Source organism: Gossypium hirsutum, chromosome A10 (assembly GCF_007990345.1).
Source record: "Gossypium hirsutum isolate 1008001.06 chromosome A10, Gossypium_hirsutum_v2.1, whole genome shotgun sequence".
Taxonomy (NCBI): domain Eukaryota; kingdom Viridiplantae; phylum Streptophyta; class Magnoliopsida; order Malvales; family Malvaceae; genus Gossypium; species Gossypium hirsutum.
The window spans coordinates 10781868-10841549 of record NC_053433.1 but is presented as its reverse complement, the minus strand read 5'-3'; the positions used below and the strand labels follow the sequence as shown (position 1 = coordinate 10841549).

Genomic DNA, 59682 nt, shown 5'->3' with positions numbered 1-59682 from the left:
ATAATGGATTTGTGTCAGATTTTTTTTGTTTACTTTATCATTAATATTATTCTTTTCTAATAATCCAACCAAACCTTACAGTTAATTTCCCATTTACTTTTCCTTTTTACCATATAAGGTGGTTGTAATCACAAATATTTTTGGTAGCTAATGTTCCCTCACATTCTTTGTATTCGGGCGCGAACCCACCGGCTGGTAGGTGTCTCTACTTAATGGAAATTTTTTTATTTAAATTTTTAAAAAATTTTAAAATTAATAAAAATAAAATTATATTTTAATTTTTAAATGATTATTTCTCTCAAGTATATTTTTTATTTTAAAATATTTGGTTCATTTATTTTTTTATAATTAAATTGATGTGTAATTAATTTATGAGATCGATTTAGTAATTTTATTATTAGTATAAATATATAATTTTTATTTTTTTTCCCATGAATAGAAGCCTCCATCCCTATGTTAAATGGACTCATTTTAATTTTAATCTTTCCTCCATATTAATAAAGCCACTTTATTAAATAAAAAATTATATTTTTATCCCTGTTACAAATTAATAATTTACTTTAAGCTATTTTAATATAATTTTTAACTTTCACCTCTCAAAATTCTTAATTTTATTTTGGTCAATGACAGAGCCCTTCCTTTAAAATAGAAAATTTTTTATTTAGGTCTTTTTATAATTTATAAAAAATTTAAATTAATGATAGTAAAATTACACTTTGACTCTTCAAAAATAATAAAAATTTAATTTAATCTTTTAAAAATTATAAAGATATAGAATATTAAAATTATAAAATTACATTTTTAATACATGTTCATGCACAGTATAATAGTAAATTTAAAACCATGTATCAATTAATAATTGAAATTAGACACATGCTAGCTACAACTAGTCCTAAAACTATATTATACATTTGCATCTGTCCCTACAGTTCTTGCCCTAATGCAAGTGTAAGATTTACAAACATTTTACTAGTCATTATTTTCCAAATAATTTGATTAGGTTAAATTAATTTAATTTAGTATAACATCTATAATTTATAACATATATAAAAATAAATAAATAAATACAATCGATTGAGTTTTAATTCGATTAGCATGAATATTATTGTTAATACAGGAGGGCATGGGTTTGAGTCCGTTGAAACGCATTATTCTCCTATTTATGAGTTGGAGAAGGACTATGAATAGTTCTAAACATTATGTCAATAAAAGCACAATTATAATCAGTTATACGCGGGTTCGGGATATAGTTACTATAATTTAATTTGAAATAATTAGTTAGTCCAAATAATTAACACGATTAATAATTTCAATAATTTTTTTCTTAAATATACTTATTCCAACAAAATAATCTATATTAGTAAGCTTAGTTAGAATTGGAATAATTGGCATTATTTTAAGAAAAAATACATGACATTATTTTAATTGGCATAGTTAAAATTGTTAGAAGTTTGGAATAATAATGATGTAATAAAAATTAAGGACCAAATTATGTCAAAATTAAAATATAATCACTTAATCCTAAATTTGGATATAATAAAGGGACTGGCACTAGGTAAATATAATTTATTAATATTTTATTTTAAGAATTGATTGGCTCCTTCAATTCTTAAAAAAAGGAAAAGTGTGTGAAGCGTGAATCAAGTCAACTAAAAAATAAATTAAAAAATGGTGTTGGAATACTCCTCCTTACCAGAAAAAAGTCAGTTTAAAATATAGTTTGTAATTAGATTTGAATATTTAAAGTTTGACCCTAATTTAAACTCTTTTTTAAAATTTATAATGTTTTATATTATATTATTTTTATATATATTCTGTAATTTATAATACATAAAAATTAAATTTATAGTAATATATAATATTATTTTAATGTAAATATTAAAAAAATTAAGTTGACTAAATATAAAATTTGATTAAATAAAAAAATTAAAATAATTTTTAAAATTATAAAAAAATGGGTTTAAATTAGACATTTATAAATATAGGCAAACTTAACGAAACTTTAAGCTCATATTTTGAATCAGGCCAAACTTTGACAAGAATAAAATATATTAATATCATATTCAAATTCGACTCAAATCTCACCTATGAACAAATAAGAATACATACAGAGGCTCGAAGGTAGCAATTACATATTGCAATGAACATCCGTACAAAATGGATATTTATGGCTAGGAAAATAGGGATCCAAACTTAATTTCATCTTCTACCACTAATCTTTTGCTTAAATGGATGAAAACTTTAATGTATCAAAACATGAACAAATGAGGAATCATTTATTAAAAACATCAACTTTGCGTCACATCTAGGACCAATGCCCATCACCCTCGTAACCATCTCCAAAATGTTTCCTTCTATACCGGTCGGGTTAGCTGGACCAATGTAAAAAGATTAGACCCGTTTTTTAAATTTTGGTTTGGTACAACTGAAAAAATGTGTCTTAAGATTTTATTCAAATTCGATTCGGATAAGAAATGCTAAATTTGAACTTGACTCACTTGTATTAATTTTTTTAAATTATTTTTTATATAATAAAATTTTAAAAAATTTAATACATCAAATAAGCTAAAAACATTAAAATAGATATTTCCCAACAAATTGAAAATATATATAAAAAAATCTTTATACTTAATAACACTAACATATTGCAACTTAACAAGTATATACCTCTAAAATAGTAGCAAAATTAACAATAAAACAAGAGTTATACAATATCCAAATAATAACAATAAGATAGTAACAATATAATAAAGAAATGGTAGCAAAACATCAACATAGCAGTAACAAAACAACAATAAACAATAGTAGAATTTTTTTTGTTAAATTAGGGTCGGGCCGAGTTCAGGCTAAAAAAGACTTGCCCGAGGTTTGACCTGTTTTTTAAACGGATTTTATTTTTTTGTTCAAACTCATTTTTTAATCTTATATTTTTGTCTAAATTTTTTTACTTTTCGAATGAATAACCCGACCCATGATTAAGTGTATTCATGACTCTTAGTACAATGGTAAAACTCTTGAGAGCGGGAAAGAAGGAAGAAACCCCAAAAATGGGAATCAATAAATTAAAATCAAATCGAAAGGAAAGGAAAGAAAATTAGGAAAAAAAAGTTGACACTTTGGAGAGAGAAAAGAGGCAAGATGCATGTATAGTAAACTGTAAAAGCGGTAGTTTATTAGAATCAATGAAAGCCAAGCTTGTACTCACCTTAGGAGTAGCGGAGGACTTAACACCAATGCTAGTGCAACCTTGCTTCATGATTAAGAAGGCTATGTTTGGTTTTAAGAATTAGAAGGTATTTTCTTTTTTATTTTCTAATTAGAAGGTATTTTCTTTTTTATTTTCTTAGAAAATGAAAAGAAAATATATTTGGTTAAAAATTTTAAAATATCTAAAAAAAAGTAAGTTGTTTTTAATGTTTTCATTAAAAATGATTTGTACTATTAAAAATATAAAATCAAGGATTTTTTAACTTAAAATAAATTGTTTATGGCTCAAATTCAGATTGAATTTCCAAAAAATGTCGAAAAAAACGTGTTTAGGCTATTTTCTCGAAAAATGGCGAGAATAGATTGACTTTACGAAAACGTTTCTAGCTGAAAGCGTGTTCTATGTGTAACATTTTATTTAAGGTTAGGGTTTTGTGGCTTTTTTACTAAAATAAATTAAAAAAAATTTATTTATCAAAATAGGTTGTCAGCCCAATTATATACGAAAATGGGGTTTTTTTTCATTCGCGCCTATCTGACAGGCGCGATTCATTATTTTATATTAATTTTTTTTGTTTTTTAATAAAATATTATTTTTTTATTTTCGGGTCAGTATGACGTGTATAAATACGAATACAGGTTGCGCCTACCTGAGAGGCGCGACTAATCGAGCCTTTCTTTGAGGTGCAAATGGTTTTGCCTATCTCAGAGGCGCAAATGGTTGTGCCTATCCCAGAGGCGCAAATGGTGGGGCCCACACGTGCTTACCTTTTCCCCTATATATACCCCTGAAAATCAAATGAACACATACAAAAAATTTAGCATAGCAAGTTGAACAGAAATAAGAAGATAGGGAGAAGAAAAAAAAGAAAGGAGAAGAAAACAATGAGGAGGATAAGGTATTTTAGTATTTTTTAAAAAATAGAATGTAAAGTTTTATTAGCAATTTTATTTTTGCTATTTTGTTAGGTTATTAATTTTGTTAACTTATGAATAAAATTTTTTTCATTAAAAATTTTATGTATTTTTTTTTGCTATTTGAAACTGTTTTGAAAATTTTGAAAATTTTTTAACAGATCTAGTATTGAAGATGGAGAATTAGTTTTTCGTATGTGTTTTTTTTTATGGAGAAATTTTGACAATAATCGTGGGATGTATATTTAAATGTCGCAAACAAGTAGCAATGAGATTTAATAAAAATATCTCGTTTGATGATATGAAGGAAAAAATTAGTGAAAAATTTTATAGACGTTGTGGGAGAAGGATGTCGAAACTTTTCTACAAGTTTCCAGTTTCGACAGATCCCATAAAATTCACTGAAATGGAACTCATAGACGATGAAGACGTGGAGACAATGGTAGCTGTTTATTGTGGGACTCGAAGCAACCAAAATGCACCGATTCAGTTATTTGATGAGTTAGCTGGTATAGAGGCAACTGAAGATCCCACTTCATTAAGTAAAGAAGATGGAGCTCAAGAGCCGTGTATGGTGGTTCCGATATCGTACGTTGATAGTCAATCAACTATACACGAGATCGACATTGATCTTAATGCTACACCCGAGACTGATGTGGTTGGTGATGATGTATACCATAGTAGTGATCCTTCTGATCACGAAGTCGACAGTGAGAGTGATCCCGACGTAGGCAGGGTCCCAAATGATATTGAAGACGAAGGCGTGAATGATGATGGAAACATTAACGCGTCTTCAGTCGGGAACCAGATTCTTCGTATTGTGATACATAATAATCCTGGGGTACACATGTCTCGGATAGACCCCGATGCGGCGCACGCAGCTGAGTTTCCGGAGTACCCTAAAATACTACCTGCTCACCGGATGGCTGTATATTCTGATCCTGAGGAGTTTTTCGTGGGCTAGAAATTCGAAAGTAAGGAAGAATGCGTTTTTTCCATTAAGCGGTATAACATGAATATATCAGTAGACTATAAAGTTGTAACGTCTAAACTGACATTATATATTGGAGAGTGTTGACGATCAGCAGAAGGCTGCAATTGGCGGATACGAGTTACATTTATCCAGAAGTCTCGGATGTGGGAGATACGAAAATTTGTTAGGCCTCACACATGCACTTCAACACATATGACAGAAGATCATCGAAAACTTGATTCCAAAACTATCTATATGTGCATCATGCCAATGGTGAAAGACATGCCTACCATTAAAGTTTCGATACTGATTACTGAAATGCAAGCACGATTCCAGTATCGAGTATTATACCGAAAGGCATGGATAGCTAAACAAATGGTAATGGAACAATTGTACGGAGATTTTGATGCATCGTACAATGAGTTACAGGGATGGATAGTCGCTATGAGGGAATACGTGCCGGGGACTGTTGTAATAGGCCCATTTCGCCCGGGCCTATACCAAAACTAAAATAGAAAAATAATAAAACCAAAATAATTTAAAAGTCAAGTCCATTTACATTTATTAATCCAATTAACCCAAATAGCCCAGCACCCCATGGCCCAAAACTAAACCAAATTTTCAGCAGAAACCCTAAGGTTCCCTTGTGCCGAACAGGTTTCCAGCAGCTTCCAGCACCGCTGCTGCCTCTGGCCAGTCCCACGTGCGCCATCAGCCAGCTGGCTCCATACCTGCAACAAATGGAAATCACAACAGCAAATGACAGATAATATAACAGAATAATAGCAAACAAATGAAGGGGGAAAAGGGGAAATTTGTAAATTTTGATTTTGGCTATATAAAGCCAATTGTATACTGTAAATGGGGGATTTTTTTTTTCTACAGAAATACAGACGCATATTGAAAGAGAAATAAAAATCGAAAAGGTGATTTCCAGTCTTATTGTTTTCCTTTTTTTTTCTTTTTTTTTTGCGTTTTTCTTCTTTAGGATTACATGAAATTTTAAAACAAAAGAAAGAAGGGGATTTACATGAAATTTTAAAATAAAAAGAAGGGATTTACCTTAGTAGTCAATAACCGTCTTCTTCGTCACAATCGAAGTAGGGACGGGATTTTGAAATCGAAGCAAATAGTCTTCGAGGTTTAACCCTCCATGGCTCCTCTGTGCATCTTAAGTCACTGATCAAAACGAAGCAAGAACATTCAAATAAGGGGGCTATGGGGATCGGCCGAAGGGAGAGGAGTGAATTAGAGTGCTTCTGTCTTCTCTCTTTTGTTAGTATTTTTTTTTCCTTTTGTTTTTTATGAAACAAACAAAATGGCACCGTTTGAGAAAGGTAAAGGTTTGCGTGAAAACCTGATTTAGAAGTTGGATTTGTGCCTTTTTATTTAAATGGATAATTTTCATGTTTGATCCTTCCTCCTTGCACCGCGTTGTAATCTGCTCCCATTTGCATTTGATTTGCTTTATTTTCTTTTAGATTATTCCCAAAATTTGAAGTACTTTTATGTTTTTGTCCGCATCTCAACACAATGTTTCAGGATCAGGGATTATTTCAATCTTGATCCCTGTGAATTCATGTGTGTTATATATGAGTCTCCATTAGTAGTTTACTTATTTTGTAAATTATCTTTTTATTTTTACTTTGATTTCAATTAAGTATTTTATTAGATTTATGTTATAAATTTGGGTTTATTCACTCATATATTTTTGGTCCTTTTATTAATGTATGTATATTCATCATTATTTTATTTTCATTTTTTTATTGTTTATATTATTTGTAATGTTAATATTAATTGTATTATTTGTATTGTTGGTTACTTATTTGTTGTAATTTGAATAATTGAAGTTCCCCATGTTGCATACTATTTTATGTAGTGTTTTATGCATTATTATACATGTATATACCTCATAGTAATTGGTTTTATTCCATGAACATTATTAACATTAAATTATTCTATGCGATTAACTTTTTTTTTTCACATATTAATGTTATATATGTATATGTTTTTTCAAAATAAAATAGCATGTTGTATACATTAATTAAATTTTAACTATACATATACAAAAATTATTGGTATATATAATTTAAATACATTTTTAAACATTAGTATTTTTATACATATAATTTCTTTTAGATTTATTCACATATCTTTCTTATTCAAAAAGAAAATCCCACATATTTTGTGTATTATTTAAGTTATTATTAAACATATATTTAGAACTTATATTTAATTTGTATTCATTATTAAAGCCAAGATATTCTTATACATATATATTTTTTAAATAAACTCATATAATGGTGTTTTTAAAATTATTAGGTATATAAGTTATGGTTAATTTTATAATTCATATTTTAATTAAATTATATTTTGACATATAATTATTTCTAACATTTTTTCACATGTATATAGCACATATTAAATTATTTTTACTATTATACATGTTATTATTTTCATATAACTTTATGTAAATATTTTTCTATGTATATATCCTCTTTTAAAATTATTTATGTGTATAATATTTTTTTTAAGAACCCTATTTTAAACTATATAATTTATTATATACACTCTCATATTATCCTTATGTTTTATTTTTTTTATATATATATTTTGTTACTTATATAACTTATATATTTACTTCATTTCTTTCATACATTATTAATTTTATTTTTTTTTACAAATAAATATACCCAATTTTTACTTGTATATACATGTTTCATAAATTTATTTTGTACATTATTTTATATCATGTATTGTCATTCTTAATACATTATTTAAGGTATCATGAGAATTATCAATTTTTTAATGGATTTGTGTTTTAAATATTTCATATATAATTTGATTTGAACTTTGTATTTTGTAATAACAATTCCAATAAACATGTATCCCAAGTTTCTATGCAAATAAACGTGTTTTTGAGAAAATTTCCAATTTTCTGTTATTCAAAAAATCTGAAATAAGGTAATATCTAATATTTGGGGAATTCGGAAAATCGTGCTCAATCGTACTGGGTATGACTTTTCCGGTGAACCAAATATTTAGATAACCTTTTATAATTTTAATGCACGAGTTTTTCAAAAGTCGAAAATCGATCGCATCTTAAAGGTGTAAGGGATCGTATCCAATCGTACTGGGTATGAAACCGCATGTCTTTGAAACGAGATATTTTTGACTGCTAATTTGAGCTATTCAAACATTTTTAAGAAAAAATCATACTTCGGAAAATCTTTTCCTTTAAAAATTTTGATATAAGGATAGCAGTAAATCAATTTGGTACCTGTTTTTTGGGCGTAATGAGGGTGCTAACCCTTCCTCATGCGTAGCCGACTCCCAAACCCGTTTCTTTTTATTTTTACCTAAACCAAATTTATTTTTCATTGAATAAAGTGTTTTAATAGGTGGTCCAATCACACCTAAATCAAGAGATTGGTGGCGACTCCACATTTTTGTTTTCAAATGTCGATTCCCATTGCTTTCAAAATAAAAAAGGTTTCGACAACTGTCATTGAGTTACAGACCCGACCTTATTAGGGCCGGATGACCAACTACAATCATAAAAAAGAATTTTTCATCTGATGTTCTGGACGTTTGATCCATGTGTGCGCACATTTCCCCACTACAAGCCTTTTGTGCAAGTAAATGGGGCATGGCTATATGGAAAATATACACAGATCCTACTTCTTGCGATTGCTCAAGACAGCAATAGAAACGTACTCTCGATAACATTTTCCATTGTCGATAAGGAGAACATGAAATTGTGGGAATTCCTTTTTACCAACCTACAGAGGTATGTTATTAGCAACGATAATATTTGCATCATCTCCGATAGAGGGAAATGATTAGTTGCTGCCATTAGGCGTTTCGGTGTGCCATAGAGATCCGTTTACTGCATCCGGCACATCGCGACTAACTTCTAGTGAGATTATAAGAATACAAACTGGAAAAGACAAGTTGTGAGAATGGGTAAAGGTTTACCTTATCTTTTCAATATAAGTTTTAATATTTTAGGGCAATGCTGTAACTTATCTTTTCTTAATACATATGCAGCACACGAGTTAGAGCCACACATTTTTCGCCGAAGAATGACTCGACTTGTGAGCGATATGAAGGGTCAAACAAACACATCTTTCTGACAGTGGTTGGGTACTATGGAGCCGTGGCAATGGGCTCAAAGTTTTGACGAGGGCTTTCGTTATGGTCAAATGACCACAAACTTGGTAGAGGGGATCAACGCTGTGTTGTTAAAAACATGACATCCTCCAATTTCATCTGTCTTCTCAGCTACATTCTACAGGTTGGCTACCTTGATGCCAAGAATGGTTCAACAACAAGTTAACCAAATGGAGGCGGGACACGTGTTTGTAGAAGATGTCAGGGATACAATTGCTGCAAACCATCGGATGGCGAGGTCAATGACTGTAGAAGTATATTCACGGTGTAATGAAATGTTTCGAGTTACTGAGACTATCGGTTGTCGACTCGGTATACCACCTAGATCCTACAGAGTTGATATTTGAAACAGAAAATGCAATTGCAGGAGGTTTCAAACACTTCATTATCCATGTGCACATGTTGTGGCAGCTTGTACTAAAGTCTCACTTAATATAGAACAATTTATCGATGAAGTGTACACCCTCGAACGTACGTTGTGCGTATGGGAGAACGAGTTCCCCGTGCTTCTTGACCTATCTACTTGGGAGGTACCTCCGATGACCTTCGAGCTTGTCCCAGATAAAGGGTTACGTAGGAACCCGAAAGGTCGTCCGCAATCATCCAGAATCCATAACGAAATGGACATTAGGGAGAAATTCGACTGGAAGCTGTGTGGCGTATGCAGATTAACCGGTCATAATCGAAGTAAATGCCCGCTCCGAAACTACCATGTTGGACAATCGTCGCAATCAGGTAGAAATTAAGATGTAGTTCATTACATGTTAAAGGATTGAGTCACAAATTTGTCAACAATTTGTTGCAGTTAATCTAATTTGACTTACATAGTTAGTATAAAGTTTATTTATTTAAATAATAAATAAAAAAACCATAAAATTGATAAATAAAATGGCAAAAAATTCATTACATAAATACAAAGTTAACTATTTAAATTGCAAAAAAAAATTAAATTGATAAATAAAATGCCAAAAAATTCATTACATAAATATGAAGTTGCTTATATTACAAAACCCCCTAAAATTGATGGTTTGATGGTGTCGTTCTAGGGGTATATTTTTGTGGAGCTCGACGTTCACGTTGTGGGCGATTACGGTGATAAACATTCTCTTCATCCATGTGTGGGGGTGTGCGAAACATAGATGAAAAATCATATGTCTCAAACGCCATCGATGAACTTGAGCCGGGAGGAGTGGAGTACGATGATTGATACGGGCCGGGAGGAGTGGAGTACGGCGATGGATACGGGCCAGAAGGAGCGGAGTACTGAGGTGGATACGAGCCAGGATAACTGGAGCACTGATGTGGTAGTGGGCTGAAGATATCAAACTCTGAATGATATCCGTGGCCTGACGAGCCTGGGAAATAGTCATCGCCCCCAAATCTGGATGATAAGAACTATCTCCAAAGTGTAATTCCGGCTCTGGCTCTTGTGCATGATGCGAATCTGAAAAGGGTTGCCCAATTCGTGTTGTATGCGGATGGACTACCATCGACCGCCCACCAAACAAAAATAGTTTTCCTATCTCACAGTACCACTGTATGTACTCTAACGAGGGCTGCAGATCCAAAGCACGATCCATCTGAGGCACCCTCCCTAATCGGTTGTTCCACATCGTAATATATTCTTCATGCACTTCTCCCCAATTATTTCCATATGCCCCCTCCTGCTCATCCCATGGATATTCCCCAATTGTAGTGGCAGTGTCAGGATATACTGTATGTAACCAAACTGCCGGAGTACTCGATCGCCACGATACCACTCCACTATATGAAAATTGATAACAGGTGGGCTAATGCACCATAGGTTTGAGTGGACGTGGCAGATGAGGGAATAACCGCCATAATTTTTGGAACAGAATACGGCATCCAAACGAACTGCACAGTTAATAACATTTTCATATTAATGCGGGTCGAGTGAGATAAAATAAATAAATTTAAGTTTATATTGGAAAAACTTACCCCTTCTCCAGCATGATTTTCAATCATCAGACGGTATATCAGAATCGTGTATGACCTCCCGATACCCGGATTAGTGCTGCATCTACGAAAACAAATTGTTAGAACAATATAATCCGAAAAAAAGTCAACTAATTCTTATAACGAGTAAAAATTCATCACCTATTAACGGGTGGAAATATATATGATTGATGACTAATGGATGCCAAGAATGGCATCTGGTAAAGTGCCCACGACTGTAGCAGTATAAGGCATTCGCCTATGTCCATCGCAGAAGGATCTGTCGTCCGAAAAAGTTCGCGATATAGCATGGCTAACACTGCGGACCCCTAACTGTATGAATGGGTGTTATGCAAATTGGATAATAGGGGTAAGTACATCAAGTGGACCATACTGTTGTTTGCATCCGGCATGAGTACACCCCCTATAAGGTGCATAATGTAAGCTCGAACGGCCTCCATCACCTCCCATTCATTGGCAATACTCGAAAAATGCTCAAAATTGGCCTTTAGCCATGAAAACCTCAAACCGGTAAACTTCCCCTCACTTGGCGAGCGTCCAAGTAATTTATAGCGAAGGATAGCCGGCCTAGAGATCAAACTTATGCCCGTGACCACATTCCTGTTAATGGGAAGCCTGAATTGTAGTATGGTAGACTCCCTGCACGGCAAATGAAATGTGTGGGTCTCCGGACGCCATCGCTCGACTAAAGCAGAAATCAAGTCGTATCGCAGATCAAAAGTTCGGATCAATACCGATGATCCGAACGTGGCTAATTCCAAGTATGGTATTAGGCGTTCATTTGGCAGAAACCCTACACTATTAACACGGCCCCTCAATACGCGGTACGAGTCCTGACATTATTAAATTAGCAAAATAGTTAATCCAATATAATTTAATTTCGCAAATAATATGAGTATCAAATAAAAATTTTATTACCATCTCTTTAATAGTACTTGATATGTGATTATTATTATTAATCAAAGAACCCATTTGCTGCAAATCTGCAATTAAAAAAATGAATTCATTTAATTTGTTTCAAAAAATATAATAAACTATTTCAAATTTCAAAAACAAAACACGGTAAATATATAATAACTTCCCATAATTTACCTACACTAAAAAAAATTATGTTAGATTACAATAATAATATAATTAAAGTTAATATAAACTATGTAAACATAAAAACATACGAATTAAAAAAATAGAAATAGAAATAGAAATATACCTTATTAGTTTCTTTTAAACAAACAAACTATAAAAATAACAACAAATTTAATCAATATTTTAATAAATCAATAAAAATTGTCAAATAAATGAAAAATCAAATAAAATTACACTGCATAACAAATACTTTATAACTTTTTCAAATATTGTATTGAAAAATCAAACACATGAAAATTAATTATATATAATAGTGATTTGAATTAAGATTTTATAACTTTTTCTAATACCAATAACTCTCAAATCCTTAAATCAAATGATAATTTTATAAATTTAGACGTTTTTAATTAGACGGCATATAAATGAAGTATTTGTTATGCTCTTATAATTGGTGAATACAATATCAATATTCTAGATTTTGTAGCAGGTGAAAGTTACCAATTGTATTGTTTCTTTTATGGTCTCAATCATATTGTATGTATATGCTAAAGTTTAAAAAAAATGGTTTGTATAATTTTTAACTTAATTTTCAAATAAATAAAAATAATAATCATTCTTTACGGGCTCGATCCCCTATAAATGAAGCTATTGAGAGGACAACAAGTAAAAAAGAAAGATCGGTGTGTGTTTTGTGCAAGCAGGGGAGAGAGAGAGGGGGGCTATGATAATTGGTCTATCTTTTTTATATGTAATTTTTTGGTAAATTCTTAAACCATTCTACGAAAATCAATGGAGGATGTGAATGAAAATGGTTGATACCAGTAGTAGGTGTCTTTGGTCTCCACCTCATAAATTGATATTACCTATAATGCTGAAACCATCATACAGAGGCAATGCCATGATTTAACATCAATATAATATATATGTTCACTAAATGCGATTATTGGTTTAATTTGTTTAAATATGTGAGTCGATATTATACTTCTTCATTAATCAGACTTAGTTACTTTTTATATGATATCTTAACAGAGTATTTTTAAATAATACTTGTAAGATAGAGTAAGCAAGCATCTACATCTGCTTAGGCTAAATATGAATTTTCATTGTTTGGTCTAAAATCAAATAATAACATACCAAGACTTAACAATAACTTAAAAAATTTAAATGACCTTAAATATCATTTGTCCAAATTCATTTTCAAAATGAAATGATTTTAAATTTTTTTATAAACTTATATGTTAAACTCACCAAATACTAAACTAAACACAACAATTTATAACTTAATCCTAAATTACTAATAAATTAATTTTAAAATAATTACAAACATAAAAAATTTTAACATAATCCTAAATTACTAACAAATTAATTTTAAAATAATTATAAAAAACAAAAAAATACATTCATACAAAATATTAATCTAAAACTATAAACACTAAGCATAAATATTTTATAATTAATAATTAATAACAAAAAAAATCACAATATCTTAATTAAACTCTTTAAATTATAAACAAAATTATTTACTAAAAAATACATTACCTTTTTTTTTCTTTCTTCTGCTTCTCTTCTTCTTCTTCTTTTTCTTCTCCTTTCTCTCTTTTCTTTCTCTCTTCCGGTGTGTGGATGGGGTTTGGGGGACCATACTTATAAGGTCCCCAATTTGCAACTTTTTCCCATTGAAGGGACTACACGGCAACATGGTGCAGCAACAACTGCTGGAAGATGGAGCTGGGGACGGGGGCATGCATGTAGAGGTTGCAGGTAGGCACTGTGCGGGCAGAAGGCCAACGGCGTGGGCGGCATGCAGCAACTGCTGGGGACTGTGCGGGCAGCCCATTTGCGTGTAGCTGTCAGGCGTGATTAATCGTGCCTATCCGACAGACGCGACCCGTTTTTACCTGTATTTTGACCCGTTAAACCGTATTTTTATATGTATATATATTTAAATATTTTTAATAAAAATAAAAAAATAATTTTTTTAATATAAAATAATGAATCGCGCCTGTCAGATAGGCGTGAATGAAAAAAATACCCCATTTTCGTATATAAAAAATACCAATTTTGATAAATAAAATTTTTTTAATTTATTTCAGTAAAAAAGTTGGGTTTTGTTTTTTAAAATTAGGATTAGTGTTTAGGATTTTTTAAGTAGGGTTTGGGTTTTTTTGGGATTTTAGGTTTGTTTTATATAATTTTTTTTATTTTTTATATATAATTTTTTTATAATTTGTTGTGATGTAAAATTAATAATTATTTAATTCGATTTTTAGAGGTTTTGTATTTACACCAATCGTATATTCTAATTATTCGAATTGCAAAATTTAATTCACATCATAATCAAAACTCGAACTGCTCGGTTTGATTAAATATTCTAGTGCATTATTTTCAAATATCGATATAGGTTCAGAAAATATATCCCGGGAATCCCGATATATGTGATGGTTAGAGTGGCTAAAATTTTGGGGTTAAATTCTTAAAGAGAAAGCGCTTCATGTAGGACGCTTTTTCAATGCATGTTAGTGAAAAGCACTAAAAGCGCCTCCAACTGGATGCTTTTTCAGCTGATGTAGCAAGAAGGAAGGTTAAAGATACTACCTTCCGTAGAGATAGAAAAAAAATTATGTTGATTATACCAGAAAACCCCTTCGTTTTTCCTTATGATTATGATCTCAATCTTATGTATGGTGTCAATAAGCCACCATGTCCGGGTATATCCAAAGCTTGAAACCTATGTCAACTGGCTCCCAAGTTATACTCCAACTCATGATCGCATAATGGCTGTCAACTGAGACATTTACATACACTTAAACTCATGACCGTATAAAACACTATCACCCTAGAACTTGACTTCCATAGGATGAGCTACTAAAGTAATGGTCCTATCCCAACGCGACATATGAAATGTGTGTGCCTCCAAACGTTATCGCATCCCCGACAACTCAAATCTACCTTTAAGCTTTTACATTGTCTATCTAAAACCCTAAAATAGAAAAACTCTAAACTCATAAAAAACCTTAAAACATAAAAACATAAAAATTCAAAACCTTAAATACCAAAAACCCTAACAAATAAAAAAAACATAAAATCTCAAAACCTAAAAATATCCTAACCCTAAAAATCCTAATCCTAAATAACTTAACTCTAAAGAAAAAACAACCAAGGAGAGAGAGAGGAAAGTGTGACCTGTAACACTCCTATACCATATTCGTCTCAAGAAACTTGATATAGGAATATTACATTTGGTGCCAAAGCAATTCTTGGCTAATTACTATTATATTTGAACATAAAAACGGATAAATAATAAATTTAAATAATTTATATTTAAATCCATTACTACTACTTGGGACATACTAAATTTTTTCTAAGTACATGTCATTCTATTCAAAATTTAAAAACGTACCCTCTTGTTGCTTGAAGATGTGATGAGATGAAGACTCATAATCTCAAATACAACTCTTCAAAATTTTTGTACCTAACCTGCGCACAGAAACAAATCGTATGCTGAGTATACACCCAGTGGTATTACTATAATTCAAATACAATATATATACACATTAAATCTTACCACTATTTTACCTTTAATAAATCATTCATGCATTTAAACTTTAAATTTATTCTAATAATATGTATCTTAAATAGCTTTTCTTTGTTTTAATTTACATATCTTCTTATTATATCAATATCCATTTCATGCATTTCATCAATAGCCATTTCATTAAATCATTATTTCATATATTTCATTTCTATATCCTAATTCAATAATTTATTCTATTCCATATCTAAAACCTTACAACATTAGTCCTTCAATAATTATTTAAACCAGATAAAAATAATTATAATTAATTCATAAGATTATATTCAACTAACTCACACTATTTCATTATTTCCAATTCATTCTATTTTCACTTCTTATTTCGATATCTTAATTTCAATTCACATTTCAATTCATAATTTCACTTTCTCATACTTTCAATAGTTCAATCGATCAATTCATTTGATTTTCTCATTTCATTTATTCAACTTATTTCAATATCAATGATTCGATATTTTAGCAAATTCATGAACCTTAAATTCATGCTTCAAATTCACTTTTCCACTTTCTAATCAATAAACAATTCAATACCAATACATATTTCAAATAATCACATATAATCATATTTCGATTCAATTCAAACCACTTTTCAATCAATACACAATTCACATATTCACACATATTCATAAATTAATTCACTTTTATTTAATTCATATTTTAAATTCATTTTCCATTCAAATTCAAATCACTAATTACTTTTCAATCAATATACATTTCTAATATTCACCTAATTCATAATTCAATTACTTAATTCAAATCACTTTTAATTTCTATTTTGTTCACATTCAATTTCAATGGCCATAAACATTTTTGAATCAATTTCATTCAAATCAATATCATCATTTCAATTGCTTACCTAATTTTACTTTTCATGCATTTTAATTAAAATATAACAATTAATAATAAATAGATTTGAATTATAGTAGTACAAACCCGGACTTGTTTGATTACTCCTCGATAACTTTTCCTTTCCTTTCGGTGCCGATGCCTCGAGTTCTTTGCTAACTACAAAAATAATAATAATAGTTTACACTTATTAATTACAACACTAATTTATAATAAATGATTGAATTTGTATTCAATTTATACCCTAATTCCAATTTAATCCTAATTAACTCATTTACTTTTATAATTCAATTCATACTTCATTTCTATTCAATTTCCTTTCATATTTCACTTAACTGTATAATGTTCATAATAAAATTATAATTTAAAATTTCTTTCAATTTAGTCCTTTAAACACAAAACTATAGATTCTTTTACAATTCAATCCCTTACCAAATCTAACTTGAAATTCATTCAATTAAATCCCTAATTCATCTTTTTGTTCAACATGAACTATACTTATAAACCTATGAACTTTCAAACATCAAAACCATGTTCTAAAGCTTCTAAAACATCAAAATTAAGTAAAAATGACTTAATTGACTTACCTATTAAAGCTTTAAACCTTCAAACCCTAATTTTCCCCTCTTTTTTTTTTCTTTCCCTTTTCTTTCTTCTTGTTTTCGAATGGCTTCTGCTATTCTTTCTTTTGCTTTCTTTCTTTTGTATCTTATATATATATATATATTAGTTAATAATGATAATAATTATAATAAATATCTTTTAATAACATATATTTACATTACATTTGTCACCACTTAATTAGTTTATCATACACAAAAATTTCATAATATAATTATTTACTTAATAACTATCTTTTACTTAATTTTCAAGCAAATAAATAAATATAATACAAATGTATATATTTACATTATTGCAATTGTCACTATCCAATTTGTTTATTATACAAAAATCTCACAATTTAATTATTTATCTAATAAATATCTTTTACTTAGTAATAATAAATAATAAATATATATTTACTAATTAAATTTAAGTATTAGAAATGTACATATATTTTTTTACATTGTATAATATCATCACCATCAAATTGTCAAATTTTTGATTTATTCGTATAATATAATAATTTTAATTTATAACTAATATAAATTACCATATAATAAAATAATTATATACATTATAATTTAATAATAATTAATTAAACAATAAAATTCTTAGATTTTTATCAACATTTGCCGCCTCATTTATGGTGAATGGTATATTTTCCATTTTGGTCCCCCTTTCTTTTTATTAATCTATAATTCTACTTTTACCCCTTATTCAATTTAGCCCTTTTTCCTAATTTCTCTTACTTAAAGCATAATTAAACACACAACTAGCCTCACAAATATTCTTAATAAATATTTACGAACTCGGTTCACTTAGACGGACGCCCTATAACTCGCTTTTTCGGTGCTGTGAATTTTGGGTCATTACATGACCAGCCTAATTAGAGGAAAATGCGTTTAACTGGGTGCACTTTTCTGCCAACTATGTATAAAAAGTATCTTTTCACACACTCCCTCTAAAATTAACCTATTTCCCTAATTTTCAAAAAAAATGGCCTATTGTAAAAATTATTATTATTTGATATTTTTGGTTAATATTTCCAATTATACATCTTAAATAATAAGTATAAATTTATATTTACATTTATATTAAATCAATAATCAAATAACAATTAAATCCATTATCTAAAACGTAAAAAAAAAATTTACCCAACTAAATAACCTAATCCAAAATATAAAATGTTAAAAATTATATTTAATATAATAAAATATTTATTATATTTATTTGTATTTTTTAAATACAATAAACATTTATTATACTTATGTTAGTGTTTTTTAATATAAATATTTTTTAATGTGTTAGAAAATTTTTATTTTTACGTTTTTATAGTTTATTTAATATATTATATTTTTAAAAAAATATATTTTTAAATAAAAACTAATTTAAAAAATTCAAATGAGTGGGTCAGGTCGAGTCCGAATTTACGTTTTTTAAATTGGACTAGACATGGACAAAAAAGTAAACTCATTTTTCAGATCGAGGAAAACTCTTTGTCGATATCATTTTTTTATTTGAAAAACGGGAGTCGACTTAAAAACAAAAATGGAGTCGCCACCGATCTGTTTTCGAGGTGTGATCGGATCACCTTGAGATTGATCATTTTAATAAAACATTTTGATTTATTAAAACAATGATTTTGGGTCTACGAAATTTGAGAAAAAAAAGGGTTCGGGAGTCGGTTACGCACGAGAAAGGGTTAGCACCCTCGTAACGCCCAAAATTGGTACCAATTGATTAATTAATGTCCTATTGTTTAAAATTTTAAAAAAAATATTTTGAAATACAATTTTTTTAAAACATTTGAATAACTCAAATTGAACATTAAAATTCTCTTGTTTCGAAGGAATATAATATCATATCCAGCACGTTAGGACATGATTCTTTAAACCTTCAAAACCACCATCAATTCTTGATTTCCAAAAGTTCATACATTTGAAAATTACAAAAGGATATTCGATTATTTGGTCCAACGAAAAACCGAAACCCAACATGTTAGGGCACGATTTCTCGGATTTCCAAACATAGAACATTGCCTTTATTTTTTTAGAAATCCTTATCTCGAGATACAAAATGTCATATCCAGTGAGTTAGGGCACAACACCTCGAATTCTTGAGAATAAGCTTTTATTTGAAACTTATGCGTTTTGATTGAAAAAATGGGTACTCGGTTACTTAGATCCAACGAGGAAAATTGGAACCCAGTAAGTTACGGCACAACCTTCTCGAAGATGCAAAATACCGAGTATTGCCTTATTTTGAAAACTTTTGAATAAAATGACTTTAAAACTTCAACAAATAAAATGCGATGGAATAGCACTATACAACACAAAGTAATAATTTATAAACAAAATGTTATAATCATGAATCACAAATAACAAATAAATACAAAGTAAAAAAATCTAAAATAAAATATAAAACAATTCTAAGCAAATGATATATAAAAAGTATTTAAAATGGATGTTATAAAAGCGATCTAAAGTATATAAAATAATTTAAAAAAAATTAGTATCCATTCAAGATAAAATAATATATAAAACTCTTTAAAAATAATATATAAACAATTCAAAATATATAATGTGTAAAAAAGTTTGAAATACATAATATATAAAAATATTAAAGTAAATAATGTATAAAAATTTGAATTGAGCGCTATATAAAAAGTTAAAATAGATAATAACAAAAAATTTAAAATAAATAAATAAATAGAATATTAATAAGAAAAGTAAAAACCATATATAAGAAAAATAATAATGAAAATAATATTAGTATATAAATAGAAATAAAAATATAATAAATAGAAATATAAATAGATAAATAATAATAGTATTAGAATAACAAAATAAATATAAATAGAAACATAATAATAATAGCAATAATATATTAAATTAGTTAATTTGATAATAAAATAGCGAAAATAAAAAAAAGATTAAATCGAACTTTAAAGCAAAATTTTAGGGCAAATCAAAAATAAATAAAAGAAAATGGACCATTTGAATATGCGAATAACAAGGAGGAACCAAAAGGAAAATAATCCCCACCCTCCAAAACGCACAGCTTCAAAGAGGACCAAAATGCAGTCAAAAAAATTTTAGGGCAAAAAAATAAAAACTTAATTGCAAAACAATAAAAAAAACGGAGGGACTAAAAACAATTGGACGAATTTAGAAAAAAAACAAAGAAATTGAAATGAAATGTACAAAATTCCCACGTAATTGAAAGAAAAAAGAAAATAATTCAATTCCAATGGAAATAGGAAAAGGGAGAATAATCAAATTCTAAATTGAAGTAGGAATACAAAAGTAATTCATCCAAGTCCCCTTTAAAGAACAAAATACCTTTATTTATATACATGGGTTTACTAAAAATAGCCTGATTAATTTAATAATAAAATAAAATAAAAAATAAATATCAAATCTTCTTATTTTTAACCTTTTACCAAGTCAATAAATTTTGATAACTTATTGGCTTTCTCCATCTTTTTTATTTGACCACAATTTAATAATTATCTTTCAATTTGATCATTTTTAACTTATTTTTGACTAATTACATCCTTTTACTTCGGCTATTATTTTTTTGACCCAGGCCAAAATTAGCTATTACACTCTTAAATTTAAAAATTATTCTAAAATACTTTAAAGACGTCCGGGTCAATTCGACTCCATTGATTAACACCTCTATTTGCAACTATGACTGGTACTCTGTTCCTGCAAGCCGATTTCATAGTCCTAATCACAATCACTAGATCAGAATCCACTATTTTCTTGCTGATTAACTGGATTTTTCTTCACTTACATCAACTATTTTAATATCAAACTCAATCCACTAGGGATTTTGTAATGCTCATCGCCATTATCCTTTTTGAGTACTGTACTCATTGCTTCATCACCTTATTGGGTTTTGTTCAAACATGTTGATTGCTATGATTATTTACCAAGATTTGCGCTTGAAATTTGAAACCATTTTTAATGCAACACAACAGTGTTAATTCCTCCAATACCACACTAATTTTCAAAGGTCTGCAATTAAAAATTGAACTACCCCGTTCTTCTTGGACTTGACCAATATTTTCTCCAATCATTTTAACCAACCCAGCCATGCACCACAAACATTTTCATTTTTTAATTTCAATCAAGAGCCCTTAATCACTATTCTCTTATTGACGGAAAAAAAATTGATATATTGGCACCAAATGTCAAGGTTCAAGCTTTGGTAACCTCATCCTGAAAAACAAAAATGAAACAGCTTATGAAGAACCAATTCCATGATTTGGTTATTCTATGGTCACAACGAGAACCTTGCCAGTTGCCCCTCTATCCATGGATTTCTAGTTTCCACATGCAATTAAGACCTTTAGCTATACAACTTTTTTCTCAAGATGTGGACATCTACATCATTCACACATGGTTTGCATCTACTCTTTTTATTTTTTATTTCTTCCTTTTATACAATGGCACCTTATTCTACATTCCATTATCCTTCCCTCCCTCCCCCCTCTTCTGTTAACGTGTGCTGAGTATGAGTCCCAATATCAAATATGTAATTTTCACAGTGACGACAAAACACAACACAACTGAAACTATGATAGATCAGCTTTTCATGTAGCAGTTGTATCAGTGTTCATACACATGTCTTATCCTTAAACTTCTTTCGACAGTTGAGATACCTATATTGTAAGTCAATTGCATTTTGTTTCTCTAATAGTTAGATTAGAAATCAAGCTGGTTTTTTCTGTTAAATATTTCTATCTTATAATATATATGGACTAATTTTTTAACCAAAAAAAATTATTTTGCTATTTAATATAGAGGGACTTACTATTTTAATTGCAATCTGTGATTTTTTTTAATGTAAAGGCATTAAAAGTAATGGATTAATTATGTACTTTATATATAAAAATGTCACCTTGACTTCTTAGAAGGAATCCAGCAAGGCAGCCCCAAAATATTTAAAAAAAAAAGAAAAAGAGAGGTAAAGTTGGTAAAAAAACAAAAAACTATAGTGGTAGGGACAAGTTAGTGGTGTATCAACTCTGGAATTAGCTTTAAGAGAAAAGAGAGCTCCTGCTGTGAGAACTGCAGCTTTGACTTGGTCTCAGTCTCGTCGTCCCCTTCTCTTAATCCCTCATTTAAAGGCTTGACAATCATGTCATCCACTGCATGCGAGATCTCTTGAACAAAATCAACTATCACTCCATCAATCCCCATCAAATGTTGCATGCAAACAGCTTCAGGCACATTGCTGCAATAACAAGTTCAATTCTGTATTAGATCCAACCTTCCAAGCAATCAACTCTTTACAGATTTGAAAAGGGATGCAAGTTTATTTGACAATGTCAACATCAGAATTAAAACGTGTTGAAGTTTATTAGGAAATTACTTAAGCTTGCCGTATGTGAGGAGAGAGAGCTTCGACTCTTTGATCCTAGGCACTGCTCCTGGATTTCCGAACACTCCTTTGACCTCAGAAACAATCCCTTGTAAACCTCCTTCCATGCACACCTTTATGGCCTCCTCCAGGGAGTTTCTTCTTACATCATAGTAAACTTGAGTCCCGCCGTTTGTTAAGAAGAAAACCTGTTGATTTTCCAAGTTCAAAACATCAATAAAATTGTATATGATGCATAAAAAAATAATAATAAAATTGTAGCTGGAGCCCTTACAGGGTAAGTGTTCTGCAATTTCCTAACCAGTTGAGCAGCATCAGGGTGAAAGCTAGAGAAGATTATGGGCCTATCTTTAGCATACTCAGATACCACCTATGACATGAAAAAGTTCCTATATTATAAAAGGCTTTCTAATTACAAATGTTGAAAAAAAAAAAGCTGCCTCCTTTGATGTACCTGCAAGATGACTTGGAGGACATGGATGAGATGGTCTTGTTGGTAAACAATATGGTCATCAAATTTCAATTCAATATTGAAACCTAAAGAAGGATCAACTTTCTGGAAGGTTTCAGCCAATGTACAAAATGAATCATCAGTTTCAACATTCCAGTTGAGAATTTTCCCATCTTTGGTTTTCCTCAACAAACTCTTTCCCTGTTTCCCTGCTTCTCTCTGGGGTCCAAAGCATAGAAATTCCTCCAGAGATAACTCTGTGACTCTTTTTTCGAAGACAGTACCCTGAAATAAAAATTTAATTTTGACAAGCTTAAATAACCTCGCTAAATAAGATGCAAGTTTTGAAGGAAAATATGTAACTTACATTTTCTTCAGAGAAGATAAAGTCGTCATGGAAAATGACAGGGCAGTCATCTTTCGTCACCTACAAAAAACCACAATGGCTTTCTTTACTTTCCTGTGATTGGCTCATGGCCAGTTTTTATCACCTCCATAGCTTTTTATTTTCTTTTTTAGAATCTTAAAATCAAAATATTTTTTGTTTTAATTTAAAAAAAGAACACCCCCAAAGAAAACCCACCAAGAAAATAAACACAAATCAGTAATCTTTCATTTGAAAATAAGAACCAGAAATCGAAATTCATAATAATGAAAAAAAAAGACTCCAATCTTTACAAGGAAATATAAACTCAGGGTTTTATTTTATTTTCCTGTTTTTAAAAGGAAAAAATTGGGGAAAATTTCTTTTGGACACGCTTGTAGGCACGTGAGGGAAGAAACAAACCAATCATGAATCATATTATCCACCCTATCCACTCAGATTAAGACAGAACATCTTGTCGTACGCGGCGAACGTACGACGCTTGTCCACAGAACAACGCGGTTTCACTTGTTCTAGCAAGATCTCAAGGTAATTAAAAAAAAAACAAAAAGGTTCCCAAGAAATAGAAGAGTTACCTGAACGTCGAATTCAATGAAATCAATGGGAAATTTAGCAGCGGAATTGAAGGAAAGAATGGTGTTTTCTTTAATGGCTTTCATCCTCGAATCAGTGCTTTGTAAAATATTCATCCCATGCCCTCTATGCCCTATTACCAAAAACTTCGGTACCTTAAACGTTGCTTCACTGTTCAACTCCAGCCCTAAACACGAACAAATATATATAAAACCATCATTAGCCCAAAAAGAAGAATAAACCCAGATATTATTATAAAGATGGAAGCTATATATATATATATATATGCACCTTCGGAACTAAAAAGAGACGAGTAGAGAGACAGAGAAGCGTTATTTTCTGGGACTTGGTCGAGGTTAGGGACGTCGGTGACATTAACAGCTTTAAGAGCCATTTATCTTGTAACAAAGGGGTATAGAGTAAGAGAGGGAAAAATAAAGGATCTTTAGTTTGTTTGATTGTGAGGATATGAAGAAGAAGGGTGTGTGTATTTAAAGGAGGGGGGGTTCCATGAAGGTGAGGAAAAGAGGGATCTTAAAATCAGAATTTAGAATATTCTCTCCCCGTTTTCCAAACCCTAAATTATGCCATTGGATATTCTTTGTTTTAACGTCGGCTTCTGTCTTAAGTTACCCACTCACTGGTTGACATGTCACCTTATTCCGTTAAGTTTAACGGCGATTTTTTCTCTTGAAATTTGGTTATTTTTGTTAATTTATTTATTAAAAGGAACTTTTATTGACTAGACCGGGACATAATTTCAACAAATTACTTCTATTAATTTTTTTTCTTTTTTTTGAGCTCATATGATAATTAAAGATATTTACCATCTCAAATATGATTTGAATTCAAGTCGTGCTAATAATTGTTTATAATTAAAATAATCATAAAATTAGAAAAAGAATCCATCACATTCATCGAAATTGGTTTAAAAATTCCTTTTTGGGAAGGAGATGACCCAATTCATTCTAAATTAGTTGGGATCGGATTAATATAAAATTTTAGGTTCGAATTTAAAATGAGATATTATAATAAAGATAAAAGTTATATATATATATGCATCTTCCAAATTAAAATGAGACGAGTAGAGAGATAGAGAAGCGTTGTTTTTTGGGACTTGGTTGGGGTTAGGGATGTCGGTGACATTAACAAATAAAATTTTGTTTAAGCTCAACCCAAATAAAAAAATACTAAATTTGAGTTTGACCCGTTCGTATTAAGTTTTTTATATTATATTTTTATATAAAAATAAATTTAAAAAATATAATATATCAAATACCCTAAAAATATTAAAATAAATGTTTCTTAACAAATTGAAAATATATTAAAAAAAAGTCTTTTATACTTAAATAACACTAAGATAATCGCAACTTAGCAATTTCTAAACTAGTAGCAAAATTAATAATAAAATAAGAGCCATACAATATTCAAACAATAATAACAGAATAATAGTAATATAATAGCAAATTAGTAGCAAAACAACATCAAAATGGCAACAAACAACAACAAAACAACAGTAAAAAAATTAGACAAACTCGAACTAAGTCAAGTCAAGGTCATGTTAAAAAATCTTACCCGAGGCTCAACCAATTTTCCACTTTTTTGAACAAATCATCCTACCCAAAATTTGTTATAGATAGAATAAAAAGTAGTATGAATGTTGTATGGTAGAATTTTCATATTTGGAAATCTTATAAAAGGAATTAGCATCCGGAAGAATTTTATCTCTAATTTATTTAATTTCTCCAAAGATAAAAGAACCATCCAAATGACGTACTATGTTACCAACAGACACGTGGCTGACAAAATAATTTGACATTTACTAGGTCTAATTTCATTTTGGTCCCTTTACTATGTTAAACTTTAATATTTAATCATTTCATATTAATTTAACATAATTTAATCCTATTCTTTAATAGCATTGCTAACTAATGACATTAAAGTGAAACTATTAAAGATTTACTTTAAGAAAGTTATTCAAGTTCCAAATAATGTGAAATTGAAAATGAAGAGGGACTAAAACTAGAATTAGAGAGATTGTTAAGGGTAAGAAGCAATTGGATGAGGAAGATGATGTGTTTCCACGATAGAGTTGCCTGTGATCCAGTGGACGATAGTTACAAAAAAATATTATAAAATTCTGCAATGTTTGGAACGTGGGAGTTGTGTAATTAATTGGACTCGTAGATAAAGATGGGGTTGAGGTGGACTACCTACTTGCTACTTAATTATACCAAAATTCAACTTAGTTTATGAAAACAAAATGAATTAACCCAAATTATTTAGTTTCTCTTAATCAATTTTGATTATGTTATGTAACTTCTTTTTACTTAATATTTGATCAAATTTTGAGTACATTGTTAGCAAATTATGTTAATTTAATTTATATTAAGACATTGAGCATGATTTTAATAAATTTGTTATTTTATTAATTTTTACAATTAATTTTACATACAATTAAGTTATATCGCTACATATTTAATAATGTGATTAATATATTGCAATGTGACCATAGAATTGACTAAACATGGGAGCAAATTAAATGCCACACATGAACAAGTCATATAGACGGCTAGAGCATGATTGGGTTAAGAAATTTGACTTTGACCTAGTTGAAGTTGGTTGTTGAAAAGAAATCTAATTGTGTCTTAAACTGGGTTTCAAGAGAAGCCCAAATTCGACAAGCATCAAGATTAGCCTAAAAATCATGTTTTGGGATAATTAAATTGAGGTCATTATACTTGCAGAAAGATCACAAATTATCCCCCAACTTCCACCACCAAAACTATCCTACCTATTCCATGAATCAGGGGAGAATCGGTCAATCAACAACTTCCCAACCATGCATCCCACAATTCATGGCCGGCCATGAGAATGAGAAAATCAAGGGATTTTCATGCAATCTTCAACGACCTCTCAAGCCCTCCATCCACTATAAATACTACCTTTCACTTCACCATCCCTCATCCATCAATAATTCATTCATTTTTCATTCTTCACTTGTTCAATTTTCATTCTTTACGCATAAATCCATTCATTCTCCCTATTCCCCTTAGCTAGCAATTCCTTAAGAAAATTCTCCCTTGGTCGGCCATCTTGAGACGCACTTTATGAAGGAGCAAACACAAGGATCAGAGGAAGCCACTGCGACTGATTTCCGGAGGACTGCTGAAGTTATTAAACATGTTCGCAAATTATTTTAATGTTTTTTTCATTAACAATGATAAGTTAATTTTGTTTCAGTTAGAATGATTACATTAATTTGATGAAGTTTATTTTATTCATGTTTATAATGTTTGTGCCTCAATCATCCATGCTTTCAATTAAACTCATGCATGTATTTCAATCATTAAAATGTGATTGAATGTATTAGAATTAGTTTTAATCCTAGCTAGATGACGATTAATGGACACAATAATTGAAAGATGCATACTTAATTTAGATTCTAATCCGATTAAATTAAAGGTTCGTAATAACTCGAGAGAGCTCTATTACCTTTCATAACTTTTAGCTTTGTGTGATTAAAGTGTTTCAAATCTAATCTATCCCTGTTATTTCACATAACTCTAAGAAACCTTTAGTTAAATATGATCATGGTAGTATGCATGTTTTTCTTAGTAAAAGGTTCTAAAAGGACTTATAATTGGTTTCAAGTTAATGAAAGATCGAGTTGCCATGGAATACTTTTTGGATATTGTTAAACATGATGAAAGATGAATTGAGTCAAATGTTGAATTGTTCTACCTCATTCATGTTATTATTGTTGAAGCTTGTGAAATTGCTACTAAACCATCTCATCTCATTCCTTGCATTTAGATTAATTCATTTGTATTTAGTTAATATTAGATTTATCCATCACATGAAAATTATTGTATTTTCTTACCAATTTGTAATCTTTAATTTTGCAATTATTTTATTAACATAAATAGTCCATGTGGAGACGATAACTCTTATATTTACTTATTACTTGATAACAATTGTATGTACTTGTACAAACCTACGCGTTACAATAATTAATGTTTATATAGTTCAATTAATAAATATAAGATATAATTAGACCTGATTATGGGTCGGGTCATCTGTCCAAGTCGAAGATTTGTTCGAAAAATAAGAAGGTTTGGGTAAAAATATAGACTTGAAAAATGGGTTGAACAAAAAAAAAAGACATATTTTCTAAATGGGTTGAGCCTTAAGTAGGATTTTTTGGCCTGGGCCTGGCCCGAATCAATTGTTTTGCTGCTGTTTGGCTGACATTTCGCTGCTCGTTTGCTACCTTTTCGCTATTATATTGTTACTATTTTATTGTTATTATTTGGATATCGTATAACTATTGTTTTATTGTTAATTTTGCTACTACTTTAGAGGCATTTTCTTGTTAAATTGCAATTATATTAGTACAGATTTTTTTAATGTATTTTCAATTGGTTGGGAAACATTTATTTTAATGTTTTTAGTGCATTTGATTTATTATATTTTTAAATTTGTTTTTATATAAAAAGTTAATCTAAAAAAAATTAATACCGGTGAGTTGGATTGGGCTTGGATTTAGCATTTTTAATTTAGATTGGGCTTATGTTGAATTTTAGGCCCATTTTTAGGCCAGACCAAACTCGAACCTAAACTTTTACATTGACTTGGCCCAAACCCAATTTGACCAGACCCATGATAATTCTATATATAATTAGTAATCAAATCAACCAAATTAAGGCTCCTAATGCTAGGTTATGTATTGGTAAAATTCCAAAAGAAGATGATATATGAGATTATTATTGCTAGACCTTTTAATTGATTTTTCCTATAGGGTTTTGTTCATGAACCAAACATTAATAAATAAAATATTGCTATATACCCCCAACATTAGTTCCATGAGAGTCACTAAATGAAGAAAATAAAACTAAATGAGAAAAAGAAGAGAATTGATGGATACAAGGTTGGTAGATGTGAAAAACAGGATTCAATAATCTATTCATTTAATTGATGCTGATATGCAGACTTAAAAATTGGATTTTGTACGCTCAATGTTTACTTACCAAGACGCTCAGAAGATTTTTTGCCTTCTATTGGCACAACATGGTACAGTTGACATATTACGGTGGTGCCTCAAGAATTTCAAGGAATATTCCATGAAGAATGGTTATCGACTCTTTCTTTGTGGTTATCCCGAATTAGATGAGGATCGATATAATGTTGTGAATGTGGGTACTAGATCCATGTATAGACAACATTAGCAAATTCAAACACCTTTAAAAATTAAGAATACAACTTGGAAATTTCTACATGATTTTGTACCCACTAATTCTAATATGTTTCGTCGTCAATTGCAGAGGGATGCGATGTGTCCTAGATGTGGCACCGATGCTGAAACTCCTCTTCATGCATGTCGAGATTGCTCATTAGTGCTTCTCGTATGGTTAAAGTAGGGTTTTTTCCTAGAAGTACCCCTACAACACGATTAACCATCGTAGTCACAATTTAGGCATTATGGTACTCACAAAATCTTTTGGTCCATGAGAGGATATGATAGTCAAGACAGGATATGATTGATTACTTTTATTTCGAGACATGTTTTATAGTTGGAATGGTTATTCATAGCTTTAGTCATTAGACCCACTTCGATTTTAGGGTTTTGGCAACTAACCATGGACCCTTTTATCAAGTTTAACTTCGATGCTAGTTTTTCCAGTCAGTTGGGTGCTGTAAGGGGAGTTGTCATTCACAATGCCTCAGGTTTGCTTACGGGGTCCACCTGTTTCTTGAATGAGTATGTTTCCTCTCTGTTGACTGCAGAGGCCTTGTAACACCCCTAACCCGTATCCATCGTCGGAATAGGGTTACAAGGCATTATCGATCAATACACATCATTCACAAACATTTATGCATTTCAATAACAAAATACTTTCATCTCAATCATATTGTCCCTTCTAAGGTCCTACGAGACCTTAAAACATGCTTAGAAGTGGTTCGAGCATAAATCGATAACATTCACAAACTTTGAGAAATTTATAAAATTTTCAAACTTTAAAGGTCACACGCCCATATGAACAGACCGTGTGCTTCACACAGTTATCAGACACGTCCGTGTTATAGGCCGTGTGAAAACAGGGAATACATATTGACTTGTACCACACGGGCACACGGTCGAAGACACGCCTGCGTGCCAAGCCATGTGAAATCTAAAGAGGTTACTGACTTGGGTCACACGACTGACTACACGTCCATGTGCCAGCCCGTGTGTGGTGTGTCTAAGCCGTGTCAAAACTGTAGGGTATACTGACTTTAATTCGAATGGCACCCCAAGGGACACACAGCCATATAACATGACCGTGTGTCGCACAAGGCTGAGACACACGCCCATGTCTCTACCCGTGTGGACAAAAATAGGCCATTTGCAAGGCCAATTTGCCACTCTTTTCTTATGTTCACCTAGCCATCAAAAATGATATCATTTCATCATATCAAAACCAAGTCACAACTTACCATTATTCCAACCATGATACTCCAATTTACAACCAATCAAAAGAACAACTATGTAACCATATCAACAACTATGGCAAACATACCAAAACAAGCCAACATATAAGGAATTATATACATCATATATTTCACTTATCAAACACATTATTCAAGCCAACTTAAATGGCCATACACACCAATAATTACAAGCCAAATCTCATGGCTATAATTATGACTTATAACATACCAAAATGACACTAGTCTATACATGCCATATACCATATATACAGAACTCCAAAAGTACCAACAAGATAATTGATAGTGCGATAATGTATTCCCGATGATCCCCGAGTCTGAGCTAGCTTCAATAATCCATAAAACATGGATATAACACACAAAGTAAGCTTTAAAAGCTTAATAAGCCATATACAAACAAAGCTATCACATGAACATTTGCATTTCCATTCAAATATGTTTAACATAGCTAATATCATTCAAATTCACAAACCTTTCCATTGAACATATATTCAATGTCTTAATCAAGTTCATCAAGTATTTCCCTTTTTCAATATTCGTATGAATTTCGTAAGTACCTAAGTCACTTAGCTCATTCACATATTCTTTCTCAACTTGACTTTGCTCGTTGAACCATTCGGAATCATTAAGTATGCTCAAAAATCAAATAAGCTCGTACAATGCCATATCCCAAATATGGTCTTACATGTCATCACATATCGATGCCACAGTCCCAGATAGGGTCTTACACGAAATCGATTAACCGTAACAATGTCCCAGGCATGGTCTTACACATAATCTCAATACAATTCCAATGTCCCAGACATAGTCTTACAAGTAATCACATCTCGGTAACCTAATGTCATGACATTCGTATCCTATACTATTCCTAAGGTTCGTACGAGACTTTCGGATGTCGTAAATTCGTTGATTCATGCTCGTACTTGCTTGTTCAACATTCGTAGCAATTCAATGATAATAAAACATATACAATTCAATTCAAAGACATTTATTTGTATATGAACTTACCTTATAGTCGGAATAGACGAATCAGATCGATTACTCAATAACTTTCGATTTTCCTCGATCTAAATCCGATTTCTTTCTTTCAAGATCTATATAAATTCAAAATTAACTCTTTTATTCTTCAATTCATTCAATTTCATCCAAAGCACACAATTTGGGGAATTTTCACATTAACCCCTATAATTTCACATTTCTTACAATTCAGTCATTATTTTACAAAATCACAAATTACACAATTTCTTTTTAATTTCTTGCTATCCGAATTTCATATAGCTTCATATAAGTCCATATTTTCATTTATTTCACACATTATACACCTTTCACAAATTAGTCTCTTTTATGCAATTTCACTAAAAATCATTTTACAAAACTTCAATATCTATCATCAAGCTTTCAAAATTCATCAACAATCATTCAAAAGCTCAAGCATTCATCAATGGAAACTCATAAATTCATCAAAAATTTCAAAAATTAGGGTACAGGTTAGCTAGATTATTAAGCAACAATCACAAAAATATAGAAATCATCGAAAACGACACAAAAATGGACCTTTAATTGAGCTTCAATATGGCCTAACCTAAAGCTTCATATTTTCCTTCTTTCTCTTTTAATTTTGGTGATGATGATGATAATTTAAACCTATTATAACTTTGTTTTATTTATTATAACCTTATTAACCAAATTACAATTTTAACCTTAATGAATAAACATTAAAAACTTATAATGGATGTCCATAAATATCCATTATCACAATCAATGGTCTAATATCAACATAATGACCTTTCATTTAATGCCTTATAGCAAATAGACACTTTTAACTTATAGAATGCAACTTTTACATTTTACGCGATTAAGTTCTTTTATCAAATTAACCACTTAAACAAGAAAATTATCACACGAAATTTTCACACATACATATTCGCATATTGTAAACACCAAAAATAATATAAAAATAACTTTATAACCTCAGATTTGTGGTCTGAAAACCACTGTTCTGATTTAGCTAAAACCGAGTAGTTACAACTCTACCCCCTTAGGGATTTTCGTCCCCAAAAATCTTACCAATGAATAGGTTTGGTTATTGCTTTCTCATAGCATCCTCGGGTTCCCACGTAGCTTCTTCTACCCTGTGTCGATGCCATAACACTTTGATTAACGTTATTCTTTTATTTCTCAGTTCTTTTATCTTACTAGCTAGAATTCGGATCGATTATTCATTGTACGATAAATCTGAATGAATCTCAACTTCTGTCAGAGGAATAATATGTGAAGGATCGGATCAGTATCGTCGAAGCATAGACACATGAAACACATTATGAATCTTTTCTAACTCAAACGGCAATGCTAGCCGATAAACAACTGGTCCGACTCGCTCGATGACTTCATACGACCCTATAAACCTCGGACTTAATTTGCCTTTACAACCAAATCGAAGTATTTTCTTCCACGGAGACACTTTCAAAAACACTCTATCCCCAATCTGAAACTCAGTATCTTTCCGTTTCAAGTCTGCGTAAGATTTATGTCGATCTGACGCTGCTTTCAGACTATCACGTATTAGTTTCACCTTTTCTTTTGTTTCTCTAATCAGATCAACCCCGTGAATCTCTTTTCACTAAGTTCAGTCCAACACAAAGGTGTTCGACACTTTCGACCGTATAAAGCTTCGTAAGGTGTCATTTTAATGCTCGATTGAAAACTGTTATTATACACAAATTCAATCAACAACAAATACTTTTCTCACGTACCTTCAAACTTAAGAATGCAACATCTCAACATATCCTCGAGTATCTGTATAACTCTCTCGGATTGACCATCCGTTTGCAGGTGAAATACGATACTAAGATGTAGTTTTGTACCCAGTGCATCTTGCAGTTTCTTCCAAAACCTCGATGTGAACCTCGGATCTCTATCTGAAACAATAAAAATAAGTACCCCGTGTAATCTCACAACTTCAAAGATATACAACTCAGCTAACTTTCAAGTGAATAGTTCGTTCGTACCGGAATGAAATGAGCCAGTTTTGTTAATTTGTCAACTATAACCCAAATCGCATCTTTCTTACTCAGAGATAGGGGCAATCCTGACACAAAATCTATAGTCACTCTATCCCACTTCCACTTGGGAATCATAATCGGATGCAATAAACCAGACGGTACGTGATGCTCAGCTTTAACTTACTGACAAATTAAACATTTAGAAACAAACTCTGAAATGTCACGTTTCATACCATGCCACCAATAGAGTTGTTTCAAATCGTTATACATTTTTGTGCTTCTCGGATTAACAGACAAACGACTACTATGTGCTTCACTCAAAATCATCTGAATCAACTCTGAATTTCTCGGAACACATATTCGGCCTCTGAATCTTAAAAAATCATCTGAATCAACTTGAAACTCTGAATCACATTGAGCTCATTTTGTTAACATTTCATTATCAACTTTATCGGCTTCGCAAATCTGCTGTAAAAACAACAGTCTCGCTTTTAACTCAGCTACAATTAATCCTTCATCAGATAGAGTCAACTGAGTATTCATTGCACGTAAAGCAAACAAAGATTTCTGGCTTAATGCATCAGCAACAACATTTGCTTTTCCCGGATAGTAGTCAATTACTAACTCGTAATATTTTAGCAATTCTAACCATCTCCGCTGTCGCAAATTCAAACCTTTTTGAGTCATCAAATATTTCAAGCTTTTGTGATCAGAATAAACATGACATTTCTCACCAAATAGATAATGACGCTAAATCTTCAACGCAAACACAATAGCTGCCAACTCTAATCGTCCGTCGGGTAACTTTTTTCATGCTGCTTCAATTGTATCAAGGCATAGGCTATTACTTTGCCTTCCTACATCAAAACACAACCTAGACCATTCAACGATGCATCACTATAAATCATCAACTCTTTACCCGATTTTGGCTGTACTAACACTGAAGCTTCAGTCAAAAAAGCTTTCAGCTGATCAAAACTTTTCTGACATTTCTCAGACCATTCAAACTTTACATCTTTCTGAAGCAAGCTCATCAACGGAGTCACAATCATTGAAAAACCTTTCACAAATCGTCTATAATAGCCGGCTAGTCCCAGAAAACTGCGGACTTTAGATACATTTCTCAGAGGCTTCCAATCCATAATCGCAGAAATCTTACTCGGATCAACTCGAATACCCGATGCTGATACAATATGCCCTAGGAAACCAACCTCACGCAACCAGAATTCACTTTTACTAAACTTTGCATATAATTGTTTATCACGTAGGTTTGTAATACAATTCTCAAATGGTCGGTATGTTCAATTTCATCTCGTGAATATATCAATGTGTCATCGATAAACACAACAACAAATCGATCTAAGTACGGACTGAAAATCCAGATCATTAAGTCCATAAAGACAACAAATGCATTCGTTAATCCAAAAGGTATAACCAAAAATTCATAGTGACCATACCTCGTTCTGAATATAGTCTTTGGCATATCAAAATCTCTAACTCGCAACTGATAATAGCCCGACCTCAAATCTATCGTTGAAAACATTGTAACCCCTTTCAATTGATTAAACAAATCGTCTATTTTAGGCAGAGGATATTTATTCTTGATCGTCACTTTGTTAAGCTATCTGTAGTCTATACACATTTTCATCGTGCCATCTTTCTTTTTCACAAATAACACAGGAGCACCCCAAGGCGAGAAACTCGGTCTTACAAGCCCTCTGTCTGTAAGCTCTTGCAACTGAACTTTTAATTCTTTTAACACTGTCAGTGCCATTCTGTACGGAGCTATTGATATCGGTGTTGTACCCGGTATTAACTCAAACCAAATTCAACATCTCGTATCGGTGGTAAACCAAGTAACTCTTCAGGAAACACATCTAGATACTCACACACAATTGGCACTGATTCAATCTTCTTTTCAGTCACTTTTGTATCAATCACATAAGTAAAATAGGCTTCACAACCCTTTCTCACATATATCTGAGTCAACATCGATGAAATCATTGCTGGTAAGCCATTTAAATCATTTGACGCAATTCGAATAATCTCATTATTCTGACATATCAAATCTATCGTCTCTCTTTTACAATTCACAACAACATCATGCAACATTAGACAATTCATACCCAGGATTATCTCAAACTCGTCAAATGGCAACAACATCGAATCAGGTGGAAAATAATTATCCTGAATCATTAATGGACAATTCTTGCACACTTTATCAACCAAAACACACCTGCCTAAGGGGTTCAATACTCTAATTACAAATTCAGTAGACTCTACAAGCAAAGTTTTACTGGATACTAAATTCACACATATATACAACTCGCCTCTGACCTCACAGCAGAGTCTTTAGTTACTTTCTGGCTACTACTCATATTTCCTGTGTTTCTAGGTGGTTTACCTCTAGCTGAAGTGTTACTCGGTCTCACATTCTGTACTGTATCTTGTTCAACCAACTCCAGAAAATCAAGGATAAAATAATCTAAGGATCCACATTTAAAACAGGCACGATCATCAATCTACAATCACCAAGATACCTTTTACCACAATGTTTACATTCAAGTCGATTAGGTTTCACACTACCAACATTAGCAATCGAAGTAGCTAGAGATTTGAAGCTCGATTGTTGTTTCATTCGATCTCTGTTTGAATGCCCCACAGATGCATTGGAACGATTAAACGAGTCTCAGAATTTCTTCGATACAAACTGATAAGATTTACTAGCTCTCGAATCTCTTGCTTCAAAATCAACTTTTCTCTTTTCTTTGCTGAGATGTTTAGGCTTACAAGCTTTTTCAACTAAAACAACAAATTCTTTAATTTCCAGAATCCCAATTAATAGCTTTATATCTTCGTTCAATCCATCGATGAATCTTTTACACATGATTTCTTCAGTGGAGACATTCCCGAGTATACTTGCTTAATCGTACAAATTCTCTTTCATACTCGGTCACAGTCATTCGGCCTTTTTTCAATTCCAAAAACTTTTTATGTTTCTGATCGAGAAATCGCTGGCTTATATACTTTTTTTGAAACTCAGTCTGAAAGAATTTCCAAGTGACACATTCCATTGGAACTACTGATATTAACATTTTCCACCAATGATATGCATTATCTTTAAGTAAAGATACTACGCATTTGATACATTCATCTGGAGTATAGGACAATTCATCGAATACTCTGGCAGTGTTCTTAAGCTAGAACTCAGCTCTCTCAACATTATCACCAACTGTAGCCTGAAACTCCTCAACCCCGTGTTTACCTATCTTATCCACTGATGGCTTACTCAATTGAATTGGATCTAACACTTGAGGCAAAACAGGGACTTGTCGAGGAACATGTGGGGATGGAGGTTATTGAGCAGCTGGATTCATTCGAACGAACTCCATAAACCACTCACTCATCATTTGAAAGAAGATTTTCTTAGCCTCTCCCCTCTGGCTACTAGAAATAGGCCTACAATCGGTCGGCGTTGCCCCTTGAGCGGGAGCAGGTGCATTACTTCAACATCATCAGCTACGGCTCGACCGGGATCCATTTGCTATACAAAAAACACATTTTAACTGTCAAGAATCATCACACTATCAACTCTCATACGCTACGTTAGTCCCAAAATCGATTAAACCGTAGTTCTGGTACCAATTAAATGTAACACCCCTAACCCGTATCCGCCACTGAAATAGGGTTACAAGGCATTACTGAACAATACACATCATTCACAAACATTTATTCATTTCAATAACAAAATACATTCATCTCAATCATATTGTCCTTTCTAAGGACCTACAAGACCTTAAAACATGCTTAAAAATAGTTCAGGACTAAACCGATAACATTCACAAACTTTGAGAAACTTATAAAATTTTCAAACTTTAAAAGGTCACACGCCAGTGTGAACAGGCCGTGTGCCTTACACAGTTATTAGACACGCTCGTGTCACAGGCCGTGTGAAAACAGGGCATACATATTGACTTCTACCATACGGTTGAAGATACGCCCATGTACCAAGCCATGTGAAATCTAAGGGGGTTACTGACTTGGGTCACACAGTTGACCACGTGCCCATGTGCCAGTTCGTGTGCCACACATAACCAGTTGACACGCCCATGTGTCTAAGCCGTGTCAAAACTGTAGGGTATACTGACTTTAATTCGAAAGGTACCCTAGGGGACACAAGGCTGTGTAACATGATCGTGTGTCGCACACGGATGAGACACACGCCCATGTCTCTACCTGTGTGGACAAAAGTAGGCCATTTGCAATGCCAATTTGCTACCCTTTTCTCATGCTCACCTAGCCATAAAAAATGATATCATTTCATCATATCAAAACCAAGTCACAACTTACCATTATTCCAACCATAATACTCCAATTTACAACCAATCAAAAGAACAACTATATAACCATATCAACAACTATCGCAAACATACCAAAACAAGCCAACATATCAGGTATTATATACATCACGTATTTCACTCATCAAACACATGATTCAAGCCAACTTAAATGGCCATACACACCAATAATTACAAGCCAAATCTCATGGCTATAATTATGACTTATAACATACCAAAATGACACTAGTCTATACATGCCATATACCATATATACAAAACCCCAAAAGTACCAACAAGATAATTGATAGTGCGATAATGTATTCCCGATGATCCCCGAGTCTGAGCTAGCTTCAATAATCCATAAAACATGGATATAACACACAAAGTAAGCTTTAAAAGTTTAGTAAGCCATATACAAACAAAGCTATCACATGAACATTTGCATTTCCATTCAAATATGTTTAACATAGCTAATATCATTCAAATTCACAAACCTTTCCATTGAACATATATTCAATGTCTTAATCAAGTTCATCAAGTATTTTCTTTTTTCAATATTCGTATAAATTTCGTACATACCTGAGTCACTTAGCTCATTCACATATTTTTTCTTGACTTGACTTTGCCCGTTGAACCATTCAAAATCGTTAAGGATACTCGAAAATCACATAAGCTCGTACAATGCCATATCCCAGATATGGTCTTACATGTTATCACATATCGATGCCACTGTCCCAAACAGGGTCTTACATGAAATCGATTAACGATGCCAATGTCCTAGACATGGTCTTACACGTAATCTCAATACAATGCCAATGTCCCAGACATGGTCTTACATGTAATCACATCTCGGTAACCTAATGTCATGACATTCGTATCCTATACTATTCCTAGGGTTCGTATGGGATTTTTAGATGTCGTAACTTCGTCGATTCATGCTCGTACTTGCTCGTTTGACATTCGTAGCAATTCAATGATGATAAAACATGTATAATTCAATTCAAAGACATTTATTAGTATATGAACTTACCTCGTAGTCGAAATAGACGAATCAGATCAATTACTCAATAACTTTCGATTTCCCTCGATCTAAATCTGATTTCTTTCTTTCAGGATCTATATAAATTCAAAATTAAATATTTTATTCCTCAATTTATTAAATTTCATCCAAAGCACACAATTTGGGGCATTTTACACATTAACCCCTATAATTTCACATTTCTTACAATTTAGTCTTTATTTCACAAAATCACAAATTACAAAATTTCTTTCTAATTTCATGCTAGCCGGATTTCATATAGCTTCATATAAGCCCATATTTTCATTTATTTCACACATTTAAACACACATTTTACACTTTTCACTTATTAGTCCCTTTTATGCAATTTCACTAAAAATTACTTTACAAAACTTCAATATCTATCATCAAGCTTTCAAAATTCATCAACAATCATTTAAAAGCTCAAGCATTCATCAATGAAAACTCATAAATTCATCAAAAATTTCAGAAATTAGGGCACAGGCTAGCTAGATTATTAAGCAACGATTAGAAAAACATAAAAATCATTGAAAACGGAACAAAAACAGACCTTCAATTAAGCTTCAATATGGCTGAACCCTAAAGCTTCTTATTTGCCTTCTTTCTCTTTTAATTTCGGTGATGATGATGATAATTTAAACATATTATAACTTTGTTTTATTTATTATAACCTTATTAACCAAATTACAATTTTAACCTTAATGAATAAACATTAAAAACTTATAATGGATGTCCATAAATGCCCGTTATCACAATAAATGGTCTAATATCAACATAAGAACCTTTAATTTAATGCCTTATAGCAAATAGACACTTTTAACTTATAAAATGCAACTTTTTCATTTTACGCAATTAAGTCATTTTATCAAATTAACCATTTAAACGATAAAATTATCACATGAAATTTTCACACATACATATTCGCATACCGTAAACACCAAAAATAATTTAAAAATAATTTTACAAACTCAGATTTATGGTCTCAAAACCACTGTTCCGGTTTAGCTAAAACTGAGCTATTACAGGCCTAGGCTGGATTACAGAAGATTTAGTTTGTGAAGGATATGGGCTTCAGATCGATGGAGGTTAAGGGTGACTCAAGGCATGGTCATTTTGAAATTCCAATTTTCCCGCGTTGATCGAGTGGAAGTTAGTTCCTATGCTTGGGAATTAAAGCAAATTTCTTTGGCTTTTAATAAGTGCAATTTTTAGCAAATCAAACGTGAAGGTAATTAGTTTGCTCACCTGTTGGAAATAAAAGGTTTTCTCCATCGATGTGCTACTTGGTGGGTCGAGGATTATTCATTGATGATTTTGGACATCGTGGAAAGTGAAAAGAGGCTGTTGAGGTGTTCACCTTTTGGATTTTAGCTCGATATAGGGTTTTCGGGGCGTGGGTTACTCGTGGGGATAGATGGCGTGGTTGGGATCAACAAGGGGTAGTTTGGTTTGGGTTTCATCGGTTGTAGTGCTTGTCTCAAACCTCATTTATTAGTGTGGCTTTTCTGATCAACTGGTGCGGAATGAACGATAGTTGTTAAAGACCGTCAGAGATGCCGAAGTTTCTTTTTCTCTTTTTACAGGCATCAGATGGTTACTTTGTGAGCTTTTCTTCTTCTTGCATGTCTTGCATGTTCAGTTTTGGTCGAGGAAAGCTCTTTATTTGTGGTTGGATTTTTGTTTCTTATTTTATCGGTTTTTTATTTAAAGCTTGTTTGTTTTCTTTATTGTTTTTCTTTTTTGTATTTCTAGTTATTGCACGTTGCCATGTCGTTCTAATAAAATTCAGCCTTTCAATAAAAAATTTATTAAAGAATTGGATTAATATAACATTTGGCACCTGAACTTGACACTTTTTCCTAATTTGGTACCTAAATGTTTTTTGGGCCAATTTGGTACCTGAACTTGACATTTTTTTCCTAGTTTGGCACCTAAGCTTTCTTTTAGGTTTAATTTTGTACCTAAAATTATTAAATGTTATACAAATTACATAAAACACTAACGATGTTATTATTTTTTGGTTATGCTACAAAAATTACTGTCAGTATTAGAGAAAATTCATGTTTAAAAAAAATAGGTATTGAGTTATGCTTAACGAATTCATATTAAATAAGAATTTTTTTTAAAACCTCAAATTAAAAGAAATTCATTATTTTCAATTAACAAATAAATAAAACTAAAAGTAATTGAGCATAGAAAATACAAAAAATATCATATCATTTGTCACACGTTGGTCATACATTGATTATTTTTGCTAGTTCATAAAAAAATTAACATTGTTAGTGTATTAGAGTAATTTGTAAAACGTTTGACAAGTACCAAGTCGAACAAAAAAAATAGGTTTCAAATTAGGAAAAAGAGTCAAGTTCAAGTACCAAATTGGACCTCAAAAAGTTTAAGTACCAACTTAAGAAAAAGTGACAAGTTTAAGTACCAAATTAATAAAAAGTGTTAAGTTCAAATACCAAATGTTATATTAAACCTAATGAATTGTTAGATTATTTTTATTATTTAACTATTACATGTGATCTGTAATAAAGAAAGTAGCATCATATTCTATTCCTCACTTAGTTGACTATAATTAATTCTAAGAAAATTTAATAAAAAGATTCTAGAAAATTATTTAATACTTAACTAGATCAATGATAGAGATATTCATGGGTTGGGTCGGATCGGGTTTGGGTCAGGTCCATGTAAAGCATCTAGATCAATTTTTTAAGTTAGGGTTTGAACCGACCCAAAGAATGGGCTTACTTTTCTACCCAACCCAGGCCCAATTAAAAAAAAGTAAACTCATCCCATTCATATTTGATTCTTTTTAGATTAGTTTTTATTTAAAATATAATTTTTAAAAAATATAATATACTAAATGCACTAAAAATGCTAAAAAAATTTCTAACACATTAAAAAGTATTTATATTAAAAAACACAAATAAATATAATAAATATTTTATTGTATTTAAATATAAATTTTAAAATTTTATATTCTTGGTTGGGTTATTTAGTTGAATAAGCTTTTTTTTAAGTTTTGAGTAATGAATTTAATTGTTAATGGATTAGTGATTTAATATAAATATAAATATATATAATTATTATTCGACAGTATAATTAATATAATTTTTTATAATATAATATATTTGGGTTGAGCTCGAGCAAAATATTTTATCCAAGACCCAACCCATAAATAAAACAAGCCTTAAATTTTACCATGTCAATTTCTTAGGTCTCATATTTTGTCCTAACCCTCCTACTTTTCAGACGAACCTTCAGACTTAAGCAAGTGGCCTGACCAATGAGCAAGTTTAATTAGAGATATAAGTTAATATGTATGCTATCCAAGAGGTGACTTGTCTCTTTAGATTAGGTGGGCTAAATTGGAACACTAAACAACTATTATTTTACATCTCATGATATCTTAATATATACTAACATATTCGTATTTTCTTAATTTTCATGTTGTCTTGAGACATGCATGTTGGTGCAGTTGTAAACCAACTAAAAATTTGATTAAGACAAGTGCACTTATCAATTAATAGTATAGCTATGATGAGTAAAGATATCATTCCCATGAAGACTAAAAGTACTAGTAATTACCGTCTTTCTATTATTTAATTGATAAATTTGAATGATTAATTAAAACTAAAATTAACTAAATTAATTAACTACAAACGCGACAATGAACAAATTAGAAAAATAACCGAGTAAATAACCAAAAAGCAAAACAATACCCAGGAAAGAATTCACCTAGATTTCATTTGTCATTATCAATCTAAATTACTTAATTTCTTCACATAGTATTTTGATCCGTAAAAGTCCCTAAATTATGCTAATATCTCTCTTCAAGAATAAAAGCAACTGACTCTAGGTTGATTAATTAAAATTTCTTTCTAATTAAAACCCTATTATTATATTAACTCGATTTATGGATTCCCCTATTAGATTTGGCTCTAATCCGGTAGATTTATGTCATCTTATTTCTAGGATTGCATGTAACTCCACTCAATTATGCTATATCTACTCTTAAACAGAGTTTATTCCTCATCTGATTTAAGCACATCAAACATGGATCAATAATCTAGAAATATCAAATCAAGAATTAAGCACACATAATTTAGAAGAAGATCCAAGTCTTTATTGCGTAAAATAAAAATCAAACAATAGAATTCATCATAGGTTCATCTCCTTAGGTATTTAGAAAACTAGTTCATGCTAGCAAATAAAAACATTCAAAATATAATATAACCACAAGAAACAAAGAAACTCATAATTATCTTCAAAGAAATCAAAAAAGAATTTTCAATCTTGATGGAAATATGCTTTAGAATTGGCTTCAATGGTGTTTTTCGAGTTGTTTTCTTGAATATTCTATGACGACTCACTTTCATATTCTTATTTTTGTCATATATAGGTCTTAGAATGCATGAAAAACCTAAAAAATAGTGTTTTCAAAGTCCAAATTTGTGAATTTAACACGGCCTGCCACATGGTTGTATGGCAGCCCATGTGGGTTACACGACTGTGTAGGATGGTCCAGCCTGTGTGGCTTTTGTGACTTGCTCCAATTTTCCAATTTTCACCCGTTTTTCTCTCATTTTGTTCCCAAATACTCTTCTAAGTATAAAAACATGAATTTAAAAGATTAGGAGCATAAAATTCACCATTAACATCAAATAAGCATCCAAAAATGCATTAAGAATGAGATTAAAACATGTTACTTTTAGCACCTATCACATGTTTTCCAATTGAAGGACAAAATTCATTCAAAAATATCAGTGAGTTTCTTGTGATATGTTGCAATATGATATAAGATGGCTTTCTAAAAATTTTTACAAGGGTGGGAAAAGCATAAACGTTGTTCCTTTGAAATTGTGACTCTAAATATGAATTCTTCTCATCACATCATCCATAATCTCTCCCATTAAAATAAGACACATCATCTTTTTTTCTACATTATATGTACAGTCGAACTAAACTTCCAAACCACTTTCCTTTTTTTTTCTTAAAAAATATTTATCAAAAAATAAAAATAAAAATTAAGATTTATTTATTTTTACAATAAAAACAAATCCGGAAACTCAACATTGTCCTCCAAGATATCACTTCATCAGAAGCAAAATCTTTAGCTTCAAAGCACCTCTCAATCACAAGTTTTAGCTTTCTTTTTATAATTTAAACATAATTAAATTAAATTGCTTTTATATTATCTTCTCTATTTGGATTGTACGTGGCATTATTTGTTGAATTTAGTTTAATTCTGCCAAATTTTGTATGGACAAAATTCAATTTCAATCATGATTGCGTATATAAAAGCAAATTATGTGAGATATATAATTAAGATTCACGGTCAATATATTACTTTTATTTTCTAATTTTACGCTTTATTCTTCAGTATAGAATTATGTTTTTATTTTTGTGTGATTAAAATCAGTGATTTTTAATTTTTTTTCAACTCCTTCGAAGAGATGTAGTGGGCCTATTTTGCTCGGGCCCAAACTAAAAACTCAAATGCAAAAATATAAAACTAAAATAAAAAATAATAATATTAATGGTCTAATATCAAAGTCCAGTTACATTTATAGGCCCTAATGACTCAATAATCAGAAAACCCTAATAGCTCAAAAACTAAACTATTTTTACCAAAAAAACCTAGCCGCATGTCTGTGCTGCGCCGCCTCTCTGCGTGCAATTTGACACCCCTTTGCCACCACCACCATCAGCCACTCTGCTGCCACTGTCACCTGCAAAGAAGAACAAACACGCAACAACTGATAGGAAAGAAACAGTAGCAAACAAAAGCAAAAAAACAAACAGAATATTGTAACTATTTGGCTATAAAAGCCACGAAAACATCAATGTATTTTTTTTGGACACAAAAAGATATAAAAAAAAGGTAATCGAAAAACAGCAAGAAGATTTCTGAAAAGGTAGTCTTTTTATATTTCTTTGTTTTTCTATTTTATTATTTTTTTAGAAAAAAAAACACAAAAATAAGGGAAAGTCAAAGACTCATTGGGTTTTTCGCATCCCGCCATCGTGAGTGGCCGAGGACTGCCCTCTTTGATGAAAGATGGCACCTTTTGGGCTCGGGGAGTCAAAAAAGAAAAAAAATCGGCCACTTTTGTACTCTCCGACCATCTTGGACGACGGCGCCGTTCAGGGTGACTGGTGGCTGTCACGATGGCCCGATGGCTGGAAATCGGAGAGGCCAGAGAGAAATGAGAGCTTCTCAAATTTTTTTTTAAAAACTAAACAGAATTGAGGTTTTTTTAAAAAAAAATTGACTTTTATAGATATTGTAAAATGACGTTGTTTAGGGCTGGCTTCAATAGTCCCAAAACGGCATCATTTTGGCCTTTGACCCGAGATTGGACCCAAGACCCCCCAAGATTCGCATATTTTTAGACTAAGGGTTTATTTACCCTTTCAGTCCTTCCGCTTTTGGACTCTTTTTTAATCTGGTCCTTATTTTAGTTTTTTTTTCTTTTTTAAATTTACCCATTTAATTTTTTTATTTTATTTTCGTCCTTTGACTATGTAGTCTCCAGGGAACGCTGCGTTTAAGGGACAAGGGGATTATTGCCTAATTGATACCTGTCTTTCCTTCACGCATTTGATTTTAATTCCTTACCCTATTTTATTGTTTAATTTGTTTATTTTATTATGATTTTTACTTTAAAATTTGTTTAGACCCTAATTTGGTCCCTTACTTTCGATCTTTTATATTTTATTTTCCTTTGTATTTATTTATTTATATATTTATACATTTATCTATTTTTTTTGTGTTTTTCCTTTTTTTTCTCACTATTATTATTATTATTTTATTTTTTATTATTTATTTATGTATTTTATTATAAATTGCACCCTTAATTTCATTTACATTTTAATTTGGTCCTTTATTTTCAATATTTTATAAACTATTTTCCTCTATATTTATTTATTTATTTATTTCCTTATCCTTATTATATTAAAATTGGTATTCTCTCCTTTTTTATGTGCATATTTTGTCACTATTATTATTGTTATTATCATTGTTATTATTTATTTTATTATTTATTTTTTTCTTTGATTGTTCATATTAGTATTAAAGTAGTATATATTATGTGATTATCGCCGTCATTATATGTATTATGAATTGTTTTATTATATATTCATATTCTTGTTATTTATTAGCGCGGAATTTTATTCATATATCATTGTTCCATTTTCTACATTACCATTTTATCTTATTTCATTAAAATCACATCATGAAGCACATTTAAACATATTTACCCATAGTTGTTTTTATACTATACCCCCAAATAAAATAAATACCCATTGTTTTAAATTTTACATATGTTATTATAAAAAAAAGGGAAAATTTTAAAAATAGGCAATATTTCGTATTTGGAGATTCGAGGAATCGTGCCTTAACTTACTAGGTTTTCGATTTTCTCGTTGAATCTAAATGACCAAATATTCTTTTAAAATTAAAATACATGAGATTTAATATAAAAATAATAATAAAAGGCAAGCTTATTTTTGAGAATTCGAGACGTCGTGTCCTAACTTACGAGATACGACCTTTTGTTACATAGAGATAAGAAAGCCTTTTAGTTAAGTTTTGATCTATTTAAGGGATTTTACTAAAAAATATATACATTAATACAAAGAGGGATAGTATTTTAAATTCTTTTCGAGTTTTCAACTTTCGACATTAAGACATTAATTAATCAATTAGGCACCAATTTTGGGCGTTACGAGGGTGCTAATCCTTCCTCGTATATAACCAACTCCCGAACCCATTCTTGAATTTTGTAGACCCAAACTGTTGTTTTAATAAATCGAACCTCTTATTAAAACAATCAAATTACAAGGTGACCCGATCACTCCTCTTAAAAGTGATTGGTGGCGACTCCTATTTTTATTTTAAAATAAAAAGTCGATTTTTCAAAAAAAATGTTTCAACAAAAGATATCTACAAAAGTCAGCTTGATCAGTTTTAGTAAGTAAAGATAACGTTATTAATTCGATGGTTAGTGTTGGTATATGTCCTACATATGTTTACTTTTACATGTCAAATGAAGTAGGTGGAATGGAAAATATTGTGTTTACAAAAAGATATTGTTATAATTACATTAACAAACAGATGACAATGATGATTGAAGTCGAGAATGGTCAAAGTCAAAGCAAGTGAAGATCCAATGTTTTTTTACATAGTTCAAGTGGATCAAGAAAATCGAATAACAAACTTCTTTTAGATAGATGGTAGATCAAGAATTGATTATGATCAGTTTGGAGATGTTGGTTTTTGACACAACTTATCATATAAACAAATATAATTTGGTATGTGCTTCCTTTGTAGGGATTAATCATCATCGACAAATTGTAATGCTTGGGTGTGCATTTTTGTTAAATGAGACTACTGCTTCTTTTGCATGGTTGTTGAAGTCTTTCTTGCAATCAACGGGTAATCAGTCACCAAAGACTATAATGACTGATTAGGATCATGTAATTAACAAAGCAATCGAATAAGTTTTTCATGATTCATGACACATTATGTTTATAGCATATTTCTAAGAATGCTCCTTCACATTTTGGTAGTCTCCATACAAACGTTGAGTTCCATGCTTTGTTTTATAAGTGTCTGGAAAGTTGGGAGTCGGAATTAGAATTTGACGAAATTTAGGGAGTTAATTGAAAAGTTAGTATTAACTATTTTGATTAATTAATAATATTGTAAAAATATAGATATCAAATTATATTAAAAATTAAAATATAAAGATAAGTTTCAGATTTAAGCATATTAAAAAATTAAAATTAAAAATAAATTGTTTTTATAAAATGAAAAACAAAAAAAATAATATAATATAAATATATAGATTTGTATAATATTTACATAGAGATTTTACATTGTGGACATATAAAAAGCTTTGAATCCATGTAGAAATACTTGTTAGGCAGCAAAGAGGAGGATTAATAAAAAAAGAGAGAGAAGTAAAAGCTTGACGAAACATTGGCACTGCGAAATATAAGCTACTAGATGATGGCCCAATTAAATTCTATTTGCCACCCAAGTATTGGTATCATCAATGTCGTCTTGGAAACTCATTGTCTCACCTTCATATGTCAAGATAAAACCTTAACTTACCAACACTTAGCTGTTTAATATTTCTACATAAAAAACTAAAGTTTTGAGTTTTTAATTATTTTATGAGTATTTATCATATGTGAATTAAGTAATAGAAGGTGCATAGAACATCAACTTAATCAATTTAAATCAAGTATTTTATGCATATATATACATATTTATATATGAGACATTAACTCAATCAACTTAAATTAAATATTTTATGCATATTTATGCATAGTACGTTAACTCAATCGACTTAAATCAAGTGTGAATCAAGTAATAGATGGGGTTATATATATATAAGAAATAAATACTTAAAAAATCCCGTTAGAAGAAGCGAAGAAGCAGGGGAAAAAAGATGCCAAAATAGGGGTAATGGGGCACATTGCATTGGTCAACCCTCCTAAAAACGGATCAATCAACTCTTTCCTTATCATGTTCCACAACAATTTCCTGTCCCTACATTTCCCCCACCACCATGACCATTTCTATTTCAATTCATAGAAATTAAAAATTAAAAACTACACCAAATTAATTCCTTTCTTTTGTAAAAAAAGAATATAGAATGCAACAATAGTTTCCTCCTTCGTATCTTCGTTTTTTTGTGGCCTTTCCTACTACTTTTTCCTTCTTGTAAAAACTTAGCCATGGAAAAGGATGAAAAGTCATCAAGTTTTAAAATGGCAGATGGCGACGAAAACAAGTCCGAAGTTGACAATGAAGAAGAAAAGGCAGCTGCAGATGAGAAAGAGGAACCAGAGGGAACTGAGACTGATAGAACTGAAACTGAAGAAAAGCCTCAAGAGGCAGAAAATGAAGGAGGCGAACCTGAAGAACCTACTCCTCCACCATATACCCTTGAAACAGCCTTTGAAGATATTGAACATTTCTTGTCAAATCTCTCCACCATGTTGAAGGAGAAGGAGGAGGAGAAGATAGAGAAGGAGAAGAAGAAGAAGGAAGAGGAGGAGGAGAAGGAGAAGAAGAAGAAAGAGGAGGAGGAGGAGAAGGAGGAGGAGGAGAAAGAGGAGGAGGAGGGGAAGGAGAAGGAGGAGGAAGGAAAGGAGGAGAAGAAAGAGGAGGAAAAGGAGGAGAAGGAAAAGGAGGGAGTTGAAGATGAAGGTTTAGAGATCCCGGAGTTCATTGAAAAGTATTTGGATCTTCTTGAAGAGAAAATATCTAAGCTTGAATCCACTGCTGCTGAGACAAAAGTGAAGGGGCAACAACCTCCCGAGGATGATCCATTGTTTTTCAAAGTTGTTAGGCAGATATTAAAGCTGTATAAGGATCTATCGGCACCCATCAAACCAGAGTCCAAGCAGGGCCCTTTAATCAACCGCATTTGTGGGATCCATTTTCGTGCTTTGTGTTATCTGGAGGACGAATTCAAGTATCTCCTGGAAGAGTTAAGAAACGTGGAACCTGTTCCTAAACAAGAGGTTGCAGCAGCAACAGCTGCAGATCAAGGCACTGAAGCTGGTGAAGGCGAAGATAAACCTGCTGAGGAATCCAAGTTACAAGAGTATTCTGACCAAGTTTTGGCCTACATGAATAAAATAGCAATGGAGATGATCTCGGGAGGACATGAGTTTGAATGTCGTGAGATTTACATGACCTGTAGGATGCATATAATTGGGGAGACCTTGAAGAATCTTGGGTTCGAGAAGATTAGTATAGATGATGCTCAAAAGATGCCATGGGAATTATTGGAAAGGGAAATACCTCCATGGATCACCATCTTTAAACAATGTGCCAATGTCCACTTCCCTGCCGAGCGCAAGTTGGCTGAAACAATCTTCTCCGGTCATCCTTCTTTATATGAAACAATCATCACTAACCTTGCACGTGGCTTGTTCATCCAATTTCTCAATTTCCCTGAAGCAGCTGCCTTTTGCAAGCTTACCACGGAGAAGCTGTTTAAATTTCTCGATATGTACGAGGCCTTGCGCGATAATCTTTTTGCCATTGATAGCGTGTTTCCCCAGGAATGCGCTAATGAACTCAGGACGGAAACAACGACATGCCGTTGTAGGATCGGTGAATCTGCGATTTGCATATTCTGTGATCTTGAGAATTCAATCAAATCGGATACAGGCAAAACCCCAGTTGCTGGCGGAGCGGTTCATCCGTTAACCCGCTACATAATGAATTATCTCAAGTATGCATGCGAGTACAAGGATACAATAGAGCAAGTCTTCAAAGATCATTCCAAGATTGAAAGAGCTGATTCAACAAGCAGGCCTCGGGATTACGAGAGCCGCTCATTAAAGTACAAGAAGAATGATGCCGGAGAAGATCGACCCCCATTTCAAGAGCAGTTGATGAGAATCATGGATTTGTTAGATTCAGCTATCGAGGCGAAGTCAAAGCTTTACAAGGATATTTCATTGAGCTGCATCTTCATGATGAACAACGGACGTTACATGTTGCAAAAGATAAAAGGAACAGTAGAGCTCCACAAAGTGGTAGGGGATAATTGGTGCCGCAAAAGATCGTCTGATGTTAGAAACTACCATAAGAGCTACCAAAGAGAGACGTGGACCAAGCTGCTGGGTTGCATAAGCAATGACGGACTGAATGTGCGGGGAAAGGTGGTGAAACCGGTGCTGAAAGAGAAATTCAAAAGCTTCAACGCCATGTTCGATGAAATACATAGGACTCAAAGCACTTGGGTGGTGTACGACAAGCAACTGCAATCAGAGCTGAGGGTGTCCATAGCATCAGTGGTGATACCAGCCTACAGGTCATTCTTGGGAAGATACTCTCAATACTTGGATCCTGGACGACAAACGGAGAAGTACATCAAGTTCCAGGCTGAGGATATAGAGACTTATATTGATGATCTGTTTGATGGAAACCCAGGGGGCAAGAAAACATAATTAATTCAACATTTATAATTAAGAAAAAAAAGAAATTCAACTTATTTAGCCTTAAAAATGTTTTTGTACCAAGAAAACAATTGGTTAGTGTTTTTTTATTGATTTAGACAGCAACTTAAGCTGCTTGGGTTGGATGGTATGAATTAAATGTGCCATCATAGAGAAGAAACATGCATTTTTTTTTAATTTTTTTTATAATTCAATTTCGTTTGTTCTTGCATGTATTATTTTTCATAATTAGTATCTCACTCAAATATATGTGAAGAGCATCATGTTCAATGATGAACTCTATGATTTGTGGTTAGTGATTGGCTAACACAGAATATACTTTCAACTCTTTATTAATTATGACCCAGCTTCTTCCTAGTTCTATTTTCTTTTTTATCCTCCTAAAAGTTAACTGTTGGCAAATCAACAATCTAAGGCTGGATATCCACCGTATGGCAATTATGGAAACATAGGAATGCAGTATATTTCTCTAATACAAAATCATGGTGAATTCAACTTGGCTTTTCAAACACAACAGACAACAGAGCTTATCAGCACAACAATGACGCAATCTAATCGAAATCATTGGTGCTACTCAACCCCTGACATCGACCAAAGAATCCAACTACAACCGTACTATGGTATCCTTTCTCTTCGGTACAACATAAACACATCAAACTATGGTGTAGCACCTGCAATCCATGGCATCAACCCTAATCCTGTAAAATTAATTTGCTACCACTTACCAACGATCAAGCAAACACCATGTCAAACTGCTCCTTGCTCGATATCTTTTATGGCAACTCAGAAGACTACGCATCCAATGCTGTCGGGTGTATTACCCAACCAAGAAATGGGAAAAGAATTTCATCGAGAAAATACAGGTTCAATGGAAATTAGCCCTGATAATGGCTGACATTAGATACATTGCCAAATATATCTCCTTGGTATAGGACATACGACGTCAACCACTGGCCATAAAGGAAGAGCAACAGCAGTTACTTGTCCACATAACCGACTTACTTTGTTTAGTTATGTGATTTTGTTTTGTAGCGAAGAAAAAAAAAGGAACTATTGGCTTGGGTGTTAGGAATATACATATTTGTTCGATGATTCACAAATGGTCCATTTATTTTGGTTTTGCCTAATCCATTTCAACAACTATAGAATTCAAGTTCTCCTAATTTTATACCCACAACTCAAATTCTGTTACACGGGACACTTATTAATTTATTTTAAACTCTCAAAGGAGAAAAGTGATTTTTATTTTATTTATTTCAGTTTTAATTATTATGTATGTGCTTTTATTTATACTAGTTTTAACTCACCCCAACCACATCATAATATATGTTTTAAATAAATATTAAAGAGCCCCTACTTGCTGCTTTTTTTTTTCACTTAATTGGATACTTGAATTGTTAAAATGCATTAAAAATGCTCTTTGACATTTAACTGATAAAGTTAATTGTCTCTAATATTTTTCCAATTAAAGTCATCCCGTGCCACAATCTTGACGTGACATGTGTCAAAAAAATAATAGAAAATAATAAATTTTAATAAAAAAATTTAAAAATTATAAAAATGCATTAATAAGGCCCTTTAACTATTAACTTCAATCGTTGACTGTTAAAATTAATAGTCCCAATTTTTTTAGTTAAAATCATCACGTGTCGCAACATAACTTGATATGTGGCGAAAAACGATACAAAATAAAAATCAATAAAAGTTATAGAAAAAATATAAAATACTTCTTTTGATACGATAATTTTTATAATTCTTTTTATGAATTTTATATTTCTTTATAATTTTCTTACGACTTTATAAATTTTTATAAATTTTTCTATATTTTTATGTTTTTTTTTACGATTTTTTCTAATTACTAATATTTTTTTATTAAAATTTAATTTTTTATTATTTTTTGTCACATGACACATCTTGGTTGCGCCATATGATAGCTTTAATTGAAAAAAATTAGGGGCGGTTAACTTTAACGATTAGATAAGAATATCGCAAATAAAGCCATTGCGACACCCATCAAAGGAGTCGTTCCCCATCCAGGGGCTACCTTACCATATTCCGAATTCAATGGTTTCAAAAAATCCCCTACAACAGTTCGTCTTGGACCAGATCTAGAACTACCCTCAACGGTTTGTGTAGCCATAAATCTTATTTTGTATTCAGTGAGATCTGTTGACTTTGTATATCATTCCGCTATAAATAAACAATCTTATCATAGACCCATTGTGATCTTGAAATTATATAATAATGGAAACAGCAACCTTAGTCGCCATCTCTATATCTAGTTTACTTGTAAGTTTTACTGGGTACGCCTTATATACTGCTTTTGGACAACCCTCTCAATAATTAAGAGATCCATTCGAGGAACACGGGGACTAATTGAAGTAATGAGCCTCCCAATACAATTATTTCTAACATTTCTTCACATGTATATAACCCATATTAAATTATTTTTACTATAGTACATGTTAATATTTTCGTATAACCTTATGTAAACATTTTTCTATGCATATATCCTATTTCAAAGTTATTTATGTGTATAATATATTCCTTTTAAGAACCAATTTTAAATCACATTTATTGTATACGCTCTCATATTTCATTATCCTTATACGTATTATTTATATGTTCCGTCACTCTAAATCAATTTGTTTCATGTAAAATTATATTATTTCTTTCCAAATTCTCTTTATAAACATAATTTTATAAATACATATCACTAAATTTATGTGAAAATATAGTTTTGCCTTTTGAAGATGACCTTGTTTTTTTAGAAATTTTTTGTTACTATATAACTTATATATTTACTTTGTATTATACTTAATTTTACTTGTATATACATGTTTCATAAATTTATTATGTATATTATTTTATATCATGTATTGTCATTCCTTCATATTTAGTACATTATTTAAGTTATTTTGTGGATTACCAATTTTTGAATGAATTTGTATTTTAAATATTTCATATATAATTTGATTTGAATTTTGTATTTTATAATAACTATTTCAATAAACATGTATCTCGAGTTTTTATGCAAATAAACGTGTTTTTGAGCAAATTTCTAATTTTCTGTTATTTAAAAATTATGAAATAAGGCAATATCTAATGTTTGGGGAATTCGGAAAATCATGCTCAATCGTACTGGGTATAACCTTTTCCGGTGAACTAAATATTTAGATAACCTTTTATAATTTTAATGTATAAGTTTTTCAAAAGTCGAAAATCGATCGCATCTTAAAGGTATAAGGAATCATACCCAATCGTACTGGATATGAAACCGCATGTCTTTGAAACAAGAGATTTTTTACCGCTAATTTGAGCTATTCAAACATTTTTAAAAAAATCATACTCCGGAAAATTTTTCCTTTAAAACTTTTGATATACGGACAGCAGCAAATCAATTTGGTACCAGTTTTTGAGCGTAATGAGGGTGCTAACCTTTCCTCATGCGTAACCGACTCTCGAACCCATTTTTTATTTTACCTAAACCAAATTCATTTTTCATTGAATAAAACGTTTTAATAGATGGTCCAATCACACCTAAATCAAGAGATTGGTGGCGACTCCGCATTTTTGTTTTCAAAAGTCGATTCCCATTGTTTTCAAAATAAAAAAAGGGTTTCGACACTGGAAAAGAGCCTTAACTGTGGCGGCACCAAATTTTAAATGGATAAATTGCTTCATAAACCCCCTTATTTATTATTTTCTTTTATTTCCTTCATAAACCTCTTTTTTATTATTTGCTTTATATATAATTCACAGTTTCATACTCCATGCAATTCAACCACACAAAAACACTGCACTTTTTTGGGTCATTATTTCTTTTGTTCTCAAACCCCAGCTTCAAGCCTTGAATTACAAACAAAAACATAACTTGACAATGGAGAGCCATTTTGATTAGGGGCCATAACAAGTATAGTTTCTTTATGTAATAACCAGCCTTGTTTTACAGAATACCTCAGGAAAGTGCTACCCCCTAGAACTGCAAAATAAATGTAAGTATGTAACTTCCCTATAGGGTAACTGATGTATATTTTAAAAATGAATAGATGCATTCAAGGCTAATTATCCCCCTACCAAAGGCATATATAATTGATCCACTCATCTCAGCAAAAAAATAAAACACGAAAACAGTGACTGCAATGGACTTACATCATTGTCGTTATGACATGATATGCGAAAACAACATTGATGCTTGCATAGGGAACACTATAAGTCATAAGGGCAAGACACCTTCCTAGTTCTTAGGCTCAAAGTGGCGAAACAAGAGTTATGCCAAAACACGTAGTGCCAGGCACAAATCATGAAAGTAGGTTGAATTGCATGGAGTATGAAACTCTGAATTATATACGAAGCAAATAATAAAAAAGGGGTTTATAAAAAAAATAATAAATAAGTGGAGCTTATGAAGAAATTTATCCATTTAAAGTTTGGTGCAGCCACATTAAGGGTTTTTTTCAGCTGCCAAACAAAACAGGAAATTTTATATCAGATCCCCCAAATTTTTAAGCGACTCAGTCAGAACACTGTAACAAATGTCTCTTTTCGTAATTAATCTGTTTTCAATACATTTTTCGTAATTAATTATTATTTTTAGATTATTTAGATAAAAAAACTCAAAAATATATCTACATGGGATTTGAACTAAATTAATTGCAATAGAAAAACATTTTAAATTTATTATATACATTTTATTGACATACATAATTTATGTCCTATTATTAATTAATTAGTTTTAAATAATATATTTTATTAAAGTTTCCAGAATGGAATTGATATTTTATTAATGTACCGACTCTCTTGAACCCAATATTGTTACTCTTTGGAGTTGTTTTGCTATCTGATGCAAAAATTTGGTTTACTTTATTGCATAAAAGAACAACCACAATGAAACATGTTTCTCTTTTTTAGGTGAACTAACATCTGTGTTTCTCACATGTATGTGTTTGTTTCTCTCCATTTGCCTTTCTTTTGTGTTGTTAACATTAATGGGAGACAACATTAATGGCAAACAATACAAAGTGGTGCAAGTTTAGCACCCTAAAGTTGACTTTGAAAAAGTGGCATGGGATAATTTTTTTTTGGTCCTTGAGATAATGGGCTATTTATTGTTTGGTCCTTAAACCTCAACTATAAATAGGCCTTCTCATTTCTCATTTCAATTCATCCCAACCAATCTTTCTCTCTTAGTTTTCTCTCTTCTCCCATTTGAGAATTCTTAAGGAATTCTATTTGTTTGTAATACTTTGGAGATAGTAAAGTTATCATCTGGTGTTAGTGCCCGAGGACGTAGGTATAATTTACCGAACCTCGTTAAATCTCTTGTGTTCTTTCTTGTCCTATTTTTCTTTCAATATTTGAGGGTATAATAGTAGTATTTAATTGTGCTATTAAATTACTATAGAAGGGACATTCTGTCTAAGGAAAGACTTGGTATTTAAGAGATCCATGTGATCCACCTCTCTTCCTTGGGAATTGAACTTTGTGTGATTTTTTAGTACAATAATTTACACGCTTCCGACCCTATTGGAACAACAAGTGGTATCAGAGCCGAAGGTTAATCGTAGTATGCTCTGTGGTTGCAGTTTGAACTGATCTTCCACATCAGAAAAGATTTCCTTAGGTATATTGAAAGATTATGGAGAAAACGGTCGGTGTAGGAGCTTCAATATCGTCCATATGGACAAGACCGACAATTGCAAATGCAAGACTGGCCGTGGAGATCTTTGATGGCACGGGCCATTTTGGTATGTGGCAAAGTGAGGTTCTAGATGCCCTTTTTCAGCAGGGTCTAGACATTGCCATTGATGAAGAGAAACCAGATGATGTACAGGAGAAAGATTGGAAGGCGATCAATCGGTTGGCATGTGGCACAATTCGATCATGCTTTTCTCGAGAGCAGAGGTATGCTTTTTCAAAGGAGACTTCTGCAAATAAGTTGTGGGTGGCACTTGAAGAAAATTTTTTGAAGAAAAACAGTCAAAATAAGCTCCACTTGAAGAAAAGACTGTTTCGCTTCACATACGTCCCAAGTACCACAATGAATGATCACATCACCAAATTTAATCAGTTAGTCACTGATTTGCTGAATATGGATGAGACATTCAAAGATGAAGATTTGGCTTTGATGCTGTTGGGGTCACTTCCTGAGGAGTTTGAGTTCCTAGAAACTACTCTACTTCATGGCAGGAGTGATATATCTCTGAGCGAAGTCTGTGCGGCCTTATACTGTTATGAACAGAGAAAGAAGGATAAACAGAAAAACTCAATCAGAGATACAGAAGCTTTAGTAGTCCGAGGTCGTTCATACACTCGGAAGAAAACTCAAAAGGGGAGATCAAAGTCAAAGTCCAGACTCGGGAAAGATGAATGTGCTTTTTGTCATGAGAAAGGCCACTGGAAGAAAAATTGTCCAAAGCTGAAGAATAAGGGAAAAGCTGCTGTAGATGCTTGTGTTGCAAAGCATGATACTAGTGACTCTGAACTATCACTGGTTGTATCATCATCGTCGTTCCATTCAGATGAGTGGATATTGGATTCGGGTTGTACCTATCATATGTCCCCTAACCGGGAGTGGTTCTCTGATTTAGTAGAACTAAATGGATGAGTTGTTTATATGGGCAATGACAATGCCTGTAAAACTGTTGGGATAGGTTCAATCCAATTAAAGAATCAAGATGGATCAACCAGAGTTCTGACTGATGTTCGGTACGTGCCCAGTTTGAAGAAAAATCTCATCTCATTGGGAGCCTTGGAATCCAATGGTTCAGTTGTTACTATGAGAGATGGGATTTTGAAAGTGACATCTGGCGCACTTGTGATATTGAAGGGCATCAGGAAAAATAACTTGTATTACTACCAAGGTAGTACAGTTATTGGAGCAGTCGCTGCAGCTTCCGGCAACAAAGAATTGGACTCAATACAGTTGTGGCATATGAAGTTGGGACATGCCAGCGAAAAATCCTTGCAAATTCTGGCAAAGCAAGGATTGTTGAAAGGTGCAAAGGCTTGCAAATTAAAATTTTGCGAGCATTGTGTTCTGGGAAACAAAAGAGAGTGAAATTCGGTACTGCTATCCATAATACAAAAGGTATTTTGGAATATGTTCACCCAGATGTGTGGGGGCCTTCCAAGACACCTTCATTGGGAGGAAAACACTACTTTGTTACTTTTGTTGATGACTTTTCCAGAAGAGTTTGGGTGTATACCATGAGAACTAAGGATGAAGTGCTTAGAGTTTTTCTTAAATGGAAAACTATGATCGAAAACCAGACTGGCAAGAAAATCAAGCGGCTTAGGACGGACAATGGAGGGGAATATAAAAGTGATCCGTTCTTCGATGTGTGCCAAGAGTATGGACAGTTAGGGATACACCACAGCAGAATGGATTGGCAGAGCGTATGAATCGAACATTGCTGGAGAAAGTTCGATGTATGTTGTCCAATGCTGGGTTGGGCAAGCAATTTTGGGCTGAGGCTGTGACATACGCTGGCCATCTTGTTAATCGTTTGCCATCATCTGCATTAGAAAGAAAAACTCCTATGGAGGTATGGTCTGAAAAACCGGCTACAGATTATGATTCCTTACATGTGTTTGGAACCACTGCATATTACCATGTGAAGGAGTCAAAGTTAGATCCGAGGGCAAAGAAAGCTCTCTTTATGGGAATCACTTCTGGAGTGAAGGGATTTCGTCTTTGGTGCTTAAGCACAAAGAAAATGATCTGTAGCAGAGATGTTACCTTTGATGAATCTGCCACATTGAAAAAGGTAGCAGATAAAGATATTCAGATGAGCAATACTCCACAGCAGGTGGAGTGTACTCCAAAACAGGTGGAGTTTGAGCAGATGGGGATTTGCCCAGTTAATAAGTCTAATTCTCCAGCCACAATGGAGAAATTAGAGGTTGAAGAGGTTCTGACCCAAGAACCACTAAGTACACCAGAACCAGTTGCAGTTGCAAGGCCACGGAGAGAAATTCGTAAACCTGCTCGATTTACTGATATGGTGTGTAACAGCCCGATTTTGGGCCTAGTCGGAATAGTGGTTTCGGGACCACAAATCCGACGAGGGAAAATATGGTTATTATTATATTTTTATGGTCTACAATTTCACGGAAAATTTTCGTAAAAATTTCGTTCGAAAATTTCGACGTTTGGGCACTCAATTTAGTCAAAAGGACTAAATTGTAAATAGTGCAAAAGTTGAGTTCTATATGTAGAAGTATCTAATTGATATGAAATTTTAAATTGGAGGTCTTTATGTGGTAATTAGACCATTAGTTAGTTGATGGACAAAAATAGACATAAGAAATGAGAGAAATAGATTTTTTTTAAGTGGGGGCATATTAGTCATTTGGTAATAAAAAAAATAAAATGGGAAAAAGATGACAAAAATCATCATCTTCCTCATTAGTTGCTGCCGAAATTTGAAGGAAGCCATAGCTAAGGTTTCTTTGCTTTCTCAAGCTCATAGTAAGTGCATCCTAGCCCCGTTTTTAATGTTCTTCGCATTTTTGGAATCCTCGTAACTCGGTTTAGCTTATTCTAGCAATAATTCGTGTTAGGGCTCATATTTGGAAAAATACCCATAGGTGAAATGTGTTTATTTTGCTGTTTTATGGTGGAATATGAAGCTATAAATTATG

General features: G+C 31.8%; 2 protein-coding genes across 3 annotated transcripts; one reads left to right on the top strand and one right to left on the bottom strand.

Annotated features, from left to right (window-relative positions):
• Positions 1–22241: 22241 nt before the first annotated feature.
• On the bottom strand, positions 22242–24743 carry LOC107897301 (glycerophosphodiester phosphodiesterase GDPD1, chloroplastic). Of its 2 annotated transcripts, none has more exons than XM_016822714.2 (7): positions 24461–24743; positions 24172–24356; positions 23579–23638; positions 23215–23496; positions 23035–23130; positions 22752–22948; positions 22242–22613 (listed from the first exon to the last, which is right to left on the bottom strand). In XM_016822714.2, the coding sequence occupies exons 1-7, from the start codon at positions 24561–24563 to the stop codon at positions 22388–22390; spliced, it is 1149 nt and encodes a 382-aa protein (XP_016678203.1). In that variant the 5' UTR covers positions 24564–24743; the 3' UTR covers positions 22242–22387. The 2 variants fall into 2 exon arrangements, with proteins under 2 accessions (XP_016678203.1, XP_040934629.1); XM_041078695.1 differs by having other exon boundaries at positions 23215–23523; positions 24461–24679.
• A 23790-nt stretch (positions 24744–48533) lies between these two features.
• LOC107895708 (exocyst complex component EXO70B1) lies at positions 48534–51247 on the top strand. Its single transcript, XM_041078694.1, has one exon. The coding sequence runs from the start codon at positions 48796–48798 to the stop codon at positions 51025–51027; it is 2232 nt and encodes a 743-aa protein (XP_040934628.1). The 5' UTR covers positions 48534–48795; the 3' UTR covers positions 51028–51247.
• Positions 51248–59682: the final 8435 nt, after the last annotated feature.

Bases quoted from the DNA above. Each gene is read 5' to 3' on its own strand.
- LOC107897301 (XM_041078695.1), bottom strand. From the start codon at position 24,563: ATGGCTCTTAAAGCTGTTAATGTCACCGACGTCCCTAACCTCGACCAA. The intron at 22,949-23,034 runs GTAAGGGCTCCA...GAAAATCAACAG, and splicing joins AATTGCAGAACACTTACCCT to GTTTTCTTCTTAACAAACGG. The intron at 22,614-22,751 runs GTAATTTCCTAA...TTGTTATTGCAG, and splicing joins CTCACATACGGCAAGCTTAA to CAATGTGCCTGAAGCTGTTT.
- LOC107895708 (XM_041078694.1), top strand. From the start codon at position 48,796: ATGGAAAAGGATGAAAAGTCATCAAGTTTTAAAATGGCAGATGGCGAC.